The 71,796-nt window shown below is 32.3% G+C and overlaps 6 protein-coding genes across 6 annotated transcripts in view; 3 read left to right on the top strand and 3 right to left on the bottom strand.

Annotated features, from left to right (window-relative positions):
- The window catches only part of LOC115712976 (RNA cytidine acetyltransferase 1), a 14,431-nt gene extending 5,827 nt beyond the window's left edge, over positions 1–8,604 (top strand). The window contains exons 10-26 of the mRNA XM_030641425.2: positions 56–192; positions 338–435; positions 1,155–1,278; positions 1,360–1,447; positions 1,605–1,704; positions 1,802–1,854; positions 3,668–3,844; positions 3,935–3,972; positions 4,370–4,463; positions 5,018–5,197; positions 5,288–5,396; positions 5,477–5,546; positions 5,619–5,766; positions 6,590–6,718; positions 7,452–7,577; positions 8,009–8,074; positions 8,170–8,604. Coding sequence (XP_030497285.2) covers positions 56–192; positions 338–435; positions 1,155–1,278; positions 1,360–1,447; positions 1,605–1,704; positions 1,802–1,854; positions 3,668–3,844; positions 3,935–3,972; positions 4,370–4,463; positions 5,018–5,197; positions 5,288–5,396; positions 5,477–5,546; positions 5,619–5,766; positions 6,590–6,718; positions 7,452–7,577; positions 8,009–8,074; positions 8,170–8,340 — 1,908 coding nt within the window. The 3' untranslated portion in view covers positions 8,341–8,604. The remainder of the gene's footprint in view (positions 1–55; positions 193–337; positions 436–1,154; positions 1,279–1,359; positions 1,448–1,604; positions 1,705–1,801; positions 1,855–3,667; positions 3,845–3,934; positions 3,973–4,369; positions 4,464–5,017; positions 5,198–5,287; positions 5,397–5,476; positions 5,547–5,618; positions 5,767–6,589; positions 6,719–7,451; positions 7,578–8,008; positions 8,075–8,169) is intronic.
- Positions 8,605–14,626: 6,022 nt separating this feature from the next.
- Positions 14,627–19,230, bottom strand: LOC115712827 (probable ATP synthase 24 kDa subunit, mitochondrial). Its single transcript, XM_030641216.2, has 7 exons — positions 19,019–19,230; positions 18,266–18,362; positions 17,843–17,987; positions 16,568–16,678; positions 16,133–16,279; positions 15,105–15,227; positions 14,627–14,938 (listed from the first exon to the last, which is right to left on the bottom strand). The coding sequence occupies exons 1-7, from the start codon at positions 19,055–19,057 to the stop codon at positions 14,875–14,877; spliced, it is 726 nt and encodes a 241-aa protein (XP_030497076.2). The 5' UTR covers positions 19,058–19,230; the 3' UTR covers positions 14,627–14,874.
- A 1,754-nt stretch (positions 19,231–20,984) lies between these two features.
- LOC133036934 (uncharacterized) lies at positions 20,985–22,201 on the top strand. Its single transcript, XM_061113714.1, has 3 exons — positions 20,985–21,455; positions 21,577–21,897; positions 21,995–22,201. The coding sequence occupies exons 1-3, from the start codon at positions 21,042–21,044 to the stop codon at positions 22,199–22,201; spliced, it is 942 nt and encodes a 313-aa protein (XP_060969697.1). The 5' UTR covers positions 20,985–21,041.
- Positions 22,202–22,203: 2 nt separating this feature from the next.
- On the top strand, positions 22,204–23,976 carry LOC115713202 (uncharacterized). Its single transcript, XM_061113713.1, has 5 exons — positions 22,204–22,376; positions 22,482–22,825; positions 22,913–23,039; positions 23,184–23,695; positions 23,775–23,976. The coding sequence occupies exons 2-5, from the start codon at positions 22,653–22,655 to the stop codon at positions 23,974–23,976; spliced, it is 1,014 nt and encodes a 337-aa protein (XP_060969696.1). The 5' UTR covers positions 22,204–22,376; positions 22,482–22,652.
- Positions 23,977–24,391: 415 nt separating this feature from the next.
- LOC133037218 (uncharacterized) lies at positions 24,392–27,514 on the bottom strand. The gene is made up of 5 exons (XM_061114100.1): positions 27,384–27,514; positions 27,155–27,199; positions 27,016–27,063; positions 25,054–26,931; positions 24,392–24,958 (listed from the first exon to the last, which is right to left on the bottom strand). Exons 2-5 carry the CDS (start codon positions 27,155–27,157, stop codon positions 24,866–24,868), a joined length of 2,022 nt encoding a protein of 673 aa, XP_060970083.1. The 5' UTR covers positions 27,158–27,199; positions 27,384–27,514; the 3' UTR covers positions 24,392–24,865.
- Positions 27,515–41,033: 13,519 nt separating this feature from the next.
- On the bottom strand, positions 41,034–43,160 carry LOC115715246 (iron-sulfur assembly protein IscA, chloroplastic). Its single transcript, XM_030644086.2, has 3 exons — positions 42,838–43,160; positions 42,000–42,218; positions 41,034–41,286 (listed from the first exon to the last, which is right to left on the bottom strand). The coding sequence occupies exons 1-3, from the start codon at positions 42,998–43,000 to the stop codon at positions 41,144–41,146; spliced, it is 525 nt and encodes a 174-aa protein (XP_030499946.1). The 5' UTR covers positions 43,001–43,160; the 3' UTR covers positions 41,034–41,143.
- Positions 43,161–71,796: the final 28,636 nt, after the last annotated feature.

Raw genomic sequence — 71,796 nt, 5'->3', positions numbered from 1 at the left:
AGTGTAGATTACTTATTCAATCAAGGATGTACTTCTCTGAATATACATTGTGCAGTATATACAACCTCATGAACATGAAAAACTCTCCCAAGTGGAGTTATTGGTCATCGACGAGGCAGCAGCTATTCCATTGCCTGTAGTAAAGTCACTTCTGGGTCCTTATCTGGTCTTCCTTTCATCTACTGTAAATGGGTATGAATTTGATATATTAAGTTGCAGATTTTTGTTAGTCAGAAGTTTCTTTTGGTACATGAAACGACTATTATCTTTATGTTATCTAACGGTTTACCTAGAATTAATTTATATACTTGTTTGCTTTTGTTTTTTCCTCTAAAAGCTATGAGGGTACTGGCCGATCTTTGTCCCTAAAACTTATTCAGCAATTGGAACAGCAAAGCCAGACATCAGCTCAGGGTGTAGAGGGTGCTCTTTCTGGTATTGTATACTGCCCATGCTTTGTTTATAAAGTTCTACTGACAAAAATAAACAACACGCTTGAGAACTTCTTGGCCGGCTGCTGTGTATTTCCTATGTTTTTGTTTGTTTTCTGTGTTGTGGGGGGCAAAAATTTGGTGCTAAAATGTTACTCAAAGTAAATAAAGGGCACACAATCAATTTAAGTCCTGAGTTTTGATTAATCAAATATATTAGGAATCTGTAGTTCTACCTTGTGTATCAATCATTTTATAGTGTTGTCATACATAGTTTTTCTAGCCTTTCATTTTAAGTCCTGAGTTTTGATTAATTAAATATATTAGGAAACTGTAGTTCTATTTTGTGTATCAATCATTTTATAGTGCTGTCATACATAGTTTTTCAAGCCTTTCAGTAATTGTTATGTGAGCTATTCCTGTTGCATCATCTCAAGTCTCTATTATCCTGAAAATGAATATCAGTTTGCTCCACAAGGTTTGAGTCCCTCTTGGGTACCTACATAGCAATTGCTATAGTTTTTGGTCCCAAATCTTGTAGGGTTAGGTGGGGAAGCCTAGTATTTATTTATTTTTTTTTTAAAAAAAAACAGAATATCAGTTGCGTATTTGTTTCATCTGCTTTCTGGTTCATGGTTCTCTCTCTCTCTCTCTCTCTCTCTCTCTCTCTCTCTCTCTCTCTCTCTCTCTCTCTCTCTCTTAATTCAAAATCTTTTATTGTAGGCCGTCTTTTCAAAAAGATAGAGTTGAGCGAATCGATCAGATACGCATCTGGGGACCCAATAGAATCATGGCTTCATGGTTTACTTTGCTTGGATGCTACAAATTCTGTTCCTAAACTTAGTGGGTAAGGATAAGTCTTTTAAAGCCTCTAGGAGGTTAAAACTACTTTCACTTGACTAATTCACAACTTCCTTTTTGCTACTAGGTTACCTCATCCAAGTAAGTGTGAGCTCTATTATGTTAACCGTGATACACTTTTTTCTTTCCATAAAGAGAGCGAGTTATTCTTGCAGGTAAAAGTTTATTTCTCTTCATTGCTTCTGTCACACACACACAAAAAAAAAATACAAATCATTTTATAAATGGTGCTTTTAAATTGTTTGTGTGTGTGTGTGTGTGGGGTTGGGGGGTTGTTGAATATTTGTTGCTTATGTGATGCAATATCTACAGCGGATGATGGCCTTGTATGTTTCCTCGCACTACAAAAACTCTCCAAATGACTTGCAGCTTATGGCAGATGCTCCAGCTCACCACTTGTTTGTATTGCTTGGTATATTTTATTTCTTTGGGAAATGCTTTTTCTTGCATGCAAACTTTTTCTTACATCATTTATATTGTGGCTAGACTTTTACTAATTTGACATGTAGGCCCTGTTGATGAGTCGAAAAATCAACTTCCTGATATATTGTGCGTCATTCAGGTTAGCATGTTTCTCTTGTACACTATAGCATTATTTTTTAGTTCTTAATATTTCAATTCACTATTGCTCATGAATCTTCAGGAAATTGCTTGTGTGATTTTCTTATTAAATTACCCTAGTTGTAAATCTTTTTCCGCTAAAGTAAATTTGATGCCACTTCTTTTTATCTCTCTTTTTTTTTCCAACTTGACAGCTCATTGACAATTTATATATCTTTTTTTTAGTATTTAACATGTTTTTATAATAAATATGTCTCTTTTGTTTTTATAAGAACTATCATTGGTATCTACTATTTGTGTATACTCCAAACTCATTCATAAGTAATGTATTATCCTTCCTAAGTTATTATAAATATTAATTAAAATTGTAAGAGTTACTTAAGTTTATGGTTATATTGAGTAAGTTTAAAATTTAATATATTTATTACATTAATACTGAATTTTGAACGAAAATATTTTTCCCCCAAAACTTAACATTATAACTTAAATAAACATTTATTAGTATACAAATCTATATCCAACCTCGTAGTACAACATATCATCGCGTAATGTAGGATAGTAGGGCATAACCTAATACAGTTCAATCCAACCTAAGTTATAGTCTTACCAATCCTTTCTGTTCCATGAGCGGTATACTTGCCAAGTTTGTGGGTGATTTAAATTTGTTATTGAATAATTAGCAATTTGGTTCCTTGAACTTTCGACAATATTGATTTTGGTCTTTAAAATATACGGCTTGTTAAGAATCCCCTTGAACTTTTACACATACAAAAATTTAGTCCTTCTGTTAGGTTCCGTCTCATTATTCTGTTTAAATGCTGACGTGTCTTTTTAAATTAGTAACTTTGCTCCTTAAATTTTGACAACTATCAAATTGTACCCCTTCAGAATAAAAATGAAAAAAATTCAACATTTTTTTTTTCAGTAAGTCTCAAAAAATTAACGTAGATCTTAAGAAAATGTTATTTTGAATGATTAAGAAAATTAAAAAATAAATTAAATTTTAATTAATTTTTACGGAATAAACTTGAGTATATTTTATTTTTCTCAAAAAATGTAGGGTTGTTTAAGTAAACATGACATTTTTTTAGTTTACTTTATAGTTTTTTTTTTTCAAAATAATTTTATATTTTCATTGAATTTTTAATTATTTTTCTTTATTTATTAAGATATGAATTTATAAATATAAATAAGTTTGATTTTTTTTTTCAATAAATCTTAGTTTATTTAAATAATTTATTAGATTGTCAATAATTTTTGTTTAATTTTTTAAGATACGTGTTTATAAATAAAATAAAGTTTAAAAATATTTTATAAGAATAATATAATTTTTTTAAGTAAAATTAATATTTTTTAATTAATTTAATATTTTTGTCAGGTTTTTTTTAATAATTTTCATTATTTTTTCAAAATTAATAGAATATTATAATTGCCAAAAAATAGAATATTATAATTTTTAAAATTATCTTTTAAATAAAAGGGAGCAAAATTTCATATTAATCAAAGTTTAGGGAGTGAAAATGCTAATTTTTAACGGTAAAGATAACAGAACCTAGTAGAAGGGGCATAATTATGAAGGGGCATAATTATGTAAGTGTTATATTTTAGGGAGAATTTTTAACAAGCTGTATATTTTAAGGGGCAAAACTAGGTAGTGCCGAAAGTTCAGGGGGCAAATATGCTAATTATTCTTTGTTATTTAACTTGAATGTTTACACTGTACTTGAATAACTTCTTTAACATTGCTGTCATATGTAAATAAATACATTTATTTGCTCAATGCCTCAAGAGTGCTGTTTGTAATATATTCACAGGTCTGTCTTGAGGGGCAGATTTCCCGTGCGTCCGCTTTGAGAAGCTTAAGTACTGGTCGTCAACCTGCAGGAGACCAGATACCATGGAAATTTAACGAACAATTCCAAGACACTGTTTTTCCAACTCTTTCAGGTGCCCGGATTGTCCGGATTGCTACCCATCCAAGTGCAATAAAGGTTGTGCTGAGTTCTTAGAGTTTTTGTGGTTCGTTTTCCATCAAAAGTTTCTTAATTTTTATGGGTTTTCCTCTCCTTTTTTATTTGCAGCTAGGATATGGTTCACAAGCAGTTGAACTTTTGACAAGGTATGTTATTTTTGATCACTCTGGACTGCTGCATACTTAGACCCATTGGTAAAGTTGCTTGGTTATAACTTTTTAGTTCTTGTAACAATACCCATTGACTGTAAGTTTACTACAAACATTAGTTACAGAATCATCTTTTTAGGTTTAATTTTAATTTTGACTTGCATTTGCTTTTAAGCATGAGAATGATCTGAGAAATAATGGGACATTGTTTCTTTTCTTTTTGTATAAATGTCATTTGTAAAAGAGGTACAGAGCTGCCTTGTCTCTACTATTGCATTAATTTTGTAACATATTGTGATAAGAGTCTCAGTGATATAGTCAGATATATAATAAATAATAACAAATCTGTCAGAAATGCCTTTTGAGTTTAAAGCAAAATATTTTTCTTCTTCAGGTATTATGAAGGACAGTTTGCACCTATTTCTGAAACAGATTCTGAAAATGCCGTGGAGAACACACCTGTCAGAGTCATAGAAGCTGCAAAACAGGTTAGATCCAACACCTATAATTAGTTTCTCTTGTTCTCATATATTTTCTGGAAAGTACGTTTTTTTTTATACTAATGTTATATCAGAATGGCTCTTCTATAATTTGTACAAGGGTACTTTATTTGAGGTTTTTAGCTCATAGGGTAATTATTATTTTTGTAGGCGGCATGGCTGTTTCTGTATTTTAGTAGTTAGCTATATCATATGTACCTTATAATTTTTCTTTTACACCTATACGTTGGAGTGGGAAATATTAACAGAAGTTTTACAAAGGGAGGATAATATTTTCTGATTCAATGGTGTACACCAGTAATAACCCTGACTGCCAGGACAAATATTCCATGAAAGGAAAGTTGTAAAACTTAAACATGGTGCTGGTTTTATGAGTCATATCTGGTTTCCAAAGGAGGATAATATTTTCTAGCAAAGTGACCCAGCTTTTCTATGACCAAATATGCCTTATTGGTTTGTGTTTTGAGTTTTTCCTTAGTCATAAGGGTTTCCTTTCGTTATATATCTGAGAAACATTTCTGATTTTTGTTTTCCCTATACAGGTTTCATTGCTAGAAGAAAACATAAAACCAAAGAAAGGCCTTCCTCATTTGCTAGTTCATCTTCGTGAAAGAAAACCAGAGAAGCTTCACTATATTGGTGTCTCCTTTGGACTTACATTGGAGCTTTTTCGCTTTTGGAGAAAACATAAGTTTGTTCCGTTTTTTATTGGCCACAGCCCAGTTAAGATGAGACTTTCACATGTTCTTTTTGTATGTCATTAATATATTTGTTATGGAGGTTTAAAATGCTATTTTCTTTTAATGGAATAGAGTACTGTGACTGGTGAGCATTCGTGTATGGTCTTGAAACCTTTGAACAACGATGATATTGAAGATAAGGGATCGGATGAATTTGGCTTTCTTGGACCATTTTACCAAGGTGTCTATTGTTCAAAAGATTAATAATTTGCTCTAGTTGTTTATTTTTGGTACTCAGCGTGATACTTTGTGGTTACACAGATTTCAGGCTAAGATTTAGTAGATTATTGAGTCAGACTTTTCGTTCAATGGAGTACAAGCTTGCTATGAGGTTAGTATTGAAGTTAATTTCTGTAAGTTGCGTGCTTATTATTCAAGGTGCTCATACTTTGTAATCTCACAGCATTTTGGAACCAAAAATGAAATTCATGGAGCCAGATTCAGGGACGTCTACCTTAGACGGGTTTGTAACCTCGATTAAAGAAGTGTTATCACCTTATGATCTGAAGCGGTTGGATGCTTATACCAGCAATCTTGCTGACTATCACATGGTGAGATCTTCAAAGACAATTGGTATTTGAATTTATTACATAAATTTCTAAAATATGATATAAATATTAGGGCCTGATATCAGCATTTTGAAAATGAAACAACCTTCACCTGATCTTTGCTATAAGAGGTTAACATTCAGATTGACGTCAATGTACAATTTGGTAGGACTGTAAAACACCTGTGTCAAGAGGTACTAAGTTCTATCTGGTGGTCCTGAATGCAAACATGGGCGTTAAGAGGATAATCTTGTTATAACAAAATTATTAATATCAAACCATATTTGCTATCAATTCTCTTGGCTTTGTTTCAGTTGGTTTTTGCTCAAGCAATAGAATAATTCAATTTTGTCTTTGTCGACTAGCTTCAAAAGTGGCATTTGAATTTGTTATTTATTTGGCATGTTTAAAAGTGAAAAGAAAAATCTATGCCACTCTATAATCACAATCATTTGTATCAGTCATCTCACTTTGGATTCAGGATTCAATAGAAATTGTGTTAAGGAGCAGGGCTGAGAAAGTTTTCTACATTTCTTATTTCAAAAAATCGATGTGTTATTTATATATATATTTTTATATATATTCTTACATAGAGCCTTTTATGATTTTGACATCTGCAAAATTATATCAATTTTTTTTAATATGACAGGCACAACTTATAGTGATAGTAGTCATCCTGTACTTTTCAAGAAATCCCACAAAGTTTACAGTGTCAAAAATAGGGTTCAAGTAGTGTTGCACACACACCTATTTTTTATTTTACGAATGAAATTGACTATTTTAAACTAACGTAATTTATGATTACAAACTGTTCTCTGTTTTACAGATTTTGGATCTAGTTCCAAAGCTCACTCACCTGTATTTCTGTGAGAAACTTCCTGTTTCATTATCAGCTGCCCAGGCTTCTATTTTGTTATGCATAGGTTTGCAGAATCAAGACGTCTCCTATATTGAGGTTTTTTTTCTCTTTTGTTTTCCTTGTCATCTTCCATGTTGTAGCTGGCAAAGTTATATTGCACTATTTTATACTTGCATATGGACACAAGCTCATAGAAAATAATGGCTATCTTCTGAAAATTATTAATTCAGCATCTCATAATCTTAAGACGACTCTAGCTGATCATTCAATAAATTCTTGGAGAAGTTATCCATGTGATCGCCAGGACAGTCTTAAAGTAATCTTTGTAATATCATACCAATAATTAATGTGTATACTTCTAGTCTACATCACCATTTCAGTAAATTAGAAATTAGGGTAAAAGAGTAGACAAGAAAATGCAGGAGGTCGAGGTGTCCATTTGCTCTGAATTACAAGAAGGCCAACTTCCACTATAGTAAAATAACTCAGATTTATTTGAACTAAGATTTCCAGAAAGTAACTTGATTTGTTTTTAAGTTTTGCTGAGTTGAATTAAAACTCTTTTCAATGCCCTAGTTTCAAACTGAGTTTATAAATAAAATGTGTTGGTTACTCGGTGATGCGCATATATTTTTAATGGGTTCTCAGTTAAATCACAGTCAATGCAGATGTAGTTTTTTGTCTGTATGTACATTTATTTGTCTTAGTTGGATATAGTAGCTGTATGTTATTTTAGAATCTTTACGGATAATGGGATTTAAAAGTGTCTATTTTATTAATATATTGTGTTCTTATTTGACTTCTTTTCACTATAACTCTTGCATTACAGAGAGAGATGGGGCTGGAGAGGCAACAAATATTGTCACAATTTATAAAAGCTATGAAAAAGTTCCACAAATATCTCGACAGAATTGCATCGAAAGAGATTGAATCAAGCTTGCCTCGGCTAAGTGAAGTAAGTTTGTCTGGAATTCGGTTTTTCGGCATCCTATCTACACTTCTGTCTCCTTTTTTATGCTAAATTAGTTAAAAGAATTAAAAAGTGGAAAGCAAAAACTTCATTGAAGATTATCCCTCACCACATTGTTGTTATAACTTATAATCTCTATAGACTCTAATCTCATTTACCGTGCCCGGCCAAGTTTATTTTATACTATTATACTCATGCTGTGTGATCATTTCGAACCAATTATTACACAATCCAGTAAGAAAATATTGTTGTTTTTTTGAGAAAAATGAAGTTTTAGTTAACAGTCTTGTTGTAAGTAACTGAAAAGATGTAAACTATATTAAAAATTGTATGGTGTGAATGTTATTACATATCTACTTTCATAAGTTTTGAGTGCTATATTGGAACTTGTTTAATATTTCTGGTTTTGCTGTCAGATTGCAATAGAGCCAACCAAGGTTTCTATGGAGCAGGATCTTGAAAAAGCTGCTAGGCAGGCTGAGGTATTCTCTACTTTTCTTGCTCGTCCTCTTCTTTTTCATTCCTTCCGTCAATACCAAAAGAACTAGAACTAAATTTGATTATATTCTGTTTACAGGCGGATATGAAATCTGATTTGAAAGGAGTAATGGATCCCGAGTTGCTTGAACAATACGCTAATGGTGGTAAGAAGTCCAGCAAAAGTAAGACGGACAATGAGAGTGGGAGGAAACGAGGTAAAGGTTATCAAGGATCCAGATCGAACAAGAAAAAGAAATTCCAACATTAACGGCAAGAGAATACTCTGCAGAAAATGCCATGGAGATGGCTGAAGAAAGAGTCGTTTCAAAACTCATTCACTTGAAAGGTATCATCACATAATACGTGATTTGGATCAGCAAATATGAATGAATTATCCACAAAATTTTGACCGGAGAAAGTTGCTTGCTCTACTTTTCTTGTTTATGTTATTTATTCATTACCATTTTTCACTGTATCTGTTGTAGCCTAACTTCTGAATAATTATAAAACATTTTCTTTTCCATGTTTTAAATATTTTCAGCTTTGTTTATCTTGTCAAAAGCACTAGTTTTTATTTTTTTTGGTTTCTTTTTCTTATTTTTCCTCACTCATTTTTAATCATTTATAAACATCTTTATGCAAATTAAACTAAATATTCTTAATATAAAAGTAATAAAAATATATAACTATATAATGCTCGCACAATTACAGTTGTCTTTTCAACTGTATTATTATTATAGTTGAAATATATAATTTAGGGCTGAACATCAGGGGGTTCATCGGGTTTGTGGGTTTTGGTCCAAAAAAATGAACTAAGATTATAGGTCAATTGACCTTTAAATATACTATTAACAGTTAGGAGTTCAGTATTTAATTTTATTTTTAGCATTTTGTAAAAGGATTGTAGGTTAGTTGACCAAAATAATATTTTTTAATAAAATAATGAACTAGTGACATTACGCGCATAAAAAGTGTTAATATAATTTGAGAAAACACAACAAGTGACTCAAGGCATACACCCTTGACTTGAGTCACTTGGAGAGTAGTTAAAGAATACAACCAAAAAATAAGTATCTATCAGGGAGGCATGACACGACAGAAAAAATATAACCATAAGTACCTATCAGGGAAGCATGGGACAACCTACCTGCAAAAATACATATATATATATATATGGGTGCACTCTTAGGCTCGTTTGGAACGTCGTATTAGGTCGTATTGTATTGTATTGTATTATATTGAATTGCATTTTATACAATATTTTTATTTAAAACTATATGTAGTATTATCTTTTATGGACACTTAAATATATAATATTTTAGTATAAATTAAAGTTTAACATAGTATTATATAAAAATATGATATATAATTCAATTCAATATAATACAATACAATACAATACGACTTAATACGACGTTCCAAACGAGCCTTGGGTATTACCCATGAATAGGTAAAATTAGAAATTTTGAGTTTTTATACTTAATTTTTCTATCTAATTAAAAAATTTCTCATTTTTATATCATATAGGCTGAGATTGTTCCATCGGTAAATTTTTTTTTTTTTAAAAAAATGTATTTTAGCAAGAAAAATGAGAAAAGAAAAAGTTGAGTTTGAGTTAAATATTTTTGTATTAACATATTTTTGATATAGTGTAAAAAGAGATATTTTTTGATATTTTTTTTAATGAAGTAGTTAAATTAAACACATAAATTCAAATTTGTGATTTAATTATTCGTTATTAGATCAAAATTCGGTAATATTAGAAGGTATATCAATGCATCCAAAAGAATATAGTTCCTTCACTGAATATACATTTTCTCATTGTAAGGTATATTCGTTATGGGTACACTTTTAATGGGTATTACACATGAATGGGTAATATTAGAAAAAATATGTTTTTATGATTAATTTTTTATTTAATTAAAAAAAATTCTCATTTTCATATTATATGGACTGAGGTTGATCTAATAACGAATAATGAAATCACAAATTTGAATTTCTATGTTTAATTTAACTACTTAATTAAAAAAAATATAAAAAAAAAATATCTCTTTTTACACTATATCAAAAATATGTTCATACAAAAATATTTAACTCAAACTCAACTTTTTCTTTTCTTATTTTTCTTGCTAAAAAACTGTTTTTTTTTTAAATTTTTTTTTACCGATGGAACAATCTCAGCCTATGTGATATGAAAATGAAAGATTTTTTTTAATTAGATAGAAAAATTAAGCATAAAAACTCAAAATTTTCTAATTTTACCCATTCATGGGTAATACCCAATAAGAGTGCACCCTTACTTCTACATATTATGTATACCTTTCTTTTTTGGCCTCTAAAAATATGGGACTTAGGGCGAAGACCCCAGTTGCCCCACCCTTGAGTTGGGTTGTACAACACTGTTTGAATCTTATTTTCGACATGTTAAGTTTTTTTAAATTTTTTAAAAAATTTCTAGATGTCTTAAATAACTATGACGTACATAATCATGAGAAGAAATTTTAACTAAAAAATTATTTCAGATATCAAATTAATAGGGCTGCCTTTTAAAGAAATACATTGCAAAATTTCTATATATATTTATATAAATATAAATATGGCCTATAAATATACACATTCTATACAATTTGTTTCAATGTTCATGACAATATTTTACATCGAGTATTATAGTGTTGGGTTTTATGCCCTAAATAAAACTCATTTCAATATAATCAGATTTACTTATTAATATAGATCAGAAATAACATTTAATGTTGCATGGTTCACATGATTTATTTCATGATTATATGTACATAATGTATAAATTCATCTGAAACCCTTTTCACATACTTGATCCTGTTTATTGTGCCGTCAACACATTGGAAAGTAAACATGACTATGTGAATAAAGTTTCCTAGATTTATCAGACACAAGATTTTACTGATATGATAATCTACAACAAGAGTTTACTTGTATTTGGAGAAATACTATGTTCTTTCCAGAACATTGGTTAAAGTAAAGCTTAGGTTGGATGCATGGAGTATGCATCGGAAGGGACCGATATTGAACTTTGACTTAGATTTAATTAAACTTACCGTAAAATCTATTCAAGTCAATATCGCCTAGTTGATCCTAGATCAAATGATCTTAATCCTGTTATGATTAGGCTCAATCTTGAAAGGCTATTCGTGTTCCTTGAATTGTTAGTTAAGCCTACTTTTAGGTCAGGGTGATACGTACTTTTTGGGAACACGGTAGTGCAATTGAGTGGGAGCGCTAGCATAAACATGGAATCTATAGCTTCTATCTGGCGAATAGTAAGCAAAGGATGATCTCCTTCGAGCTTGACCAAACGAAAATAAATGGTGGAGATCTCATTTCACATAAGCTGAAATATCATTTATACGGGGTCAAGTGTTTTAAGGAATAAATACATTGTAGGGTGTAACGGTAATTTAATCCCTTTACAGTGTAGATCATTCATATACAGGATAATTGATCACATTAGGATTATAACAATGGATAACTAATGATGTGTCTATATGGTGGAACATATATAGCATTCTATATACTGAGAGTGCAATTCTAAGTTCTATGCGTGGATTCAACGAAGAATTAATAAGTTAGTGAATTTTAGTGCTAAATTCTTGATCTACTTATTGGAAGCTCGGTTATATAGACCCATGGTCCCCCCACTAGTTGAGATAATATTGATTGTAAGACTCATGTAATTGGTTTTGATTAATCAATTATAATTCTCAAATTAGACTATGTCTATTTGTGAAATTTTCACTAAGTAAGGGCGAAATTGTAAAGAAAGAGTTTATAGGGGCATATTTGTTAATTATGATACTTTGTATGGTTCAATTAATAAATATGATAAATGACAATATTATTTAATAATTATTTATAGTTATTAAATAGTTAGAATTGGCATTTAAATGGTTGAATTAGGAAATTGGCATTTTTGAGAAAATCAGATACAAAAGGTGTTAAAATTGCAAAATTGCAAAAAGCAAGGCCCAATCCACTAAGTGTATGGCCGGCCACCTTTGTATGTATTTTAAGTTGATTTTTTTCATTATTTTAATGCCATATAATTCAAATCTAACCCTAGTGGAATGCTATAAATAGATAGTGAAGGCTTCAGGAAAATAATACTTTTCTTCAGACTTCTGATTCAGAAAACCTGAGCCTTCTCTCTCCCTATCTTTGGCTGACCCTTCTCTTTCTCCTTCCCTCTTCAATTCGAAAATCTTAGTGTGAGAGTAGTGCCCACACACATCAAGCAATACCTCAATCATAGTGAGGAAGATCGTGAAGAAAAATCATCAGCAAAGGAGTTTCAGCATCAAAGATTCAGAGAAAGAGATCCAGGTTCAGATATTGATAATGCTCTGCTACAGAAAGGAATCAAGGGCTAGATATCTGAACGGAAGGAGTCATATTATTCCGCTGCACCCAATGTAAGGTTTCCTAAACTTTATATGTGTTTATTTCATCGTTTTAGAAAGTTCTTATTTAGGATGTTAATAAACATACTTGTGAGTAGATCTAAGATCCTGGTAAAATAATTTCCAACATATAGTTGATTAGGGGGCCATGTAATAATATTTTATAAAATTAATGAGAACAATATGCATCAAAGTTTTGGGTTGGGAGCCAGGGCCAACCTAGGCTACTACATACTTCTGCCCTTGGTTATATTATTAAAAATTAAGTTATGTTTATTTTTTTTATTTAACAAAATATAGAATCCAGCTAATAATTTTTGTAAAATACAAGATTCAAAATGATATTAACCCCTCTTAAAAAAATAGTACTAACCCCTTAATTTTATAAAAACCAGTTATTAATAAATTAATTATATTTTTATATTAAGGCACTAGTCATGGCTGCCAAGGTGTTCATAATGCTGTAAATACAAGTCAGACTTTTTGACACAACACGAAATTAGTACGAGCCCCGAAGACACGAGCACGATTAGGCACGAAAAAATACAGACTTGGGCACGACACGACACGATGCTACAAATTGACACGACACGACACGACAAATATGTCCTTAAGCACGACACGACACGAAAAGCACAAAAGACATGACACGTAAACACGAATAGACTAACCCAAAAAGTACGACACACGAAAAGCCCGAAAAGCACAGTATAATATATTTAAAAACCCTATAATTTATTAATAATAATAATAAAATATAAATTTATCAATTATAAATAAGTTAAAATAATAAAATTTAAATATAATAATGAATATTATAATTCTATAATTAAACTATTAAAATATTAAAAACTATGATTATATTTTAATTTAATTATAGTGTGAGATAAAAATTTGAGTATTTAATAAAATAATTAAATTCTAATGATGTTAATAATTTTTTTTATATGATTATTTGTAAAATATTATTCAAAATTATATAAATATAACTAAACCTTTGAAATATACATATACTTTAAAAAGTTTTTTACGGCTAAATTCTCTCAACTATCACTCCAATTGCACTTAACTTTCTAAACTCAAATTTTGACAGTAAAATCTTCCAAACTATTGAATTGTTAACAAATTTAAGGTGTTATTTATTTTTTTACAGTTAATTGTCAATATAGACGGCTTATGTACACTTTTGTACATGTGTCGTACACCTAATATTATTATTTTAAAAATATAAAAAATTATTTAAAATTTATAATATTTTTTATTTTTTTTTAAATATTTTATTTTTATTTTTTATAATGTTATTTAATTTGAAAATGAATTTTGAAAATAATTTTCAAATAATTATATTAAGTGTACCAATATAAACGTGTCTTGTGAACAAGAGTGTATACATAAGCAACCCATAGTAACAGTTAACCAAATAACACCTTAAATTTGCTACTAGTTCAGTAGTTTAAAGAGTTTTACCGCCAAAATTTAAACTTGGAGGATTAAATGCAACTAAATGACGAAAAGTTTTACCGTAAAAACTCATAATTTAATAATTGTAAAAAAGATAGCATGAAAAAGTAAAACACAAAATTAAGTCGGATGTGAAAATAAACTTGCCTGAAATACAAACCGACACGAACAAAGCACGGTACAATCCAAGTAAGGTACGAAAATACTAAGCTTACGGGCCCTGTTGGTCCAACCCTTTAAAAATAGACACAATACGGCACGACCCATACTTTTCTGACACGACACGTTCTATTTTTTAAAAAAACCAAACAAAATGTTTGTACACTATCCAATTCAATCTACACATTCCAACGCTTTAAATACAAAACTAATTAAAATTTTCCATGTATGACATTATCTAATTTGATAACTAAATTAGTTTCAGAGAGTTAGACAATAGGCAATTAAATTAGTGTTGATTAACTTTCGTAGATTTTCTTGACCAGGCTGAACTCAATGCCAGATATAACACTAAAATTAAAAACCCCTTTCTTTTTTTTTTTCTTTTTTACGAAAACATAGCCTTTTTTTTTTCGCAGATTGATTATTGCAATTTGCAAGTAATGTACTTCTGTAAGTCTCCCTTAAAAATTTAAAACTGAAAAAGTTAAGGCTTGAAAAAAAAAAAACAAGGAACTTGATAAATGCGACCAGTGACAACAGATTCTAGTTCTCTCCTGGCAACATAAACAATAATAAACCAAAATACAAAACATCAGATTATCTCATCAATCTGCCATTGTTGCCGCACTCTCAAATCTCAAGTGACTTTATTGAAATAGTTGAGGCACTCCTCATACCCTAAATTTGTTTTGCACAAGCATTTCTTTTACCTCAAAAGGAGCCACCAGTTAGGAAAACCAACATTCTTAGATAAAGTTTCTGATGTCCAAAGACTTGGGTTCAATTACGTCCTCATCCTTGAATTCCTCCCTGCAATATGGTCAAAAAAAATAATAATAAAAAAACCCATGAGTTCCATATTAGAATTTGTATTGTAGTCAGCCCAAACAAACGATCACTATCTACTGTGTCCCATTGTCTATCAAATTTTCCTTGCTATAAATGAGAAAAAAAAAAGAAGTCCATGACAAATTACCGCTTCTTTTGAGTATCCATTGCCTCGTAGCATTCTTTGTGCAGCTCCTCCAATTGTGCTTTCGCAATTTTGAGTTCCAACTGTTCTTCATATTTTGGAAGATCTTCCTTCCGAATTCCAAGTCTTACAATACAAGGGTATAGAAAGTTAGAAATAGTGTAACTTAAACAATGCAAGCAACCACTATAATTCGCAGATTTTGTTTTCAAATGCCTACGAGAATAACTAAACTACTCAGTGACATACAGGTAGTGAAGGGATGTAACAAGTATTCATCAGGTAGATCATGTCAACCTTAATATATTAAAACATTGTCCATGAGACACATTCTTACCATCCATTTCTACTACCACTATATCTGAAGATGAAGATGACAGAAAAAATGAAATTATTGGATTAATTAAGAAATAATTAATTTAGGAGGGGAAAGAAAGCAATGGTGTTTGTTTGTTGCCAATGTAAGATAGTGTCATTACAATAAGGTTAGGTTAAAGCAAGATCAAAACAATTATAAGTTCACAGAGGATTGAGATTACTTAACATAGTAAGATACTAAATTTATATTTTGTAAATTTTATACTTATAGTTGAAGACGGAGCAAGAGAAGAAAGAATTTATAGTCTAGTAAACAAAGCAATTAAGAAACTATGCAATATCCTGTGCAGCACAAAACAAATAGAAAGAAAGAATAGAGTACAAACAATAGAGAAATCTAGGCCTCGTAGGGAGTATTAAACCAGTAACATCAACTAGCAAGAAGAAATAGAGAAATCTAGGCCCAGTAGGGAAAATTAAACCAGTAACATGTATTCCTTCTGTTTTTGGAACTAGGATCCCTGCCAAACCCTACAATATTTGAGGACCAGGAAAGTATAGCAATTGCTATAAAGGTAAGGGACTCGATACTCAGACATTGTGGGAGCAAACCACATGGCTGACAATTAGAGCCCTATTGGGTACCAGCAAGATCTATATTCTCAATTCAAATTGGTATAAAATCATAAATAAAAATTTGCATTAATACTTACTTCTTGTTGATTTTATCAAACTCTGCCAAGAGAACAGCCATTCCTTTCTTGTCATTCCTCATTAGAGGCTTTTTCAGATCTTTCTCAACTTTTTCCAAAGCATCCATCATCATAGCCTCTGCACCAAGTTCGTCAGTGAGACCTCGCCTGCCAAAATTGTCAGAAAGAGACAACGAACAATAAGTGATCATATAAAGTTTAGATAAATGGAAAATATTAAAACAATTTGGCTCTCAAAACGTGAATGTATTCATAACATTAAACATATATAGAGTACCAAACCAGACGGTTCAAAACTTGTATTTGAAATTTAACATATACTTTCAGAAGGTGTCCATGTGTGTAACAAAGAGGAAAAGAAAAGAAGCACTCAAATCCATGTAAATCACATCTAAACTTCGGACAGTCAAAAGAGTGAATTAATAGAAATAGTACTTGATTCTTATCTCCTTCAATGTCAGCAGATATGTTCGAGCATCTGGGATATCTTGTGTCTTTGTCTGAATGGTATATTGAATACGTTGAGATTCTGAGAATAAGTCTGCCCTGTAAGATTATGCACAGGAAAAACATAACCCACCAGTGACACCAGAACAAAATATTATAAGGTAATAAATATATTGGTAATAGCATAGGAGCAATTGAATAATTATCCCTACATGGTTTGCATGCAAATTAAAGTCCAACACAGTGAGAACAAATCAACAGCTATTCATTTAGTTCTCTTCTCTCTTTTTTCCCCTGCTTTCGTGTGTAAGTGAAATAATCAAAGGATAGTGGTCAAACTCATTACAGATTCGGCTTAAACTCTTTAAGCAATGCTTATAAAGGTAGGCCTCAATTTGAGGCAGTAAAAAAGGGCCTTAAGGCTTAAGTTCTGAAAAGAAGGCCTATGCCCCCCTGAGGTGAGGCATGCCAACTGAAATGGTGCCTCCTGTATTGTGGGAGGCGTAAGCTTTCCTCATTAGAGGGCTCATTTTAATTGCTGCAACAGTCTTTTTTTTTTAATAGGCCCATCAAAACCAAATATCATTTAAAACAGTAATGACATCCCAGCCAAAAAAAAATCATTAATATTTCACCTAGAATTATTGCCTTGCTGCCCTGCTAAGGATAAAAAAGAGTTTATCTTTAAATATAGTGTTAGACAATTTGTGACACATTTTAAACTATGAACGTTTGAACATGCAATTTCAAATTATACTCTTAAATTTCTAGTATTGTTTTATGTTGTGATTTATTAGCTTTTATTTTTAATTCCTTGTATTTTTAGGTTTTTAGAATTGCTTATTCAATTTAACGTTAGAATTGCTCTTGAATGAATTTAGAATAATCTGTTCCATTCCAAGCACAATGCATGGAGGTATTGTTGTTTCATATAAAAAGGGAAGAGATGAGCAGATTCTTGCGATCACTGCCTTGATTTGATGGCAGTTTTTGGGTTTTCGAAGATATAAGGATGATAGTGAAAAAATATGACACAAGATCTGCACAATGTGAAGAATTCGAAGAAGTTCTTTTTTCCTAATTGATTAAATATTGGAATTCTGTGATGTAACTTTTATAATTTTTCTGTACTCTATTGGGTATTATGATATTGACTCCCCATTTCTTGTATTCAAGAAGCTTCATATGGTAATACAAGATTTTATTTTGTTTTAAACGGAAAAGAAAAATAAGGAGAAAAAAAAAGTAAAAGAAAATACTCACTTCTCCCGCACTGTTTTCATGACCTTAGCATAATGAGTTACTGCAGCTGGATCCTCGGGATCAATTGTGATCTTCTCTGCCCGAAGCACTTCCATGGCGGTATCGAATTTCTTCTTGACCTCCAGGAAGATGTTCTTCAACATCTCTATTGTCACAAAAACAAATGTACATTGTCAGCAGAATTGCAAGTAAAAGAGAATGCATACCATTGTACTCATGTGTAACGACTACAATACTTAAAATTGCTTGATGCATCATTGAAATAAACTTTGATACTTAATTTTTGTGAGAAGATTCCTCCCATCCCATCAACACAAATGTTCACCCAAGGTTTCCCACATGTGTACAAAGATAAAAGTAGTCAATTCCACAGCTTGATACAACTATCACATACTTAATAGCAAGAACAAAATTTTAGCTCACCATCTCCCTTAAGAACAGTAGGGCGGCCAGCTTCTTTGGCAAAGAAGCGGACTGGAACAGCATGCTCCTGTTGTAGAATGGCTCGATTGGCATACAGCTATAATTAAACCAAAAAGAAAAAAAAAATTAACACATAAAGAAAATGCAAAGGCTGGACGATACAATTATAAAGTGTCAACAAAAGATTAAAAGTGAAGATAAATGCAGTGCCCAGACACTTTTTTTTCCAGAGAGGAGAAAATGGGGTCTCATCTCTTCTCACCCGTTTCGATCTCAAAGCAAAACATACACTATGGTTCAACATAATACGTAGTAAAAATCCCCTCCATATTTAAGTTCCATCACATTAAAGTCAATTACCTTATAGATTTCACTTCTCTACATGAAACAAAGTCGCTAAGAGCGAGCCAAACAATACACATAGAGAAAAAAAAACGAAGTATAATTAAAAAAAACCGACCCCAACCAAAATCACCATTTTTTTCCTATTAGCCCGTGCTATTTGCAGATCTACATAAAATTCCTCATAAAACGATCCATTAGCACATTTCAAAATATACAAATGTGAAAGGAGAGATCATCTTGACACCAATTATATCATTATATCAGTCAAAAACAGTAATTTTGGCTCCAGTCAACAGAAATTTAAAAAAAAAAAAAAAAAAAAAAAAAACTAGAGATTAATAAGCCAATTAGAGGAATTATGAATAGATGAAGCGATCAGGAATGGAGCGGAGTCGATCATTGGCTTACCTGCCTAGATTTAGATAAAGCGCGGAGTGAAAAGGCCATGATCGGAGTTCAGTTTGCGTCTTCTTCTTCGGAAAAGATTGGGATTTGAAGGGAATGCTTAGGGTTTGGTTTTTGAGAAGAATGAGGTGAGAGATGGGACAAGGTACGACATGTAACGACGTCGTATCACTTCTAATGAATAATTATTATCTGTTATTTTTATTTTATTTTTTGACAATTTTTAAGAAATTTTTACATGAAAAATCCTTTTTACACACTTTATTACATAATTACCCTCACACGCCTATTACTACATTTATACTTACAAACTTATTTTTATTACACATTTACCACTTACTCATCATACCATGCATACACGTGTTCTCTCCCCATGCATCATCAATCAAATCATACTCTCTTCCCTCTCTTTTTTCATTTTGTTTTCATTTCATTTTCGATTCTTCATTTCTGTTCTCTAAGTTCATTTTGAATTCAAGTAACCTCCATTAACCACCCATAATTTATCACGTTTTTCCCTCTTATTTTTGGTTCATCCACGAATTTTCAACTTCCTCTTAGCCCACGATTTAGCAACTGTTTTTCCCTCTCTGTTTCATTTTTTTTCAATCTTATTTATACCATGGCAATCACTCGTTCATCTTCATCCCCTTCTCCAGTTCTCAAAAAGAAATCAAAAATGGGCAAGAAATCTTTGGCCAACAAATCCAAGGGTAAACGCCCAATCATTGATGATTTTGATTCTGATTTTGAAGCTCCCATGCCGAAGCGTGTGAGACCCCATTCTTCGAAGAAATCGAAGCTGAACTTGGAGGAGCCCACGCTTCCAGAAATTTCTGGGAAAAAATTTCAAAAATCTATTACACATGCTGAAGATCGGACTGAGGTTGGTTTTTAGTTTTATTTTCGTTTCCCCCTTTCTTCCATTTATGCTTTACCCAGATTTTGGCGTTTTCATGTTCATTATGCTTTGTGTGATTTTAGGGTTTCATTTGCGCATTTTGTTTTATGTTTTTAAATTTTTTAGTTATTTATTGTTGCTTTTGATCATTTCATTTGATTCTGGTCTGGGTGTTGTTCTTTAATTTTGTTTTGTTTTCTTTATTTTCAGTGTTTTTTTGTGCTTACAGGTTATGTGTTTTGTTTTCGTTTTTGGTGTTTTCAATCATTCTTCGGTAGTTTCTTTTCAGTTTTTTAATAGTTTGTTACTGGTATGTTTTGATGTGTTTTCGATTTTCATTAGGTTTAGTTGTTTGCTGTTATATTTTAGATTTCAAAACGATTTTCAAATCTTTGCTCTATATTTTTCTATAGTTGTATATGTTTTTTAGTTTGTTTGTTGTTTTAATATAGTTTTGTTGTTCTTTTTATATCTTGCATTTTTCGATTTCTTTTAGGGTTAGTTGTTTACTTTTTTTTTATGTTTCCAAACGATTTAAGGTCTTTGCTGTTATTTTCTGTGTAGTTGTTTGCCATTGATAGTTTGTTTTTAGTTTGTTTGTAGTTGTATTACAGTTTTCATACTGTTTTATTCGGGATTTATAATTTATCTTGGCCCTTTTTTGTTATGTTGCAGTTTGGGATTTTTAAATTTAGTCCTTCGATTTTTACGGATCTAAGTGTGTATGCACCAGTTGTTTATTCTCGTTATAGATAATATTAAAAACACTTTATCCGTTAATTTGCTTTCTTTGTTTCGTCAAACTCGGTTTGGGCATTTTGGATATGCCTGAGTTTGTTTTTCATCCCCAAGTCGTACATAGTTTATTACTAAGGGAAGTTTTACGGCCTAATCCTAAGGAGTTTTGGGCTAAGGTTCTTTGGCCGTTGCATACGGTTTAGTGCCGAAGAATTTTACGATTTACGGTTTAGATTGTTTCGGTGATTGCAACAAGTTGTTGTTTTCACAGAAACAAATCAATTGGTAGAAACATGTTTCCGTGGTGTAAAAACTATTGACAACAAAGCCATCGAGGATGCTTTTTTGTGTAGTCGGTGGGGTTTGGATGAGTCTATTGGTTTGAAAATGGCTGTTTTGTATTTCATTCAGTGTTTTCTTCTTAGCAATACTCCTGACAAAGAAGTGTCTAGGTTTGTTCTAGATGTAGTTGATAGCGGTCGGTGGGATGAGTATTGTTGGGGTAGGGAATCATTTGAATTGACAATTGACTCATTCAAAGGTAGGATTGAGCATGGGATCATTATGAAAAATAGAAAGGCAGAGAAGGGAGGCCAATATGATGGCTGGTATAGGGCATTGGGATGTCCTTGGGTTTTCACTGTTTGGTTTTATGAATGCTGTCCTGCAATGGTGAACTCTTTCTGTAAGAGAGTTTCATCTTCTATTCCCAGGATTCTGAACTGGAGCAACACCATCGTCACCAAAAATCCAACCCTTCGAGACTTGAAGGGCAAGATTTTTGATTTACCTTTGGAGAAGGTACTTTACAGTTTCTTTACTGTTTTTTTCCTGTTTCTTTTCAGTTTTATTTATGTTGTTGTTTTTTGGTTTTTCCAATTGTTTTAATTTTTTTCATATTATGTTTGATTATGCTGTTCAGTTGAAGATAAAAAACATGCGTCCTACTGATGAAGAGAGGCAGCAGCTTCAACTTGACGGTCTATTTCTCGATGAATCTATTGATGAACGTGGTGTAGCGAAGCAATCCTTCGAGGGTGGCTCATCTTCAAAGAAGTCTGATTCAGCAGATATTGATTGGATGAAATCTAAGCTGGAGATGCTCAGTTCGAATCAATCATCATTGGTCGAGGACTTCATTTCGTTGAGGTGTTTTGTTGATTTTAATTTTAAATCCGTAATGACTGTAATTAAGGATATCCAAGAGAAGGTTAATGCCATTCATCGTCGTCCTTCTGACGAGGTATTTATTCTTATTTTATTGTTTAGGTTTTTTTATATTTTTTTTGTATAGTTTCTTTACTGTTTTATTTAAGTTTCATTTATGTTGGTTGATACAGGGAAAGTCATCGGATGAATTAGTAACTCAAGATTCTGATGATGATCCTGATGATGATGATGATGATGATGATGCCGAGGATGATGAGAAGCAATTGCCTGATCCAGAAAATATTGATTCCGACTCCGACGATGGTGGTGAGTTGGTTAAAGTTGGTGGGGATGCTGATGATGCTGACAAGGTCCGTTACCGCCGTTCCTTCGCCTGATGTGAATCCTTCTGAGGATGTTGGAGGGAGTGATAAAAATGTTAAGGATGTTGAGAAGCCGAAGGGCGATGAGTCTCGATTGAAGGGGGACGATTTCTTTGATGGGTTGAGCCAGCTTGTAATAGATGATGATCAAGTTGTGTTGGCTGGCTTGGAGGCTGTTGCTAAAATCAATGTAAGTTTACTTTTAATTGTTTTCAAAAAAACTAGGTTTCTTTTTGGTTGCTCATTAGTTTCTAGTATGTTTTGCAACTGTTTTAATGCATTCTTTATTTTTTAGGTCCCCGCACCCAATCCAGATGTTGTTGGTGAAAAGTCAGATGCCCTTCATACTGATGAAGAAACTGAGGATACTGTCTCTGATACACCTCTGTTGGATAAGAGGAAGCGTGCTCCGGCCTTGAAATCTCCATTTGTTGATTTCGGGTCTGCTGATGTCGGGAGCACTCCAATGGAGCTTATGTCCTCAGGTTCTCAATCAGCTGGGGATGATAGGGATTTCAAAATGGTGACTTATGTGAAGGGCCTTTATGCTCTTAATGATGCTTTTGCTGATCCCGTATCTACCGAGATTGAGGCAAAATTTGACTCTTGGATTGGTGAAGGATTGCTTAAACATCCCAGGTGACTGTTTTTTATTAAATCTGTTTTTGTATTATTTTTTTTTTCCAGTTTTATTCCTGTTTTAATGCTGTTTTTTTGTTGTTGTAGGCATTATAATTGTTATGAAGACGGCGCAAAGAAATTTACCCCGGGTTTTAGGCTAGGTGTTGATTATGTTGAGGATAAAACTTGGTTTTACCATTTGGCCACATGCGACATGTTTATGAACGACTCGGTAAAGTTTCCAATTTATATTGTACTTATGGTAGTTTGTTTTTAGTTTCTTTATAAATGTTTTTTAGTTTTGATACTACATTTCAGTTTTTTTACAGTTGTTAAACCTTTTCATTTGTGTTTCTGTGTTGTTTTTTTTTCTCAGCATATGAACACCATATTCTATTACCTTCGGAAAAAAGGTAAGTATTCTTCCGCTGTGACGTTGAATTTCGCAACCACTGATTGTCTTTTTGATGATTCCATCCAAGCATTGTACCACAAATTTAACAAGGCCAAGTTAATGAAGACTAAGATGTCACACATTCACGCTGCCCACCCAATTGCGCATTACATCCGAGGTATGCGCATTCCCTGTTCCAAGCCTTGGTATGAAGCCGATCACGTGCTTTTCATCATCAATTTAAGAAGGGAAAGTCATTGGGTTTTTGGGCGTCTTGACGTGCACGAAAGGACGTTATTTCTGTACAATTCTTTGAGAACCGCGAAGATGAATGCCGCAGCTAGGAATGCGATGAAGGCTTATTCCGTGTTGCTGCCTTTGTTTTTCGATTTACTTGGGTTCTGGAAGAATAGAGCACAAGTTCCTGCCTCAGTTTCTGACCCTACAGCTCCATTCAGAATCGTGGAGCTTAGTGGTCTTGCGTCTCAGAAGAAGTGAGTGTTTCTTTTAAGTTTCTTTTATGTTGTTTTTTAGTTTCTAATCTGTTTATTTTTTCTCTATGTTTTTTAACAGTGATTGTGGAGCATATGTTGCTGCCTTTGCTGAATTCTTTATACACGGAAAGGATGTCCCTGCAGACTTTGACATCGAAGTTTATCGAACCCGACTTGCTTCACTTTTCTACTCGTACGGACAAAGGAAAATTGACGAAAGTATTGACAGCGAGGATGAGAAGCAAACCAAGTCTTCTAAGGCATCTAAATTGAAGAAATAGGAACTTTTAATTTGGTGGCTCTATTATGTTATTTGTTGAATCTATTTACTTGACAAGTTTTAGTGTTGTTGTGTGTTTAAAACTATGTAGCTGGTTTAAAACTTTTAGGATATTTGACATTCACTCCTTATAATATCTTTATTGTATAGGTTTGTATTTCCCAAAGTTGTGTGTTTTTTTAATTGTTCAAGTTCTTATATACGGTCGCACAACTATGGAGAAACTATTAACCAACTAAATACAAACTATGTTTTCATTTTTCCTAAATAGTGCTATGAATGTATATTTATTCTTCGTATTCCATTAACTCTTTTCCCTTATTCAAGTTATGTTTTATCAATTATTGACTGACTGCCTTTAAAACTGTAAAAGAATAAGTCATTCCGGTACTTAATATTTTACAAAGGGTCGCAACTGTAACAAAACGATTTTGAAACTATTAAAAAACTGTTTCAAATTTCATAAAAATGAAATCCCATGTATTTAGAGCATCACAGATCAACCTGTTTGAATTTGCACACAAAATTAAACAATTCAAATATTTCATATGTATCTATTTTATTGCTTGATTGTTGCATGTCTTTCGATTGTGTCCGTGTTGTCCACATTTGCTGCACCTGTTATGTTTTTTTGTATCCCATTCAGATAAAAACCTTCGTTTCCTTGGTCTTCCAGATCTTATTTTTTGGTTTGGTGGCAGAACAATGATATCTTTTATGTTTTGTGGCACATCCCAAGTTGTGTGATTGTGTACCGGATATGTTGAGCCGCTGTATGTTTCAAGCCATGTTCGCGTGGTGTAATAACCCGAACAGTAGTTGTAAACATTCAAGTTCATCTCTTTTATAACAGCAAGCGCATGAGCACACGGTAACTCATCAAGTTGGAATCAGTTGCAACTGCATGTTTTCTCCTTGAGGTTGATGACCCATGATCTGGTTAGTTCAATGACTTCGAACATGGTCTCGTTTATTGGTTTTACCTGCGGATTAAGTGTAAAACTGTTAATATGTATAACAACGAAAAACAAACTATAAAGAAACTAAAATGCAACTAAAATATTTAACATGTCATTACATTTTCTGTCAATGATTCCACAAAGTTGTCGACTAATTTCTTTTCTGCTGTAGGTGTTAAAAATGTTGTTGTTTTCTGTGCTTTTTTCCTGTTTGTGTATGTCCATTGTTGAATCAATGCTCTCAATGACTCCATCAGTGTTGTGATTGGTAGCTCTCTAGCTGCCAAGTTTGCTGCATTTAGAGATTCAGCAATGTTTGAAGTCATAGTTGAATACCTGTTGTTTTTGCAGTGGTATCTTGACCATTTGTGGTATCCAACTTGTTGTAAATATGGTCTTACACGGATGTCCAAGCTGTCCAACTCGCTCATATGGTATTCAAATTTCCTCTCTGTGTATGCTCTGGCTGCAGCGAAGAATGGTTTATCCAGCTTGCTTGCATTCTTCTTGAAGGTTGCTTTTAGGTTGCTTAACAGGTGGTATACACAATAGCAATGTGTGATTTCTGGAAATACTTGACAAGCTGCCTTACTTATGCTCTCATGTCTATCTGAGATCAAGCACTGTTCCTCTCTAATCCCATATGTTTCTCTCACTTTTGTGAAAAACCATTGCCATGAGTTGTTGTTTTCTGAATCCACAACAGAAAAAGCTAGTGGAAAAATGTGCCCATTTGCATCCTGTGTACAAGCAGAGAGCAGTGTACCTCCATATGTTGATTTAAGGAAAGTTCCGTCAACAACTATTATAGGTTTGCATTTCTTCCATCCTTTTATTGATGCATCCAGTGCGACAAACAAGTACTTGAAGCTGTTGTCATCCTCTGTTTCCATGTGCACTATTGTTCCGGGATTAGTTTTTTGCAACATGTGCAAAAAACCGAACAGCAACCTGTATGATTCGTTGGCTTTTCCTCGTAATTCTTCTTGCGCGTGCTCTTTGCTTCTCCATGCTTTCATGTAGTTCATTCTGACCCCATACTTGTGTTTCATTTCTCCTCTGATGTCTTGTGGCGTTTGAGTTGTTTTTATGTTGGTGAACCGTGGCTTGATGTAGTTTCCAATCAATTTCGTTGTAGCTTGTCTCTTGTCGGCAAATCTGATGTTTAGATCACAAGTGTGTATCACCTTTCTGTCGTACTTTCGAATGATGAATGACTTTGTTGGACCGTTTCTGGATGCTGTTAGTGCCCACTTGCATTTTGGATCCAAACAACAAATCTTGTATGTTCTTGCACATGATTTTTTAACTCTGAATTGGAAGTTGTTCCTAATTGCATAGAAACCAAGCACACTCTGCAGTGTTTCTTTGTCTTTGTATATTTGTGCTTCTTCTATTTCTGGATGATGCGGATCTGTGATTAGTAGTTCGTCATAATCTGTGATTTCTGGTTCCTTTTTTCTGTTGTTTTCCAGTTGCTCAACCATTTCCTCTGCCACAAGTTTTGCATAGTCCATGAAGTCAAAACTTTCTTCCCCAAATTCCAGTACTCTTGCTTCAATTATATGTTGTTGATTTGTTGAGTCTTCTGTTGTTGCTGCATTGTATTCGATTGGTTGGAAGGCGCTTCTATGTGTAATTAATGAATTGTCATTTCCAAAGAATGTTGCATCGATGGTTGTTGTTGGGTTGTTGATGACATTCACACACATTGGGTATGTTGTGAAGTCGGGGTCTTTCAGTTTGAGTTGTATGTAGAAATGCAGGCTTTGATCATCCTTTATCCTCAATGGTTGGTATCCTTCCTTCACTTGATATTTCAGTTGCAAAACAGTGTTTTCTTGGTTGCATTCCAGGGCATCTTTGAGTTTCTGTTGCAAATCTTCATAGTTACAATTGGCAGAAATGTAGTGTCCACTGGCTTCATAATTTTCATAATTCATTCGATCATCGAATTTTCCATTGTAGAAGACTAGGAATGGAATGTCTTTCCTTTCCTGTGTTTTTGCAATGGTTATTAGTCCGAGGCAACGAATTTTAAAACTGGTTTTATTATGTTATGAAATAGAGTACAAACTTACTTCTATCTCTGTTCCTTTGTTCAAGCATTGTATTTCCTGTCCTGATTCCTGATTTTGCCATTTTTTTGGTTGTTAATAAACTACAAAGAAACGAGAATAAAACTATTAAGAAACTTCATTTAAATTTTGGGAAGCTAACCATTTCTCAAACTGTTCTGTCCTCTATCTTTTCCACAATAAATTCCTGCAAAAAACGTAATGAAACTATTATTAAATGATTATGCAACTGTAAACCAACTGAAAAACCACAATTATATCCCCAAAATTACATAGTTCTTACGCATTGTCATTTTTCATCATGTTTATTCGAATCAGATCGATTTACAACTATTATAAAACTAATTTGCTACCATTAACATACATCTTACCTTGTATATATGCTAGCTCTTGGTACTTGTCATATAACACTTCTTCATGATTTCTAAACCATTTTCAAACGATAATGCAACTGTAAGCCAACGCAAAAAAAAAATAAAAAAAAGTTATTAGTATCCCTTGTTTCCTTAATCAGAATCAGTTCTTGTTTATGGGTTTTACCATATGAATTGCCTGTTGCACACCATTGAATCAACCAGAATGCAACTAAAAATGATGTGTATCATTGTTGAAAAAAAAAATCAGTTCATACCTTTTTTTTAGATTTGAGGGGGAGCTCCAGATCTGTTCAATACAGATTTACATTGCTTCAATCTGAATTTTCGACGATCGTTTGAGTGATATTGCACTATAAAAACCGAAATCAAATGTTGAATTTCAGTTTCTCCACGGTTGTCCTGCTCTTTTTTTTTAAAAAATTGATGTTTAGATCGTTGGATTTGATCGTTTCCTATTGAAATTCGACGGGATTTACAGCTGTTTTACGTTCGATCTGGTTTCATTATGGTTGCGTGGCCGACTGCATCGATGGAGCTTCATTCATCCTCTCCGTTTGTGACGTGCGGCTGAAGGTAAGGGCAAGTGGTATTTTTGTAATATTTTCCTTTTGGGCTGTACAAATGTTCATTGGGCCGGCCCACAGTATTGTTGTAATATTTTTCCCTTTTTAGAATATTCCTGTTTTTTTCCCAAATATATATGCAAATATAAAAATATAGGGTTTTTTTTTTTATTTTTTAAGTGTAGCGTAATGGTATTTTACAATTATTTAATAGCTTAATAGTTTCAAGGTCCTAGTTCGAACCCATGACCTCTCCCTTTTTTCCATCCCCCTCACCACTAAGCTAGCCTTAGTGGCTACAGATGCATTCTCTACTTGTTTTGGCATTTAGAAAAAAAATTAGTGTATTTTTTTTTTCATATTCATGTACGTTATAGTTATTTAAGATATTTTACAAAATTTTAAGAAATTCAGAATAATTTACTATATAAAAAATAATGTTCAAATAGTCTATTTTATACACTGCTTGAATGTAATTTTTAGCGTGTTAAACTTTTTTAAATTTCTTAAAATTTTACAAAATGTCTTAAATAAGTATAATTTTCATGACCATGAGAAAAAAATTGACAACAAAATTATTTTGGATACTAAAACATATAGAAATGTATCGGTATATCTTTTTTAAGAGGGTGCATTATAAAATTTTCCAAAACTATATATACATTTTTAAAGGTTTGCTTCAAAATCTCAAAACTAAAAAAACATACTGCGCTTTGCGTGCGGTTGTATTTTATAAGTAATAATTAAGTCATAAAATTATATTAAATTTAAAATTTTGATTATATTTTTTTTTAATAATATAAATAATTATTTTACTATTTCTTATTCTTAATAAAAAAAAATATTATAGTCTTTATTTTTTATTATTTTAAACTTAATAAATAATCATTTTTAATTAATTAACTTATTAGAGACATTCCGCATTTGTGTGTGGTTATTTAAAATCATATATAATATAAATTAAAGTTTCATAAAAAAAATACGTGGGAGTTATCGAATCTCAGTCTCGTCTACAACTAGTTTGAGCCCTATCTTCTAATGCTCTTATAAAATTTAATTAATTTCTTATAACTCTCTAAATATTTTAAACTTGACTTAATTAAAACTATTTAATACATACATACATTTTTATTACAAAAGATTAATTATTTTTCTTTTTGAGAGAAAATACTAACAGAGTAAATCGGTGGAGAGATATTCTCCAACAAAAAACAAGCTTCATCCAACCCTAAAACATGTCTAGCCAACCATGAGCCGTCATATTGGCATTATGCTTAACATGAGAAATAGACACATTAGGGAGAGAAAATAGAAGACAAGTTATGCCTACAATTAAACCTTTACAAGAGGAAATTGCAAGATAAGGAGCAGTCAAATCATTAGAAACTAAAAGTTAATCCGTTTTCAATATGTGTAATCGGCACGTCCATGTGTAAAATCCAATTTATGTTGTGGAACAAAGTTTTAGCCTTCATTTCATGCGATGCAAGATTGCCAATAATTGGCTTAGACAAGGCACCAATGACTTGGCCAAGGGAATCGCGAGCAATCGCGCCAACACTAATTATATGACGATGAGGATCCAAAGTAGCGTCTGTTAAGTTTTATGCCCTAAATAAAACTCCATTTCAATGTAATCTATTTTATTCAACATCAATAAAGAAACAGAAGTATTTTTCATTCATTTGTGTATGTTTTGGTTCACTTTATCAATTGCTTGTCTATTTGATTTATAAATTCATCTTAAACCCTTTTCACATACTTGATCATGTTTATTGTGCTGTCATCACATTGGAAAGTAAACATGACTATGTGAATAAAGTTTCCTAGATTTATCAGACACAGGGTTTTACTGATATGATAATCTACAACAAGAGTTTACTTGTATTTGGAGAAATACTATATTCTTTCCAGAACATTGGTTAAAGTAAAGCTCAGGTTGGATGTATGGAGTATGCATCGGAAGGGACCGATATTGAACTTTGACTTAGATTTAATTAAACTTACCGTAAAATCTATTCAAGTCAATATCGCCAAGTTGATCCTAGATCAAATGTTCTTAATCCTGTTATGATTAGGCTCAATCTTGAAAGGCTATTCCTGTTCTTTGATTTGTTAGTTAAGCCTACTTTTAGGTCAGGGTGATACGTATATTTTGGAAACACGGTAGTGCAATTGAGTGGGAGCGCTAGCATAAACATGGAATCTATAGCTTCAATCTGGCGAATAGTAAGCAAAGGATGATCTCCTTCGAGCTTGACCAAACGAACATAAATGGTGGAGTACTCATTTCACATAAGCTAAAATATCATTTATACGGGGTCAAGTGTTTTAAGGATAAAATACATAGTAGGGTGTTACAGTAATCTAATCCCTTTACAGTATAGATCATTCATATAGAGGATCATTGATCACATTAGGATTATAACAATGGATAACTAATGATGCGTCTATATGGTGGAACATAGGGCTGTACAAAAAAATTTGTAAACTGCCCAAACCGAATAACCCGCCCAAACCGAACCGAAAAAACCGATAAAAATTACAAACCGAAATAACCCGAAAAAATTACAAACCGCCCAATCTGTTAATTGGGCGGGTTGAAAATAGGTCCAACCCGCCCAATTAAACCGACCAACCCGACCAACCCGATTTTGCACCTTTATTTTTTTTTTTAAAACTTTTAAGTTTTTATTATATATAATATAAATGATTAAATATATAATAATATAAAGTTATATACTTAATTAGTTTTAAAGTCATATATATGGTATTGTAGTTTAGTGGAATGTGATATTTTTAATTTTTGTTGATTTCGACTTTAAAACTAAAAAAAAAAAAAAAGTTTGGCCGGTTTGGGCGGGTTAACCCGACCAAACCGCCCAAACCGTTGGTCGGTTTATAGATTTTTTTTTTTTAAATTGGGTGGGTTGCACTTAAATTTTAGCAACCCGAATTTTAGATTGGGTTAGAAAATATATAGGATAAACCACCCAAACCGACCAATGTACAGCCCTAGTGGAACATATAGAGCATTCTATATACTGAGAGTGCAATTCTAAGTTCTATGCGTGGATTCAACGAAGAATTAATAAGTTAGTGAATTTTAGTGCTAAATTCTTGATCTACTTATTGGAAGTTCGGTTATATAGACCCATGGTCCCCGCACTAGTTGAGATAATATTGTTTGTAAGACTCATGTAATTGGTTTTGATTAATCCCTTATAATTCACAAATTAGACTATGTCTGTTTGTGAATTTTTCACTAAGTAAGGGCGAAATTGTAAAGAAAGAGATAATAGGGGCATATTTGTTAATTATGATACTTTGTATGGTTCAATTAATAAATATGATAAATGACAATATTATTTAATAATTATTTATAGTTATTAAATAGTTAGAATTGGCATTTAAATGGTTGAATTAGGAAATTGGCATTTTTGAGAAAATCAGATACAAAAGTGTTAAAATTGCAAAATTGTAAAAGCAAGGCCCAAATCCACCTAGCCATGGCCGGCCACTTTTGTAGGCTTTTTAAATTGATATTTTCATTATTTTAATGCCAAATAATTCAAACCTAACCCTAGTGGAATGCTAAAAATAGATAGTGAAGGCTTCAGGAAAATTACACTTTCTGAATCAGAAAAACCTGACCCTTCTCTCTCTTCCTTGGCCGCCACTCTCTCTCTCTCTTCTTCCTTAGAATGTCGAAATTACCTTAGTGATTAGAGTAGTGCCTACACACAGCAAGCAATACCTCAATCATAGTGAGGAAGATCGTGAAGAAAGATCATCAGCAAAGGAGTTTCAACATCAAGGATTCAGAGAAAGAGATCCAGGTTCAGATCTTGATAATACTCTGTTACAAAAAGGATACAAGGGTTAGAGATCTGAACGGAAGGAGTCATTTAATTCCGCTGCACCCAATGTAAGGTTTCTTTAACTTTATATGTGTTTAATTTATCGTTTTAGAAAGTTCTTATTTAGGAGGTTAATAAACATACTTGTGAGTAGATCTAAGATCCTGGTGAAATAAATTCCAACAACGTCCACATTGAGTTTTATGGCATTCAATCGTGGAGGTTGCCATGGGATACAATAAGAGAGGTGATGGGGTTGTTTTCGAGAGCTGCCAGCAATAGAAAGTGGTCGTGATAGTTGAGTAGCAGCAGGTCTAAACTTCGCTTGAGAAGTGTATAAATTTTGCAAGTAGTTTGTAGTAAAAGAGGCTACGATCTTCGCTGGTTTGGTAGTGTGACCGTGGACAACTCGATTCCGCTCAATCCAAATACACCATAGGGTGCAAATTATGTGCTCCATTTCTGGTTTTGTGTCGATAGTGTTGGAATATATTTTACCAAGATCTAAATTTACTAACAAGTATGTTTATTAACATCCTAAATATGAATTTCTAAAATAATAGAATTTAAAAACATATAAAGTTTGAGTAACCTTACATTGATTGCAGCGGAATATAATGACTCCTCCCACTCAAATCTCTAACCCTTGTTCCTTTCTATCGTAGAGTATTATCATGATCTGAGCCTGATTCTCTTTCAGGTGTTTGGATCTTCACAGTCTTACACACTATCATTGAGTACTAAAGTTGATATGGATGGGCGCAACACTCACTCACTAATGGCTCGAATATTGTTGAAGAACACTCAAGAGATTTCAAAAATTAGAAGAAGAAGAAGAAAGAAGAAGGAGGTCTTAAAACTCTAGTTGTCTGACAGAATGAAAATTAGGTTTAAAAGTATTAGTTGGATTATGAAACTATCATATTCTTTTTATACTAATTCTCTTTTAAAACTAATAGCTAAAATAAGGATTAAGTGGCCAGCCATATGTGGGCCCCATTAATTATATGTTTGCCTTTTTTTAAAACTATTTATATATTATTTCACAAATATCATATTTTCTAATTTTAATCTTATAAATGCCAAAACTATCTATTTAATAATTATAATTAATTATCAAATAAAATTATCATTTATATTATTTATTAATTAGACTCCACAAAGTCTCTTAATTAACAAATAAACCATAAATCTCTTTTCATCACAATTAAGGCATAACTTAGTGAAAATTCATAAATAAGACATAGTTTAATTTTAGAATTATAATTGATTAATCAAATTCAATTAACTGAGTCTTACAAGCAATATTGTCTCAACTAATATGGGGACTATGGGCCTACATAACCAAGCTTCCAATAAGTAGCTCTAGAATTTACCAAGTAATTTCTCTAACTTATTAATTCCTCCTTGCACTACTATAGATTTAGAATTGCAATCTCAATTATATAGAGTGCTTTATATGTTCCATGATATAGATACGTTATGAAATTATCTATTGTTATAATCCTAATAGTCAATGATCCTCTATAGATGATCTACATTTAGTAGGGACAAATTTACCGTTACGCCCTTCAATGTATTTTATCCTTAAAATACTTAGCTACCTATAAATGATATTTCAGTGAACTAATATAATCACTGAAATGAGTACTCAATCATTTATCTCTATTAAGCCAAGCTTGAAGGAAATAATTGTTTCACTTCCATGTCCAGATAGATGCTATAAATTCCGTATCTATGATTAGTGTTCTCACTCAATTGAACTAACATGTCCTTAATCTATGTCACGAGAAGATCCATTGGTCAACTTTAACGAACAGATTGAAGAACATAAATAATACAACTAAACTAGAGCCTAACCATCTCAGGATTGAGATCATTGTATCTAAGATCAACTAGGTGATATTGAATCAGATAGATATTGCGGTAAGTTTATTATATCTTATCCAAGTTCAATATGGTCCCTTTTCGATGCATACGCCATACATCCAACCCAAGCTTACTTTAACAAATATCCTGGAAAGGACATAACACTTATCCAAGGTGCAAGTAAACTACATTGTAGATTATCCTATCAGTTAAACCCTGTGTATTGATAAATTATAGGAACACATATAATCACATAATCTTGATTACTTTAATATGGTTTTGACTGTTTTATGCATGAGGCTTTGATTTGTATTGTATGCAGAATTAAGATCATTTAGCCATGAATAAAACAGTCAAAACCATATTAAAGTTTAGAAATCTTTAATCAATGATTGCTAGTACGATTCACTGATATCATTATTCAGTGCAAGTAAGCTCAATTTAGATTACTAATGTAGCATGAAATCTAAGTGAATGTGTTGTATATAATAGAGATTTTATATGACAAGGATCAATATGAATAAAGCATTCTTTATCAAACTTACTATTTACTATAAAGACCTAATTCATATCATAATGATGATCAATAGTAGATCCGCCTATATCTTAAGTAATCACGAACTCCTCTTCATGCTATTAGTTTCTTTGATTCACTCGTTAAAGTTTCTTATAGAAGATAATTCTTACAGCTTCGATTTTGGAAACCTAATAATATGGATGACTAGGAACATGATCTACAATAATGGAATCCTAACTTTCCTAATGGATCAAACGTTGGTTCCCTTTATGTGTTAATTATAGAATTGAAAAGTTACGCATAAATTTAGATTGGATCTAGATTATACTTTCACAAGTGAATTAAAGGTACTAAAGGATAAAAAAGTAATTAGAAGGGTAAAATTGGTATTTTAACCAAAACTAATTATGAATCAACACTAGGAAGGTTAGTCATTGGAATTGATTATATCAATGGACACTGCAGTAAAGCTTAGTAAATATAATTCTATAATTAATAAGAGTTCATTTCCATATTTATAATGGAGTAATCATAGAATTAATAAACAAGATTATTTAATTTATGAGATTCAATAAATAAATTTAGTTTATTGGAGCATAGAATTATTAGTCCATGGTCCTTGGATTGCCACCTTAAAACACTATCAAGGGGTGAGATAAAAGTTATGTATGGAAGTTCAGAAAAATCTATTTATAACTATCAAAATAATAATTTTTATTTTTGTAATAAATAATTTATTTTTCAAATTAATTAAATAGGGAAAAGACAAAAATTATCAGGACAAAAGGCACATCCCTTGTCTTAAGTTAGACAGAGGGAGGTTCCACATGCACTGTGTCTAGACACAGTGCATGCGCCCAACATATGTAGGGTTCTCTATTGGTTTTGTCTTTTTGGGTTAATTAATTAAATTTCTATGATAAGTATTTGAATTTAAAAAATACTTGATATATTCTCTCAAGTGGTTAAGAGATTCCCTCAATCAGTTATAAGATATAAATATCTAAACTGAATTCGGTTATATTATTTATTCAAATAATTAAATATGATTTAATAAATAATTTGATTTAAATAATCAATTAAATAAAACATTTATTGGGTTTATTTAAATAGATTGTATAACAAGGTTCTATGTAGCTTTTGATATAGAATTTTTGACGTAACTTTTTTGAAAGTCGAAAAAGGTTTTACTAGTAAACCTTTTTCTCTCTATCACTAAAGAAATAATTATTGATCATGTGTTGAGATTAAATCAAGAACATCATATACACTATTATCCTACTAGCTCACATTAATCTGTGTGTGGTGAAAGATCTAGAAGATTAAGGTGTGAGTTTTGTCATTACCGTTATGAGGATACAACTTGCAAAAAAATCAAGGATACCCTGATAGACATTAAGAGGTAAATATTATTTTTATCTATTTACTTTTAGTTTAATATATATATATATATGGTGATTTTGAGTATATGGTACAATGATAATTAAAACAATTCTTCCGTTGCGTACTTGATTTAGTACCATAAAACTAACTTATTTATCTTCTAGAGTGAGAGGAGCCTTTGACAATGCCTATCTCATATCTGCCTGAGCAGTCCACTCACTAGACACCACGTGGACCATTCTGCGCTTCCATCTCAATCAATCATTAGGTGGTAACACATATTCTTCCCAAAAGTATGGACACCATCTATTATCACCACTTGATTATTTTTTTTAAACTAACCCAAATCTACATCTCTCGTGATTGTTGAGCTCGCAATTAATTTTTATATTTAAATTGTATAAATTTTAAAAATAATAAAAAACAAAGTCCTTTTTTCCTCTCTTAAGTGATGTTGGCCTCTTCTTTTCTAACAATAGAAAAATCCAATAACAATAATATATATATGATCAATGATGACGATTTTCACCATGAGGGGAATTGTGAGATGTTTGGAATTTAGGTTGAGTGAGGAAAATAAAGCTTTAGACGATGGATGGTGACAACAAGGGCAAGTGAGGATTTTCTAATGCTTTATGCTTCATGAGCATGAAACCGTTCAAAAAAATGGTGTATTTAAATACAAGCATTTCAATGCTTACGCTAATGCTTTTGAATTGGGAATGAGCATTTAAATGTTTGTTTGTAATTAAGAGTAGCAATATAAATTAAATAAACTATTTTACATGAACTAAATTTTTTGGAGAGTTGGACCTCTACGAAATTAAGACTCTTGGTGGAGACATTGGAGCCCAACCTACTTCTGAAAAAAAAAATGAAAGAACCACTCCTCTCAAAAAAGAAAGCTTATCGAAGGCTCTACTTCTCTATGATCCTGACTTAAGAAAATTCTTTGTCAACACCTGGGAGTTGTTCATGATTTTTCTTAAGATAAGGATGAGCTGAAGCAGGTTGCTATTGATGGTGATTGTTGCAATCCTTTAACTATTGAAGATTTCTTGAAGAATGATTTGTGTTCTGGTTGTTGTTTCAACCACATTTCAAAGGAAGAGCTTAGAGTCTGGCTGGATGGTTTGAACACACTGGTGATTGGTACGACCCTGATTGATGATGCTGGCTCTCGTGTTTCATCCCACACGGATACCCCTGTGGAGGAGGATGTCTCAACTCCTCCACAAGAGTCATGAGAGGGGTAGCTTGGAAATGTAGAGGGTTGGGGTAGATCTCTACAGTTCGCAAGCTGAAGTCTTGGTTTGGTCTTGCTCTTCTGACTTCATTTTTCTGACTGAACTAAAGATCGATGTTACTCCATTGGTACATATACTTAATAGACTTCATTTTTACTTAAATATTTCTGTTCCCACTGTTGGTTGTGCAGGGGTATTATTTTAGCTTGAAAATCTGGCTTTGTGCTTAAAAGTTTGTTTGCTCTAGCAATCAAACTTCAAGCTTGGTTTATTCGGACCCCCTCTCACCTGTAGGTCCTCTCTTGTGTTTATGGCCCTCCTTATTTCTATGCTAAAAAAAAGTTCTGGGCTGAGATTATGAAGGTTGGGATAAATTTGGTGGCCCTTGGTTAATTTTGGGAGATGCTAATTTTGTTCTTAATGAGTCAGAGATAGAAAGTTATAAAGGGAAGGACCATTTCATTCCTATCATTTTGAACTTGGTGAATTTTCAAGGTCTACTTAATTTTCCAATCAATGGGGACAAGTTAACATGGGATAATCATAGGTCTTGCAATGCACATGTAAATTCAACGCTTGATAAGGGGCTTGTTAATGAGGGATGGAACTTGTTACTCCCAATAGCGGTCCTTCGTTCTTTTTAGACAAGTAACTCAGATCACATGCCTCTTTGCTTATACTTCAATGGGATAGAAGCTAAGTTTAAAAGGGGCTTCAAATTTGAAGAAGGGTGGACTTGAGATGAAAGAAGTAACCTAATGGTTGCCCATGCTTGGGATTCTATTATTCACCCTTGGGACCCAACCAAAATGTTCAAAAATATTAAGGCTACTTGGATTGCCATCCTTCCGTGGAATAAACTCCAATTTGGGAATATTGACTCTATCATGAAAGATCTAGAAGCTAAACTTGACAGTTTACAAAAACTTCCCATGGGTACGAGAGACTGCAGATTGAGCATGAGATTTGAATTGCCCTCAATAGGGCGCTGGAAAGGAAAACTATTTATTGGAAACAAAGGGCTCAAATATCGTGGCTTAAAGAGGGTGATAAATGCTCAACATTATGTTTTCTTTCTGCTACTTTTAGGGGGAGACGTAATGTTATTGAAAGCATTTTGGATAAAAATGACACCTGGCTCCATACCTAGGAGCTGATTAGAAAAGATTTTTTTTTTTTGAATTTTTCAGTGGGATCTTCCATAAAAGTAACAACGAGCCGATACTTAACTGTGTTAACCTAATTCCTGATCACCTATCTCTTAAGGACCAGGAAGAACTTCTTCAACACAGGTACTATGCATAAGGGGGTTTTTTCTACAAACTTAGCTCTCTTCTCGGAAATTCAGAACATGAAGAGGACTCACCAGTTTAGACCTATTTCTCTTTACAATGTATCATATAAAGTCATCTTTAAAATTATTGCAAATAGAATTAATCCCATTCTTCATAAAATTATCTTCCCCACTCAAGTAGTGTTTGTTCCTAGTAGGAATATCCAAGACAATAATGTGATCATTCAGGAAATTTTCCACACTTTTAATAGGAAAAAGGGCAAAGAGGGGTTCTTTTCCATCAAAATTGATCTTATGAAAGCCTATGACAAGCTTAGTTGGCACTTTGTTGATCATTTCTCATATATTTTTGGGGAAGCTAAAGGTGTGTGAAATTGTCTTGTAAAATTCTGTGACTGGTTGGGACAACAAGTCAGCTAAAAACCTCCATTTTTTTTCAGTAAGAATACCTCTGAGAATATGAAGGTGGAGATTAGAAATGCTCTTGGGATTGGTGATCCGAAGGGCAACATCAAATACTTTAACCTCCCATTATTTCGTTCTAGATAGAAGGATGTAGATTTTATCTTTATTATGGATAGCTTGACCTCTAAATTGCAAGGGTGAAATCAAAAAATGTTGTCTAAGGTCAGTCGTGCCACTCTTATAAAATTGATGGGGTTGGCTATGCCTGTTTATGCCATGCAAACTACCAAACTCTCTAATTACCTTGTATCAAAAAATTGATGGCTTGGTTTAAGATTTTTGGTGGAGTTTTGATAAAGGGAATCATAGGATCCATTTGAAAGCTTGGGATAAGTTGTGCCTCCCTAAATCCCGTGGTGGAATTGGCTTCTAAAAAACTACAGAAATAAATCAAGCCTTATTGGTTAAGTGGGGATGGAAATTACTTGTCGAATGTCAGTCATTGTGTTGCAAGATCTTAAAAGGTAAATTACTTAGAGGTAAGGACATTCTCAAGTGTAAGGCTAAGGTATCAGACTCATGGTAAAGACTTCTTTTTGAAGTCAAATGGTGTGCCGACTCATGATTACAGTAAAGTGGCTGACCTGTTAGCAAATACTGGAGACCGGGACATTCAAAAGCTACTACACTTATTTGATAATGAAACTATTGCTGCCATTTTGAAGGGGGTAGACCCTCTGGTCAGGGGAATGATCATTGGGTTTGGACTAAGGAAGGTAATGTTCGTTTCTCTAGTAAGTCAGCCTATTTAATCCAAGCTTCGCAACGGACGCCCCATTGTGAGGCTGCTCCCTCCCTCTGGAACAAGCTCTGGAACAGCAAAACCCTTAAGCGCCCCAAAGTCATGTGGTGAAGCATTTTGTCTGATACGCTCCTAAAAAGATCGACCTTGAATAAATGATTCCATATTGTGACAATGGCTGCCTGATTTGTGGGATATAGGAGGAATCTGTTGAGCACCTCTTTCTCAATTGCAACTTGACCTCACTTATGACACTCATCTCCATGGGGTATCTTCCCTGTTTCTGATACAGGTATTCGTATGTGAGATTGGGTCAAATTTATTTAGAGTCTTAAACACAAAGGCATAAATACATATGAGGTCTTCCTTCATGTATCTATTGTTATTGACACGATCTAGCGAGTTCAGAATGATAAGGTACATAATAATAAGATGGATAATGTGAATTAATGGATTGACTCTATTCTTTACTCTTATGGAGATTCAGAGCATCCCTTATCCTTTCCCTTCCTCCGACCCATTTTGTCGACTGGTGTCCTCTTCTTTAAGATTGGCTCAAATTGAAGTGTGACGTAAAAGTGGAGATGGAACACATGTGTATTGCAGTTGTAGCTAGAGACCACCTTGGTGAGGTGATTTGGGTGAATACGACAAAATTGGCATTTTTAGATGCACTTTGTGGTGAGGTTGTCGATGTTTGCTTGGCTTTGGAGGTGGCAAAGGATAAAGGCTGCAAGTTCACCATTGTGAAAAGTGATTCTAAGGTAGTGATCAATTCTATCAATAGCATGGACTCTAAATGAGAAATTATGAATTACTCATTTTGTAAAAAAATTATTTCTTCCTTTGTTAGTTGTTTTGTAGTACTTTAAGAGCTTGTAATTTTATAGCCCACAATTTAGCAAAGTTGACTTTTATCCACAACCAATTCAGACGTTTATCTATTTCGTCAATTGCTAAGAGCATCTTTTATAATGACCGCGAGGTCCAACATTTATCTATCTAATGAACATTGCTTTTCAAAAAAAAATATATATATATTTAAAAAATAGAATACAAATAAAAATAGAATAACATTTAATTTGAGTAGAAAAAACCAATAATATTTTTTTGGGGCTTTTTCATTTTACACTTCAAAACATTTTTTTTTTTTTTGCATTTTTACAGAATTCCACATAGAAATCCCTATTGCAACTAGCGTTGCAACTTAAATTGCAACAAAAAAATCGTATAGAAACCCCTATTGCAACTAGCACTGCAACTACTTTAGAAACTCAAACCGTAAATTTGAAAAAAAAAAAATAAGAAAAACAATATATAGGATAATTCCCCTTTTTTTTTTAAATATTTGTTTATTTTAATGACATTTTCATCCATTTTTAATTAGCCATTAAAAAAAAGCCAATGCTTTACAAGGCAACCAAACAATCACTTCGGTTTATTCACAAAAAAAAAAAAAAAAAAAAAAGAAGAAAAAAAACATTTCTTTCAATTACCACCTTTAGAAAATTGCTATTTGTGTTGTTCATTCTCAATCCGGCTGGGACCTATCAGAACTGATATAATAGGAGTCACGATCTACTAAACACAACCAATTGCCACACATTCCCAAGTAATTAAATTGGAGAGCAAATCTACTATTTTCCGTCCCACAAAGTTACCAAATTAAATGACATGCTCTTTAAATTGAAATATGCATCACAATTTCTTTTGGAAAAAGAAGCAATATCATTATAGATTAATTATTAAGAAAAAGCTACAAGTGTAATTGTATTGATTTTGGTGTAAGTTGTTTCATATACATAAGATTAACCCTACATTTCTGCGGCAAAGGATTTACCACAACCACAAGTTTGTGTAGCATTTGGATTCTTGAAAGAGAATCCTCCACCAATAAGAGCATCACTATAGTCCAATTGCATCCCAAATATAAAGAGAAGGCTCTTAGGGTCACAAACTGAAAAACAAGTATACCAGAGAATGAATGGGACTTGTCAGATCAGATAACAGTATAGTATCATACCCAAAAAGAAGAAATTATTGACAAAAACTGTTTTGAATCTGATATAGAGACCTGGTATGGTATTAGATTTTTAAATTGAATTCATATGAGAGAATTTTCATTAGTGATGTTGATTAAGAAACCACCATATCAATAGTACTTTACAGTTTACATTATGTAAAGAGTCTATTCAACCTGGAACCCGGTGAAATTTGTCAATGATGTATCTTCAAAAGGAGCTAATAATTCTATTTTACACTTTCTCTCATTGTTTGAAGAGTTGACTCACTAACAAGTAAAACTTTTTATTAGTGTATTATAAGTCATGATTGGAGTCCATATGTAAAATGAAGAATTGAAATCAAGTTAATCTGATATTTCAATAATAATATGTCAAATATGATATTTCACTAGGAATTAGTTTCCCATTTCAATTAAGGCATTTTAAAGTTAATTAAATCAAAGTTGTCCAAGTTATTGTGATATTAATGAAAAAAATCTTCACCAAGAACTTGAATGTTTCTCTACAAGAATATTGTTATCAAATTTTAGGATGCTCCGTTATATCCCTCGAGACAAATTATTAATACCCTAAAATGATGATTTAAGACAGGAAAAGCATGAATATCATATTTAATTGCATCATGAAAGAACATTAGAACACATACCAATGACAAAACCATTGTATTCGATGATCGAGTCGTCTGGTCTTGCGTTTGATCTATTCTCAAACTCCATTGTGTAAGACATGCCAGAGCAACCACCCTGCTTAACTCCAATTCTTAAGCACAAATCTTCATTGCGTTCGGATCTCATCTTATTCAAGTGCTTCAATGCATTGTCTGAAAGCTGAATCGCGGGTGCGATGCCCTCAGCTGTTGGAGCAACTGAAACATTGGTAAAGGTTGGTACAAATGTTACCAAAGAGATACAAATGGTAAAGAGAAATAAAAGAAACATTGGCTAAAATAGGTGAGGCCTAAAGTTTTCTTTGAATTAAAATTTAAAACTTTTCCATTCCTTCTTCTATAGTAACACAATTAAATATGTATTTGCCCTTTTGGACACTAAATTAAAAAGTTCTGGAGACGAAAAAACTCTAGGTAAATTAAAAATTGGGTTGAATCCAAAACCCAACAAAATGCTACTGAGACATACATAACAAGTTACAATAGCATACTATCTCTCACAAAACAACAATTGGGGCAATTCTCTCAACGACCAAAAGGCAAAATCCAATATCAACGCCAACTAAGGACAAAAAAATTAAATATGTTAATTCAATCCTAATTGAACACTAATACAATTCCCTAAAATTCAATTTCAATATTTCTATACCTATAAATCGTAGCAGTTAAGAAACAAATTTCAGTTGCAAATTTCTAGAAACAAGCTTCAAAATCTTCCAATTCACATTATTCCATTAGTTTCACAATATTAGCCCGTAAAAATATTGGAAAACAAAAAGGAAAGAAAAAAACCTAGAAATATGAGAAGAAGTAGTACCAGAAGGAGAAGAAACTGATCGAATTGAAAGGCGTTTACTGGAGCTGAGTTTCAAATCTGAGAAGCCAAAAGAGAGTGAGTTCCGAGGAATAGAAGATGAAGGGAGATTTTTGGGGAAGAGGAGAAAAGAAGGGCACCGCGGAGTAATTGCAGAGAACGCCATTGCAGAAGCTTCAAAATTAATTTTCTGTTTTTCGTATTCTCTCTCTTCGTTAAAAATGAGTTCAAGAAAGTACTAAGTTAAATTTTATCGAAAAGATCTCAGCCGTTGTAAAACTCGTATTTGTGAGGATTCTGGAGAACGATCGGACGGACAAGGTTACTTTCTGTAAGTTGGAGAACTAAAGATTGTTCTTATAATTAATGTGGTTCATAATAAATACATTCTATTATTAAAAAAAAAATATAAATTTTAAATAATTTTTAAAAATCACTCTTAATATTTTTCTATAAATTTTTTTTCCTCAAATTATTTTATATTAATTTCAATACTTATTTTGATTTAATTTCATAATTTTTTCTAACTCTTATAAATATATTTTTTTATTTTTTTTTAAAAAAAAATTCATATAATTTTGAAATTTTTACACTAAAAATACAAAATACACACTTTATTACATGTATATCTTCTAACGGTTAAACCAATATTTATACTCATTAACTTTATTTTATTACACTTTTACCACTTGCACACACAATCCATGCAGCCATACGCGTCATTGATTGATGACTTATATCAATCATACCTTACATCATTCCCTTCACTTTTTTTTTTTTAATTATTTTCAAATTCTTTTCAATTTTTTTTTTTTTAATAAAATTTCCATAGCTGAACTCTTCTCCTTCCCTTGTGCCAAAGAAGAGTTCTAAAATGGGGTTGAAATCTGTAGCTAATAGGAATAAGGGCAAACGTCCTGTTGTTCAAGACAATGACTCCGATTTTGCTCCTCAATTGTCGAAACGTGAGCGAGCTCCTCCTTAAAAGAAATCAAAGGTTACTGCCCATGAAAAAATTTCTCATGCTCCTGCTCAAAAAATGATTAGGATGGTGCTCCTCTTCGATCGCAGGTTTGTTTTCGGTTTCTTTTTGGTTTTCCCCCATTTTTTAAATTTTTTCATATTCAACTTTTGTAGGTTTTGTGTTTATTGATTTCTCATTTTCTAATAGTTTTTTAATAGTGTAAACACCTTCTGTATGTATTTTTTTAATATGTTTTTTTATCTAGTTATTTCCTGTCTATTTTTATATCATCAATGGGTAACAATGAGATTTATCATGGATGTTGATGTTCAAAGAGTTTTTCCTGTATTTTAGTTTGCATACAGTTGTTTTGTAGTTTTATTATAGTTTTGCTACTTGCATATGTTATTTCATTATAAAACTAATATGCAACTATTTGCACAAAATTTACTATGTATAACTGCTATTTCTTAGTCCCCGTTAAATTAAGTTCCTACATAATATATAAACTATTATAAAACGATAATGCAACTATAAGGCAACCAAAATAAAAAATAAACAGACTTATACGTAACTGGTTGTATTTTAATTCGAATTTACTCTTCTTATTGTGTTTTTTAAAAAATATATTCCATATTGGAAACTAGTAATCAATCAAAATACAACTGTATATAACGTAGATCTATTATTCAATAGGTTTTTTTAAAATTTTCGCATCATACATTATTTTGGATTTGGTGGGAGCTCCAGATCTGTTTGTTACAGATCTACATTTCATGAATCTGGATTTCGATATTAGGGGGAGTTGTTTTGATCGAATAAGACAGAAAACAAATGTGTAATTTCAGTTTCTTCACAGTTTTTCTGATTTTTTTTTTCGTCATTTTCTGTTTAGATCATTGCAGGTCGTCTTTTCCAGTTGATTTCACCGGAATTAATGGTTGTATTTCCCTCGTTTTGGTTTCATTTTGGTTGTTTTCCTGATTTGAAACGATCGATGTATGTTCATCTTCATCGTTCGCTCCGTGCAGCTGAAGGTTTAGTGCATGTGGTATTTTTATAAATATTTGTATGTGGACTGTATAAATATTTAATGGGCCAGCCCATAGTATTTTTGTAATTTTTTTTTTCCTTTTTTGTATTTTTCTGTGTTTTTTTCCCTATAATTTTTTACTTTAATTTTTTTTTTCATAATATTTAAAATATAATTTATTTTTGTTTAATAGGTATATTTAATACAATTAAATATATAAATTTTATATAAAATAAAATTATTAAAATATGGTGAGAAATTTTTAGGATGTAAATAAAATTTCCTTCCTTTTTTTTTGTTAAAGTTTTCTCGTTTTTTTTTTGTCGAAAATGACCCTTTTTTGATTATTTTCTTCAATAACGTGTTAAAAAATCATTATAAATTAATAATTTTATTTTTTTGAGTTGGTTTAGTATAATGTATTATACTGTATTCTACTATATAATATTATATTAAATTATATTTAATGCAATATTTTATATAAAAATGTTTTCCTGAAAATTGACCCTAGTGACCCGAAGTTGAGTAGTCTCGAATCATAGTAGTCGACTTGTGAGGGTCCCTAACCCTGCGCCCAGGTTGACTCTAGAAACTCCGAAATGGGTGTTTGGATCCCTCTAAGTCGTTTTCAATTCACCATCTTTCTGTTAGGTTTTATGCCCTAAATAAAACTCCATTTCAATGTAATCTATTTTATTCAACATCAATAAAGAAACAGAAGTATTTTTCATTCATTTGTGTATGTTTTGGTTCACTTTATCAATTGCTTGTCTAATTGATTTATAAATTCATCTTAAACCATTTTCACATACTTGATCATGTTTATTGTGTTGTCATCACATTGGAAAGTAAACATGACTATGTGAATAAAGTTTCCTAGATTTATTAGACACAGGGTTTTACTGATATGATAATCTACAACAAGAGTTTACTTGTATTTGGAGAAATACTATGTTCTTTCCAGAACATTGGTTAAAGTAAAGCTCAGGTTGGATGCATGGAGTATGCATCGGAAGGGACCGATATTGAACTATGACTTAGATTTAATTAAACTTACCGTAAAATATATTCAAGTCAATATCGCCAAGTTGATCCTAGATCAAATGATCTTAATCCTGTTATGTTTAGGCTCAATCTTGAAAGGCTATTCGTGTTCTTTGATTTGTTAGTTAAGCCTACTTTTAGGTCAGGGTGGTACGTACATTTTGGGAACACGGTAGTGCAATTGAGTGGGAGCGCTAGCATAAACATGGAATCTATAGCTTCTATCTGGCGAATAGTAAGCAAAGGATGATCTCCTTCGAGCTTGACCAAACGAAAATAAATGGTGGAGATCTCATTTCACATAAGCTGAAATATCATTTATACGGGGTCAAGTGTTTTAAGGATAAAATACATAGTAGGGTGTTACGGTAATTTTATCCCTTTACTGTGTAGATCATTCATATAGAGGATCATTGATCAAATTAGGATTATAACAATGGATAACTAATGATGTGTCTATATGGTGAAACATATAGAGCATTCTATATACTGAGAGTGCAATTCTAAGTTCTATGCGTGGATTCAACGAAGAATTAATAAGTTAGTGAATTTTAGTGCTAAATTCTTGATCTACTTATTGGAAGCTCGGTTATATAGACCCATGGTCCCCCCACTAGTTGAGATAATATTGTTTGTAAGACTCATGTAATTGGTTTTGATTAATCAATTATAATTCACAAGTTAGACTATGTCTATTTGTGAAATTTTCACTAAGTAAGGGCGAAATTGTAAAGAAAGAGTTAATAGGGGCATATTTGTTAATTATGATACTTTGTATGGTTCAATTAATAAATATGATAAATGACAATATTATTTAATAATTATTTATAGTTATTAAATAGTTAGAATTGGCATTTAAATGGTTGAATTAGGAAATTGGTATTTTTGAGAAAATTAGATACAAAAGGTGTTAAAATTGCAAAATTGCAAAAGCAAGGCCCAATCCATAATGCCATGGCCGGCCACCTATTGTAGGTTTTTAAGTTGATTTTTTTTCATTATTTTAATGCCATATAATTCAAATCTAACCCTAGTGGAATGCTATAAATAGATAGTGAAGGCTTCAGAAAAAACACACTTTCTGAATCAGAAAAACCTGAGCCTCCACTCTCTCTTCTCTAGCCGCCACTCTCTCTCTTGCTTCTTCCTTTGAATTTCGAAATTACCTTAGTGATTAGAGTAGTGCCCACACACATCAAGCAATACCTCAATCATAGTGAGGAAGATCGTGAAGAAAGATCATCAGCAAAGGAGATTCAGCAGCAAGGATTCAGAGAAAGAGATCCAGGTTCAGATCTTGATAATACTCTGCTACAGAAAGGATTCAAGGGTTAGAGATCTGAACGGAAGGAGTCATTTAATTCCGCTGCACCCAATGTAAGGTTTCTTAAACTTTATATGTGTTTAATTTATCGTTTTAGAAAGTTCTTATTTAGGATGTTAATAAACATACTTGTGAGTAGATCTAAGATCCTGGTAAAATAATTTCCAACAACTGGCCTCAGAGCCATGGTAATTGATTTACTTGCAAGAAATTTGGACTTTAAAACGATTGTTTGTATGATTTTTGGATGGTATCATGTTGTATTGAGTGTTATTTGATGATTGATTGATGTTTGTAAATTTTCGTGAAAAATAATTGCGATTTTGTTTCTGGAATTATTTTTATTGGATAGTATGGAAAAAATTAAGCAAGTTAGCCTTTTACAGAACTCAATTTCGATTTTATTTGAATTAGTTATGAATTTTTGAAGATTTGAAAAAACGGGACTGTGCTGAAATTTTCCTCCGATCGCAAATCTGTCCGTACAGTTCACAATTTTTTCGTTTTTCTTCGATTTTTCATGCTTTTTCATAGAATTAACTTCCGATTTTTGGTATAGTTTTGTATTTATACTATTACTATTCCTAATTCAATTCTAATTATCATTTTGAATTAATTTAATATTTTTTAAATTTAATTCAAGATATTAGTGTAATTTGAATTTGAATAGAATTAGTATCTATCTTCTTGCTTAAAAATCTATCTTATTTTAAAATTTGATTATATCTTATCTTATTTTAAATTTAAAAATAAGATATTTATAATCATGTAATTTTTAAATGATATAAGATATTTTGCTAATTTTTTTAAATTTTGTTATTTTATTTATTTAAATTACATTTAAAATTTGAAAAAGATATTTATTTATCTTTTCTAATTTTTTATTTATAAAATAACATTTAAAATTTAAAAGTAGTTAGCAAATTTTTGAAATGATATTTAGGTTGGTTGAAACCTAATTTTTCAAAAATTGTAGGTTTAATTTTAAATTTAAATTTTTTAAAAATTTCAAATTTTTCAAATTTTTTTTAAAAATTTTCGAATTTTTGTTATCATTTAATTAATTATTTTCGAAATTAAATATTTAATTTAAAATTAAATAAATCCTACATCCAACTATCCAACTAACCTTGTTGCAGGAGTATGTGTTTTAGCTTATGTGTAAGTTTTCAAAACCTATTATTACTTGATTGCAAATAGCCATGGTTACTTTTTGCCAGATCTAATGATCTGATGGCTCCCTTAATCAAGATAATAATTTGTAACAGGTATATTTACAATCTTCTTTCATCTGTGTATGACCTAGCAACATGATAGGACCCATCCAAAGTGTGCCTGTGTGAGCCTATGTGTTTAATTTTATTATAGATGCATATAGGTTAATGTTGCTAAAATAAATTATCATAGTTCTTGATAGAATTTATTTAGACCCATTTAGTTTTTGGGCCTATTCAATTAATAACAGTTGTTCTTATTAAGGTTAAATTCCTCTCTTTTGGGCCTTGTGTGAGAGTTGGGAGCCATAGAAGTGGGTACGACATACTGAACCCAGCACCCCCTCACATGAACCACCCCAATTGTGAAGGCCCATTTGCCTGATTTGAATGACTGTACTAGGTTAATTACACTAGTTTAACCTAATTAAAATTGATTAGCAACATAATTAATTTCATTTATTTTGAAATTAATTTAGAAAATCATAGTTTAAAGAATTTTATATTCTAAGCTAAACTATATGTATTTTCTTGTATTTAATTAAATATAGAATTATAACCATCTAGATTCTTTCTGAAGCTTAATTTAAATTTTTCATTAAATATTCCCATATAAGTTGATATTTAGTTATCTACAACTAACCAACTTAAATCTGAATTCTTTTGAATTCAAAATTTCAAAATTAAGTTGAGGAATTTTAGGCATTGGTTATTAAGATTCTTTAGATATTTTTTAGGTTAATATCTTTTCAAATATTAACTTAAAATGGAATATCTTCAAATTAAGTGGTTACAACTTAATTTCAAATTTAATTAAATCTGATTTGAAAGATATTTAAGTTGATTTTTTAGATTCTTCTAAAACAACTTAAGTGAGATATTTTCAAATTTGTTCCATTTTAATATTCGAATTTATTTTTCGAATTTAAATAATAATTGAAAATTAATTAAAGTTGATTTTTTATTTAAACCAACTTTGATTTGTAATTTTTCATTATTATTTTATGGAACTTGTTCCATTTATTATTCAAATTTATTTTTTGAATTTAATTAATAATTGAAAATTAATTAAAGTTGATTTTTTTATTTAAACCAACTTTGATTTGTAATTTTTCATTATTATATTATGGAACTTGTTCGATATTTATTTGAATTTATTTTTCAAATTAAATAATAATTGAAAATTAATTAAAGTTGATTTTTTTTTTAGTTAAACCAACTTTAATTTGTAATTTTTCATTATTATAATATCGAATATTATGATTATACAAAATACATAGATTATTTTTTAAATAATGAGCTTTTAATCAAAAGATATTCGATCTCCATTGTTGGTCTTACAATAGTTAAACTTTTTCAATATAACCTCGAGACGCTAGACTTCGTCCCCCTATGGATGGTTATTCGTTGAACACTTTTAACACCGTAAGATTTCATTTGATAAGTGTTTTGTGAGTTTTCGTCTCTATTTAGACTCTCCCCTACGGTGACTACTTAGAGATAAACTCATAGAACATGAAACAATGGTGGAAGCTCATAAAATGAAAATAACCTTGACTCTCGCCTACCGGGACAACGTTGGATTCTCATTTTGATCGAATAAAAGGTTGCTAAAATGTTTAATTTTAGATGAGCTGACAATTCTATTCAACTAATGTTATCTTTGACTCTCGCCTACCGGGACACTGTATTTCATTATGTTGGAAACCTTGGAAAATAAACTATGTTAGATTTAGTATTTCTATAACATATGTCATGAGTTGTTATTTTCTGAACTTGTGTATGAATTTTGAACCACACCTTACTTCTGTTTTATTGATGTGTTGTAGTGTCTATAATCCCCTTTTCATTCCACTCCTAGTTAATATCTTAGCAATTGAACTTGAAGTTATAAACTCCTTGTCAGAGTAATACTTCACATATGCTCATGATGGACTTTAAATTCCAGAAAGTAGGTAAGCTGGGAATTGTTCACTCTGAAGAGCAAATAGTTCATAACTCCATAAATCCTACTACTTCAAGCTTAGTTGAGAAGATAAGAGAAAGTGATTCTACTTCCTCAAGTTATACTTCACAACAAAATGAACTAGCAAGAACAACAATTAACAAACGAATAAGCAGTAATGCTTTAGTATTCGAATCATGTGTGTTAGAGAATGATAAATCCATTTGGATTCTTGATTCTGGGTCTACAAACCATGTAAGTTGTTCATTGCAATTGCTTGAGAATTGGAATTATTTGAAATCCGGAGAGTTGAAACTTAAAGTTGGTAATGGCGAAATGGTCTCGGTTAGAGCTAGAGGAAAAGCCAAACTCAAGTTTCAAAACAGAATTTTGGAATTAGACAATGTCTTATACATTCCAAATTTCAGTAGAAACTTGGTTTCTGTTTCATGCTTACAATTGCAACAATACAAATTAGATTTTTCGGATTCTGGTTCTACCATTTCTCGAAATGACATTCAGATTTGTGTTGCATCCATGGAACAGGGGCTTTATGTTCTTAGACCAGACACACCATTTTCCCTACATAACGAACTTTTTAAAGTAGCTAAACCTAGAAACCACAAAAAGCAAGAGATCGTTGATGATAATGAAACATATCTATGGCATTTACGTTTAGGTCATATAGGCTTTGATAGACTCAATAGGCTTACCAAAGACGGTCCATTGAAAAATGTCGTCTTAGGTGAATTGCCAGTATGCGAGTCCTGCCTGGAAGGAAAAATGACTAAACGTTCCTTCTCTGCAAAGGGAGAGCGTGCCAAACAATCCCTAGGGTTAGTGCATTCTGATGTCTGCGGACCTTTGAATGTCAAAGCCCGAGGTGGTTATGAGTACTTTGTCTCTTTCATTGACGATTACTCTAGATATGGACATATTTACCTTATGCATAAGACATCTGAAACATTTGCAAAGTTTCAAGAATTTCATGCTTTGGCCCAAAATCAATTAGGTAAATCATTAAAGATCTTGCGAACTGATAGGGGTGGAGAATATATGGATATGCAGTTCAAAGATCATTTAATTGAACTTGGAATTGAATCCCAATTAACCGCCCCTAGCACTCCACAGCAAAATGGAGTTGCAGAAAGACGGAATCGCACGCTTTTGGAAATGGTTAGGTCTATGCTTAGTTTTTCAACTCTACCTACGTCCTTCTGGGGATATGCAATTCAGATGACAACCGACATTTTAAATGTTGTTCCATCTAAATCAATCCCTAAGACACCTTTAGAACTTTGGAATGGTCGTACACCTAGTTTACTCCATTACAGAATCTGGGGGTGCCCTGCTCATGTCTTAAGAAAGAAAGACGACAAACTTGAGTCACGAACTGAAGTTTGCATGTTTGTCGGTAATTCTAAAGAGACTAGGGGTGGACTATTTTATAGTCGCAAGGATGATAAAGTGTTTGTTTCTACAAATGCCACTTTCCTTGAAGATGACTATATTAAGAATTTCAAATCACAAAGTAAAGTAGTGTTGGAGGAAATGCTTTCAGATATAAGTCCTTCCAATGTTCCGTTCTCTTCCACACGTGAAGAGGAGAATCCCACTCCCTCAGTTGAACAAACTGAGAAATCTACTACTAAAGTTTCTGTTCAGAAGACAACCGTACCTCGTCGTAGTGGGAGGGTTTCAACAAAACCTGCTCGTTATGGCTTGGATGGTGAAATCAATATGGTCGTAGGTGACGGTATTGATGACGATCCATTAACCTATAAACAGGCAATGGCTAGTCCGCAACGGAAACGATGGTCAGCCGGCATGGATTCAGAAATGGATTCCATGAAAAAGAACAAAGTCTGGGAATATGTAGACGCACCTGACGACTATCATCTGATAGGATGCAAGTGGGTTTACAAGAAGAAAAGAGGAGCTGGAGGCGAAGTCGAAACTTTTAAAGCTAGACTTGTAGCCAAGGGTTATACCCAACGAGAAGGCGTGGACTATGAGGAAACTTTTAGTCCTGTTGCCATGCTCAAATCCATCCGAATTCTTCTCTCCATAGCTGCTGCTTTCGATTATGAAATCTGGCAAATGGATGTCAAGACTGCCTTCCTTAATGGGGTACTTGAAGAAACCATCTATATGGAGCAACCAGAAGGTTATGTTCTTCCTGGACAGGAAAAGAAAGTTTGCAAGTTAAACAGGTCTATCTATGGACTTAAGCAAGCTTCTCGCTCATGGAATAAGAGGTTTGATGAAATCATCAAGACCTACGGCTTTCTTCAGAATGAAGATGAACCTTGTGTTTACCAACTCAAGGAAGACCAAATAGTAGTATTCCTGGTCCTTTATGTTGATGACATTTTGATCATTGGAAACAATGTCAAGAAAATGACTCACTGATAACTCTAGAAATTAGAGTTATTTTTCACATTTTTTTACTAAAAATTGGTTTAGTTCTTAAGTTTTTAATTAATTTAGTAAGTTTTTAATTATTTTTGAATTTATTAGCTTTATTGTAGTTTTATATGTTTTTGTGTGTTTTTATAATTATTTTATTATAATATGTTATGTGGTATTTATTTTTAATTTTATTTTAGTTTCTAATTAATTTATGTATTTTTAGGTGTGTTTAGAAGAAAAAGATTGGGATTAAATTGAAGAAATATTGAAGAAATGGAGCTAAAAGTGCAATTTTTAAAAAAGAAATCTCATCAGCCTTATGCAAGGCCCACTTGCGGTCAAAGTCAGCTTCCCATCACAGCCGTCCACGTCTTGATCCGAAGGTCCTGAAGCGTGCGTGTAGCACACCCCAGACAGCAGCAAGTGGGCGCAGCAGAAACCCCTTTCACTCCCAGCCGCGTGGTCCCCACCTCGTCAGCGCCCAACCAACCAGCGCACGCCACCTCACGCACGTCAGCTCCAGCCCACGAACCAGCTCGCGCCAGCTGCCACCTGCAGAAGAAAAAGAAGAAAAAAATTGACTATTAATTGTATTATGCACATCCGAAAATCACACCAACAAAAGGCCAAAATCCTTATTTTTCTCAAATACTTTACACCTAAATATCCATTTTATCTTTCCAATTTATTTCACCTAAATAAACATTCCTAATTTATTTTTACCCTATCTTTTCACTATTTTTCCATCCAAACAAATATTTATTTTTTCCAATACTCTTACACATACTCTATTTATTCATTCTCTTCCCAACACTAATTAAATTAATCATTTTATTTATTTTATTTTGATTAATTTAATTCTCTAATTTTGCCTATAAATATGGTGTTGGAAGACCATTTCAAAACACATCTCTTCACCATCCCTAAACATCTCTTCACCTCCTAAACACCTCTTCAACCCAAAACACTTCTCCATTCCACACTCTTCATTTTTACCATTTTTCTTTCTACCATTTTTACACTTTGAAGAGCATGTCAAGTATGTTTATCTTTTGTAATTTTTATCTAGTTATGAGCTTCTAATCTTTTTTCAAGATTATTAAGATGATGATGAAGCAAAATGTAACTAGATAGTGTTTATGTTTGTATGTTGATTTCCCATTTGTGCTATAAAGTTCATGGATTTTTCTATCAAAAATATGTCTTTTTTATCTTCAATATCATGTATTTTTGATTGTTAAAGCATATTTCTACTTAGTTCTTCATTATGCAAAAATATAATACTCTTTGATTAAATGTCTTTCATTAAATTGTTTACATCTAATTCTTAGAATATAAGTGTTATATTTTGCCTAAACATAGTTTCTTTGATTTTGTGTAGTTTCATTAAATTGTAACACATTTAATGCTTAGAAATTATACATTTTATAAGTGAAGAAAAATCCTACCTTTTTGAAAATAACTTGTACTTAAATGAAAAATATATTTTGGAAAATATGGTGAGATTTATTTCAACTATATCTAAAACTTGGGAATCAATATACTTATAAATATTATTGAACTTGCATTTTGTGGATTCTAATATCTTAATAATCTTATTTTACACATCTTATTTGAAAATCATTTTCATACTCACTAATCTTTAATCTTAAGTATTTTAGTTACTTGTCTTTTATTTTATTTTGCAAAACTAAAATCCCATCAAATATTTGGAGCTAGGTTAGATTATTCTTATTTTGTTTGAAATAGTTTCTTTTGACGTTAGTCAACTCCCATGGGTTCGACCTTGCACTTACATGAACACTATATTCCGAAACGATTCGTGCACTTGCGAGTATAAATATTAAAACACTCACTTTTGAGGACAACACTCACATTAAGGAATGGCTCAACACTCAATTCGATATGAAAGATTTGGGTGAAGCAGCCTATGTTCTTGGTATTCAGATTATCAGAAACCGGAAGAATAGATCTCTTGCTCTCTCTCAAACAACCTACATAGACAAAGTCTTAGAGAGATTCTCCATGAACAACACCAATGGGGCAAATATGCCTTCTAGATATGGTATTCGTCTATCTAAGGCATAGTCACCAACTGGTCCTCAAGAGATAGAGGACATGGCGAGAATTCCCTATGCCTCTGCAGTTGGAAGTCTAATGTATGCAATGTTATGCACTAGACCTGACATCTGTTATGTTGTTGGAATCGTGAGCAGGTATCAGTCTAATCCAGGACAAGAACATTGGAATGCAGTTAAGTATATTCTGAAATACTTAAAGAGTATAAGGAATCTTGTGTTAGTCTACAAGGGTGGTGCTTTAAATCCCATAGGCTACACTGATTCAGATTTCCAGGCAAGTCTTGAAGACAGGAAATCTACATCTGGGATGGTGTTTACTCTTGGGGGTGGAGCAGTGGTTTGGAGAAGTGCTAAACAAACCGCGATATCGGACTCAACTATGGAAGCTGAATACATAGCACGGCGCTAAAGAACTTGTCTGGCTAAGAAAGTTCTTCACCAACATATGAGTTGTTCCTGGAATGGAAAAGCCTCTAGTACTACTCTGTGATAACAATGGAGCAATAGCAAACAGTAAAGAACCTCGAAGCCACAAGAGAAGCAAACACATTGAAAGGAAGTATCACATTATCAGAGAATACGTGGCAAGAGGGGATGTACTAGTTGAGAAAGTTGACACAGAGGACAACCTAGCTGATCCATTTACCAAAGTCTTGGCCGCGTAATGACCTTTGAAAAGCACCGTCAGAATTTAGGATTAATTGACATGTACTAATTAGTTTTATATTAGTGCAAGTGGGAGTTTGTTAGGTTTTATGCCCTAAATAAAACTCCATTTCAATGTAATCTATTTTATTCAACATCAATAAAGAAACAGAAGTATTTTTCATTCATTTGTGTATGTTTTGGTTCACTTTATCAATTGCTTGTCTAATTGATTTATAAATTCATCTTAAACCCTTTTCACATACTTGATCATGTTTATTTTGCTGTCATCACATTGGAAAGTAAACATGACTATGTAAATAAAGTTTCCTAGATTTATTAGACACAGGGTTTTACTGATATGATAATCTACAACAAGAGTTTACTTGTATTTGGAGAAATACTATGTTCTTTCCAGAACATTGGTTAAAGTAAAGCTCAGGTTGGATGCATGGAGTATGCATCGGAAGGGACCGATATTGAACTTTGACTTAGATTTAATTAAACTTACCGTAAAATCTATTCAAGTCAATATCGCCAAGTTGATCCTATATCAAATGATCTTAATCCTGTTATGTTTAGGCTCAATCTTGAAAGGCTATTCGTGTTCTTTGATTTGTTAGTTAAGCCTACTTTTAGGTCAGGGTGATACGTACATTTTGGGAACACGGTAGTGCAATTGAGTGGGAGCGCTAGCATAAACATGGAATCTATAGCTTCTATCTGGCGAATAGTAAGCAAATGATGATCTCCTTCGAGTTTGACCAAACGAAAATAAATGGTGGAGATCTCATTTCACATAAGCTGAAATATCATTTATACGGGGTCAAGTGTTTTAAGGATAAAATACATAGTAGGGTGTTATGGTAATTTAATCCCTTTACTGTGTAGATAATTCATATAGAGGATCATTGATCAAATTAGGATTATAACAATGGATAACTAATGATGTGTCTATATGGTGGAACATATAGAGCATTCTATATACTGAGAGTGCAATTCTAAGTTCTATTCGTGGATTCAACGAAGAATTAATAAGTTAGTGAATTTTAGTGCTAAATTCTTGATCTACTTATTGGAAGCTCGGTTATATAGACCCATGGTCCCCCCCCTAGTTGAGATAATATTGTTTGTAAGACTCATGTAATTGGTTTTGATTAATCAATTATAATTCACAAGTTAGACTATGTCTATTTGTGAAATTTTCACTAAGTAAGGGCGAAATTGTAAAGAAAGAGTTAATAGGGGCATATTTGTTAATTATGATACTTTGTATGGTTCAATTAATAAATATGATAAATGACAATATTATTTAATAATTATTTATAGTTATTAAATAGTTAGAATTGGCATTTAAATGGTTGAATTAGGAAATTGGCATTTTTGAGAAAATCAGATACAAAAGGTGTTAAAATTGCAAAATTGCAAAAAGCAAGGCCCAATCTATAATGCCATGGCCGGCCACCTATTTTAGGTTTTTAAGTTGATTTTTTTCATTATTTTAATGCCATATAATTCAAATCTAACCCTAGTGGAATGCTATAAATAGATAGTGAAGGCTTCAGAAAAAACACACTTTCTGAATCAGAAAAACCTGAGCCTCCACTCTCTCTTCTCTAGCCGCCACTCTCTCTCTTGCTTCTTCCTTTGAATTTCGAAATTACCTTAGTGATTAGAGTAGTGCCCACACACATCAAGCAATACCTCAATCATAGTGAGGAAGATCGTGAAGAAAGATCATCAGCAAAGGAGATTCAGCATCAAGGATTCCGAGAAAGAGATCCAGGTTCAGATCTTGATAATACTCTGCTACAGTAAGGATTCAAGGGTTAGAGGTCTGAATGGAAGGAGTAATTTAATTCTGCTGCACCCAATGTAAGGTTTCTTAAACTTTATATGTGTTTAATTTATCGTTTTAGAAAGTTCTTATTTAGGATGTTAATAAACATACTTGTGAGTAGATCTAAGATCCTGGTAAAATAATTTCCAACACTTTCAGTATTCTATACCATGAAGACAAGAAGAATCCAAATCCAAAGTCTGGAAGCTAAAAATACACGAAACAACACCTCAAAAATTAACTCGGGTGCCAAGCACCCAGGTTGACATTCCAACTAGGGTTTTGATTTCCGGGTCTATCTTAGGGGAAATGGCTCAAACTTTCTACTGATACATGAATAAGACCTGTTACAAACATATTTAAGGCAACATAATCAAAATCAGAACACTTTTAGTTTTGAGCACCTAAGGCACCAAGTGCCCTAGGCACCTAGTGCCCAAGTTTGACATATTTTCAACCTGGGGTGCTTCCAACCACAATATTAAAGAAGTATTCCAAGAATTTTCTTCGGCTTCATCCAAAACGAGGAAACAAGTGCTTTTTTGAAAGAAACGGATCAACTTGGAGGCCAAAATAGGGACCTAGCACCAAGGTTGACACTTTGTCAACCTAGGCCACCTCCATCAGCAGTTTAGATAAAGTCTTCTGGGCATATTCTCTGATTTCATCAATAATTAAGATCTGACTGCTTTCGGGAAACAAATGGAGTTGTCTAGGGGTCAGAACTGGGACCCAGCGCCAAGTTGACACTTTGTCAACCTTGACCATTTCCAAGGAGTTTTTTTAAGAAGTCTTCCTGGCATATTCTCTATTTTCTGCAAAGATTAAGATACAAGTGTTTCCAGAACCAAAACTGAGTCATCTGATGGAAAAAAAAAAGCTAGACTTAGCGCCCAAGTGGGCAACTGGCACCAGGCCTAGCGCCTAGGTTGACATTTTATCAACCTGGGTTGTTTCCAATTAAATTTTTGAGAAAGTGTTCTAGGTATTTTTTCCGTCATCAAAAATAACAAAGATACAAGTGATCTCGGGGAGAAAATGAGATTTCAGGGAGCCAGAATAGGGCCCAGCACCCAGGTTGACATCACACTGGGCCATGCACCCATGTTAGCATGCAACATCGTTTGCATGTTTCTGCTCCTCAAACACAAATTTTGCTCTGAAATTTTTTCTTTAAATGGTCAAAAACGGGGTAGGATACCTCGTTTGCAATCTCAAATGCCATAGCAGTATCAAAACGAGCCTTAGGAAGGCACCCGAGAAGCACCCAGTGCCTGGGTTGACACCTGACCTAGTGCGCTGGGTTCTGCTTATGAGAATCCAATTTCGTTTTGAGCATTCAACTATTTTTTTTATATAGTAAATGAGAACTATAACTTGTGACAGGTCAAATTCACACTTTGATTTTCACCATTTCAACCTGGTGGAACATTAACAAAATCAGAGATTTTTGAGTCTTCTCGATTTCACAAAAAATCGACATCTCCAAGAATCGGTTAACAGCTTCACCAGAATACAGAGTCTGACTAAGTGTTGTCAACACATCACTTAAGCATCAAAAAATACAAGTTTGGGACGTTTTTCACTCACTTGGCGTCCAGGTTGACGTTAGGATGTCAACCTAGTCGCTGGGTGTCAACCTGGCCGCAGGGTGCTAAACAACCTTTAGTAAAATGATCATAACTTCCTCAATATTGATCAGATTGACGTGATTCAACTTGTGTTTCGAAGCTATTTCTAAGATAGATAAATTTATGTCACACCCATATCGTAATTCTGAAAATTTTAAGTCCAAAATTTACCCTTAACATAGTTGCAAATTTTGAGCAAATTTGTAAAAACCGCTTAGCTCAATTTGGAAATTAGCAGATAATTAGGGTTTAATTATAAAAATTATTTATTAATGTTAAATTAATTATTTATGATGATTTATTTGGATTCAAAATGCATTTTATATGTCATATATAGAAATTTCATAATTTTGCATGTTCAGTGTCCAACAATATTGGAACGCAATGTATGGCTCAGTAGAACCACATCTTAGTATTTTAGTATAGCGGGGCGGTATAGTTAGACATTGAGAATGTCAAGATTAGTCGGGAATTTAAAATTTTCCAAAATACCCTTAGTACCCTTTTATGTTGTATTAGTGTGGGAGGGGCAAAATAGTCATTTTGCCCCATTAGCCTCTTTGTCTTTTTGTGACTTTAGATAAATTAGTTATTCAATCCTTATATTACTTTATGATGATGTTATTAAGTTAATAAAACATCATTTATTCATTTTGTTCAAAATTAGAAAAGTTAGAAAAAAATCACAGTTTCTTTCTCAATCTCACTCTCTCTTTCGACCCCCTTAGAGCAGCTAGGGTTGGGAGTTTTTCTGTGGATTTCAAGCTGTTTTCTCAAGGTTTTGGTGTTCTCAAACTCTAGGTAAATGCTTAAGCAACCTCTCTTTAGTTTCTTGATTTTAAAGAAATGGATTCATGCATGTTTTTTGATGTTTTGTTTGTTGTCCTTGTGGTTGTTGGTGGATTATGTTTTCAGTAGTTAAATTATGATTTTATATGGTGATATAAGTAGGTTTTGATAGCTAGTTAGTTGGATGAGCAAGCTTTGAGTTTTTGAACTCAAGCTTGACTCATCAATGGCAAGTTTTGATTCTGTGTATGGGTGGATGTTTTGTTGCCTTGAATATGTTTTCTAGGGTGTATAGAACAGGTATGAAAAGTTTGGATTGAATTGGGGTTGATTTGGTCGAATTATGAAATTTTCAGTCATTCCTGCACTGAACCGGAATTTCAGTTCAGAGAGGCCTGTAGGAATCAGAATTTCGGTTGGCTTTCAGGAATTTTTTCCAAAACCGAAATTCCGGTTGGGGAACCGGTCTACGGGTTGGGGCAAATTTGGGAACCCTAGTTTTCCCCTTTTTTTTGTGTTATTTAGGGTATTGCCATGTTATTCATCGATAGGGAAACTTTTAGTTTCAAGCTCAAGTCCCCGGGAAGTGATTTAGCGTGTCGCTTATCAGTGTTGTGATTGATGTGATTTAGGAGCCTGTAATTCGCCGAGCAGTTGTTCCACTCAGGTTGACCGGCACACCTGAATTCGGAATCGAGGTAAGATTAGTATAACAGTATGCATATGTATTTACATGTTTAGCGTGCATGTTAGTAAGCCTGTTAGATTACATTAGATATGTATGTTGGCTTTCGTGCTATTCGACAGTATCACATCGGTACGGCTAGAGTATGACTAGCGTACCGAGTATAGGCTGATACAGTATCACATCGATACGGCTAGAGTATGACTAGCGTACCGAGTATAGGCTGATATTATGGTCAATAGTACCGTCGTATGAACGTTCTAGACCCAGTACCGTGTGGGACGCGGGGATTAGGGTTATGGTTAGTGTTATGGGCGTCTGATCATAATCCGGGATATATGTATGTTATATGATTTATGCTTTTCTTACTGAGTCTATCGACTCACAGTGTTACGTTTATGTGTAGGTAAGGGCAAAGCTAAAGTTGAGGAACCGTGAGGACGAGCAGATGAAGATTGTACATGTCGGGGCGATTAGGCCTAGAGCGTACGATCCTCGGGACATCAGGGCTTTTGCTGTTAGTTGCTGGGCGACAAATATTTTGTAAATGAATAGCAAACTTTTATAAAGTGTTTTGTAAACGGGATCCCGAAATATTTTGTATGTAATACTATAAGTATTGAATTAAATAAGCAAATTTTAATTAATCACGATTTTCATTAACCTCGTTGATTAGCAACGAGCTGCACATTATGTTTAAAATCACGTTAACATGCCTATGCTAGTTAGGGTGTTACAAAATTACTTGAAATGATCTGACATGCGAGATTCAAACTCTAAAAATTGACGATTTTTATCAAGTGTCAATTTCAACCATTGGATCATCATCAATGGCCAAGATCGGCTAAAAATAATTTTTTTCATATTTTTTTAATTTTTATTATTATTTAAATGGACCTCCTTCCTTATAAAAGGAGAGATCTTCGAGTTCATTTTACACATTCCTCTAAGTCCCCATAAGGTTAGAGCATCTCTCTATTCAAGCCCCACACTTAGCCAGCTTCTTATAATTCTCGTGAGAAATAACAACTCAAAGTAGATGTAGCTCTATAACCGTCACATGACGGGGAGTGAATTACTATAAATTTTTTGTGTCTCTCTTACTTATACTTAACTCTGATTACATTCTTTCTAATCTAGTGAGCAGGTGTGGCCAGATTTCTATGTCCAACTCGAGAGCCACAACTCGAGATCCCAATCAAGATGGTTGTAACAAGATTAACAAGTGTTGAAAGAAGCATAATAGCTGGCCAACCCACTGGGGGCACGCCAGTCACTGGAGCTGGTAACATGACGACGCTTGCATCCCAGATGCCAGGTGGAGGCCTCATAATCAGCTCCACAACTCGTCCCCTAAGGCCAGCAAATGTTGGCATTAAAACCAGTGACCAAATTCCACTTGAAGAGCCACGAGTGGAGTTAGAAGACCACAAGGAGGCTGATCCTCTGGTTGAACAACTTAGCCATATAGTGGCTAGCTTGGAACAATAGCTGCGAGATACTCTCGACAAGCAACATGAACAGTTTCAAACCTAGTTCATGGAACATTGGATAAACGTTGAAAATAAATGTACTAAACAAGAGTAGTGAAGAGCAAATCTTGCTCAACGAATTTGGGAATCCTATAGATCCGATAACGAAGTGACTCCTTCAAGTGTTGCTTCAACTAGGGCTGGAAAGAACCCTCATGTGCCAACTCGCCACGTGGGAGCAAGCACACAAGGGAAAACCCTTCATGCACGTGGTACTTCTACCAATCTTGGTAGTTGTACTGCTCAGCATGCAGCAAGTACTGAGGATCCCCGAAGGGATGTAAACTACGAGTGAGCGTCCGAAAGGACTCAAACTGGCCCTCCACCTGATGTGGAGTGGTGTGTTAGGGAAGCGGCTTATGAGTGAGTGTTTGAGAGGACTCAGACTCGAGAACGTGGGCCTACAGGGCCACCACCTGCCGCTGACAAGACCAACTGCAACCCTGCTTGGAGAAATCCAAACAACAGAAGAAACTGATCTCCTCCACGGGATTCTTCTTACAAGTCTAATGATTCTAGGCCTCGTGACCCCGGAAGGGGGAAAGTGTTGAATTTTATGCCCTAAATAAAACTCATTTCAATATAATCAGATTTACTTATTAATATAGATCAGAAATAACATTTAATGTTGCATGGTTCACATGATTTATCTCATGATTATATGTACATAATGTATGAATTTATCTGAAACCCTTTTCACATACTTGATCCTGTTTATTGTGCTGTCAACACATTGGAAAGTAAACATGACTATGTGAATAAAGTTTCCTAGATTTATCAGACATAGGGTTTTACTGATATGATAATCTACAACAGAGTTTACTTGCATTTGGAGAAATGCTATGTTCTTTCCAGAGCATTGGTTAAAGTAAAGCTCAGGTTGGATGCATGGAGTATGCATCGGAAGGGACCGATATTGAACTTTGACTTAGATTTATTAAACTTACCGTAATATCTATTCAAGTCAATATCGCCTAGTTGATCCTAGATCAAATGATCTTAATCCTATTATGATTAGGCTCAATCTCAAGAGGCTATTCGTGTTCTTTGATTTGTTAGTTAAGCCTACTTTTGGGTCAGGGTGATGCGTACATTTTCGGAACACGGTAGTGCAATTGAGTGGGAGCGCTAACATAAACATGGAATCTATAGCTTCTATCTGGCGAATAGTAAGTAAAGGATGATCTCCTTCGAGCTTGACCAAACAAAAATAAATGGTGGAGATCTCATTTCACATAAGCTGAAATATCATTTATACGGGGTTAAGTGTTTTAAGGATTAAATACATTGTAGGGTGTAACGATAATCTAATCCCTTTACAGTGTAGATCATTCATATAGAGGATCATTGATCAAATTAGGAATATAACAATGGATAACTAATGATGTGTCTATATGGTGGAACATATAGAGCATTCTATATACTAGGAGTGCAATTCTAAGTTCTATGCGTGGATTCAACGAAGAATTAATAAGTCAGTGAATTTAGGCTATAAATTCTTGATCTGCTTATTGGAAGCTCGGTTATATAGACCCATGGTCCCCGCACTAGTTGAGATAATATTGCTTGTAAGACTCATATAATTGGTTTTGATTAATCAATTATAATTCTCAATTTAGACTATGTCTATTTGTGAATTTTTCACTAAGTAAGGGCGAAATTGTAAAGAAAGAGTTTATAGGGGCATATTTGTTAATTATGATACTTTGTATGGTTCAATTAATAAATATGATAAATGACAATATTATTTAATAATTATTTATAGTTATTAAATAGTTAGAATTGGCATTTAAATGGTTGAATTTGAAAATTGGCGTTTTTGAGAAAATCAGATGCAGAAAAGATAAAACTGCAAAATTGCAAAAAGTGAGGCCCAAATCCACTATGTATGGCCGGCCACTTTTGTAGGGAATTTAAACTGATATTTTTATTATTTTAATTCCAAATAATTCAAACCTAACGCTAGTGGAATGCTATAAATAGATAGTGAAGGCTTCCGGAAATTGACACTAAAATTTCACACTTCTGATTCAGAAAAAAACTGAGCCTCTCTCTCTCCCTATCTTTGGCCGACCTCTTCTCCTCTTTCTTCTTCATTGAAATTTCGAAATACTTAGTGTTAGAGTAGTGCCCACACACAGCAAGTGATACCTCAATCATAGTGAGGAAGATCGTGAAGAAAGACTTTCAGCAAGAAGGAGTTTCAGCACTAAAGAATCAGAGAAAGAGATCCAGGTTCAGATATTGATAATGCTCTGCTACAGAAAGGAATCAAGGGCTAGATATCTGAACGGAAGGAGTCATATTATTCCGCTGCACCCAATGTAAGGTTTCCTAAACTTTATATGTGTTTATTTCATCGTTTTAGAAAGTTCATATTTAGGGTGTTAATCAACATACTTGTGAGTAGATCTAAGATCCTGGCAAAATAATTTCCAACAACTGGCCTCAGAGCCATGGTAATTGATTTGCTTGCAAGAAATTTGGACTTTAAAACGATTGTTTGATGTTTTGGATGGTATGATGTTGTATTGAGTGTTATTTGATGATTGATTGATGTTTGTGAATTTTCGTGAAAAATATTTGAATATCTGTTTCTGGAATTATTTTTATTGGATAGTATGGAAAAAATTAAGCATGTTACTTTTTTACAGAACTCAATTTCGATTTAATTTGAATTAGTTATGATTTTTTTAAGTTTCGAAAAAATCGGGTTGTGTCGCTGCACCACGTGCGTGCGCAGAAATCCTGCCAAAACCCACCAGTGCCGAGGTTGCACGCCCATGACACCCCAGCACGCGTGCAGATACCCGTCCATACAGCTTGCAATTTTTTTCGTTTTTCTTCGTTTTTTCATGCTTTTTCATGGAATTAACTTCCGATTTTTTGTGTAGTTCTGCATTTATACATTTACTATTCCTAATTCAATTCTAATTATCATAATTAATTTATTTAATATTTTTTAAATTTAATTCATGATATTAGTGTAATTTGAATTTGAAATAGTCAATATCTATCTTTTTTGCTTAATTATCTATCTTATTTTTAAATTTGATTATATCTTATCTTATTTTTAAATTTAAGGTCAGATTTTAAATTTTTTAAATTAATTTTTTTTTAAATAATTTGACCTTATTTAAATTTAAAATAAGATAACTATAATCATGTAATTTTAAATAGATGTAAGATATTTTGCTAACTTTTTAAATTTTGTTATTTTATTTATTTAAATTACATTTAAAATCTGAAAAAGATATTCATTTATCTTTTTTAATTTTTCATTTAATTTTTATTTATAAAATAACATTTAATTTTTAAAAGTAGTTAGTAAATTTTGAAATGATATTTAGGTTGGTTGAAACCTAATTTTTCAAAATTGTAGATTTAATTTTAAATATTTTTTTTTAAAATTCGAATTTTTTTTTTCAATTTTTTTTTTAAATTTTTGAAAATAAATTATTTATTTATTTAATTAATTATTTTTTGAAATTATTTATTTAAAATTAAATAAATCCTACATCCAACTATCCAGCTAACCTTGTTGCAGGAGTATGTGTTTTAGCTTGTTTGTAAGTTTTTAAAACCTATTATTGCTTGATTGCAAATAGCCATGGTTAACTTGTTGACAGATCCAATGATCTGATTTTAACTCATGGCTCCCTTGGTCAAGTAAATAATTTGTAACAGATATATTTTCACAATCTTCTTTCATCTGTGTATGACCTAGCAACATGATAGGATCCATCCAAATTGTGTGCATGTGTGAGCCTATGTGTTTAATTTTATTATAGATGCATATAGGTTGTTGTTGCTAAATAAAATATCATAGTTCTTGATAGATTTTATTTAGGCCCATTTAGTTTTTGGGCCTATCCAATAAATAACAGTTGTTCATTTTAAGGTTAAATTCCTCTCTTTTGGGCCTTGTGTGAGAGTTGGGAGCCATAAAAGTGGGTACGACATATTGAACCCAGCACCCCCTCACATGAACTACCCCAATTGTGAAGGCCCATTTGCCTGATTTGAATAGCTGTACTAGGTTAATTAAACTAGTTTAACCTAATAAAATTGATTAGCAACATAATTAATTTCATTTATTTTGAAATTAATTTAAGAAAATTATAGTTTAAAGAATTTTATTCTAAGCTAAACTATATGTATTTTCTTGTATTTAATTAAATATAGAATTATAACCATCTAGATTCTTTCTGAAGCTTAATTTAAATTTTTCATTAAATATTCCTATTTAAGTTGATATATAGTTATCTCTAACTAATCAACTTAAATCTGAATATCTTTTGGATTTAAAATTTCAAAATTAAGTTGAGGAATTTTACGAATTGGTTATTAAGATTCTTTAGATATTTTTTTTAAGTTGATATCTTTTCGAATATTAACTTAAAATGGAATATTTTTTCAAATTAAGTGGTTACAACTTAATTTTTTGATATTTAATTAAATTTAAATTTGAAAATATTTAAGTTCTAGATTTTTTCTAATACAACTTAAATTAGATATTTTTTCAAATTTTATAGAAAAGATACTTAGTCAAATAAGATATTTTCTAGATAGTTATTTCTAGACTACTTATTATTTCTAATATTAAATAGAAAAATATTATAAATTGTGAAATTAATTATTTAAATAATTACAATTTATTTTAAGTATATTTTTCCTAGTATTAAACTAGAGATTAATAATTAAGCCTTCTCTACACTTAATTATTTATTTCTTGAATTTAACACATTTAATTAATTTGAAAATTAAATATCTAAGTTGATTTTCATCATGATACTTAAATATTTCTTTTTCATGACACTTAATTAAATAGAAAATTATTTTAGTTGAAATTTATTTTTTCAACTAAATTTAAATAATTTTCAATTTTTTTTTCTTTTCTTTATTTTATTAATCAAATTTCGAAATTGCATTTCTTAAATGCTGGAATTTTGAATTTTATTTGAAAAATAGATTAAAGTTGTAAATTATTTATTTTAATTTTGGATCAACTTAAATCAATGATTTTTTCATTTATTGATTAATTTAAAATGAATTGAATTAAAGTTTATTATTAGAAATAGAATTAATTAGTCAAATAAAAATCTAGATAGGTGATATTTTTGCTTGAAGTATTTTTCTAGTGTATTTAATTAAATAGAAAATTAATATTTAAGTTGATTTTCATCATCATACTTAAATATTTGAAATTTTTATTATATATATTTAATTAAATAGGAAAATTATATTTTTTGTTGTAAATTAATTTTATTAATTAATTTTGGGCCAACATTAAATTAGAATAATTTTTTCAGGATTTATTTTTTATTTTAACATGCATTTTTGAAAATTGTATCCTTAAATACTTTAATTTTTCGAAATGCAATATATATTTATAGAAAATTAAATTTGAGTTGTAAATTAATTTAAATTAATTTCTTAACAACTTAAATTGAATATTTTTCTAAGTATTTATTGGAAATTATTACTAAGATGGAAATAATTCATGTTATTCTCATATCCATCTAAGTAAAATTTATAAATATTAAATTAAAATTTATATTTAGAATTTTTCATTCTAAATTAGAAATTTTAATTAAATAAATATATATTTAAAATAAATAGATTAAATAAAGAGAATCAAAGAAAATACAACTCTCTTTAAATAATGAGCTTTATTATTAAGATATTCGATCTCCATTGTTGGTTTTACATTGCGTTTGTTTTAGTGAGTAATCCTCCCTAATGGAGGAACGTTCATTAGCAATTTCACACCTTTTAATCTCGAAAGATAAGTAGTTTGTAAGTGTTTTATATGGTATGGATCACCCTAATGGTGGCGACCATATTTGACTTGCAAATTGCGAAACAATGGTGGAAGCTCATAAGATAGAATTGCCTTGACTCTCGCCTAAACGGGACGCTGAATTGCAATCTTGATCGAATAAAAGGTTGCTAGAATGTTTAACATTTTAGATGAGCTGACAACTCTATTCAATGGATGGTAGCTTTGACTCTCGCCTAAACGGGACACTGATATCAGTTTGTTGAAAATCTTGGAAATTATTTAGGATTGAATGTTTTAGTATTTTCACTTGTCATTCCTACTTGCTATATGTTTAATAATTTCTGAATTGTGTATGAATTTATATTGAACCATGTTATTTTCTGTTATTAAGTTGTAGTTTAATTTCGAATCTTCATTGTTGGTCTAACTTGGTTTGTTTATCTAATGAGATAAATCCCTAGTGGATTTTCACCATTAGACATACATAATAGTGTTAGATCTTGAAAGATAAATATTGTATATGCAACATCTAGCTGTTCATCAATTGATGACACCTTAGACTAGTATTTTTACAATATGAAACAAGAAGATTATATAAATAAGATTACTTTGACTTTCGCTAATCGAAGCATCGTTGGATTCTTATTTAAAACGAAATTATCCTAATTCCTCATAGCTTATTCATCTCGAATTAGCTCAATAACATATCATTGGATGAATGGTCTATAAATCATTTCATGTCATTATATTTTCTCTTAAGAAATTAAATGACGCATATGATTATAATCCCGAAATTCTATTCCCAATTGATATAAATCCTCAATCTTAGAAATCTCCTACTTTATGGGCAAATCTGACTTAGAGTTAAATTAGTAGTGGTGGTCCAAGATAGAATTACTCATTATATTTGGTATAAATTTAAGTCTTTGACTTTAATTTTAGATTCCAAACAGAAATTTTCTTATATTTCTAATTCCAGAATACAATACAGTTACACTTTTACAAGTGTTTAATATCCATCTTCTATTACTGGATTCAAACTGTATGGAATATGAGTTCGGTATTCTGTGACCAGGATCCATTTGCACTATTCTAAGAACTCTTTGATGTAACTATACCTAAGTCATCAAAAGACTCAACCACATTTTTTTTATTAATATATGGCATTTGTATCTTGATCATAGTGGATTTGACAAGATCAATCTCTGCAAAGAGTTAATATGCCTATATCCACTGAAAGTAGTTCATCTCATTCGCAGATGGATGTACATTCAGTGGTGGATATGAGTTTTTTCGTTGTATTCTTAAAACGATAACTCTAGATTATACCTTATGCAAAGAAATTTGAAATGTTTAAAAATTTCATTAATTTCTAGCTATGGTTAAAACCATTAAGGTAAGTGGTTAAAGATCTTGCGAACTGATAGGGGTGGAGAAATAGTTAGTAGATATGCAGTTCAAAGATCATTAAATTGATTTTTGAATTATATCCAAACTTACCTCCCCAGAAATTTCGATTTGCATATTGATGATTAGTTACTAGTCGTTTCAGAATGATATAATGGTTGTATACTTAATGTAAATCATTACTAGATTCATGGATGACCTAATCAAAATCTTAAGAAAAGCTAGAATTGTTAACCATGTTTTGTTAGCTATTCTAAGTGATTAGGGGTGGACCATCCCATTGTCAATAGATAAGAAAGTGGTTGTTCAAACAAATACTACTTTTCTAAGAAAATGACTTAGTCTGAAAAATAAAGTAGCAAATAAAGGAGATATTTTTCTTGATTCCAAAAGTGTTCTATCATCTTATATGACATATGATGATCCCACTGCCTCTGTTGTCTTGTCACAACCAAAGAGGTTAATACCATTTAGTTTTCTTAGACATAATTCACGGTACCTTGTCGTAGTGGGAGAGTTTCTAGGAACTCACCTTCTTATGACTTGGGAGACACTAGTGATTAAAATCCATTGTAAGTTTAAACAAGTAATGGATTGTCAAGATTAGAAACTAAGAAAAAAAGCCAATAGAACTATGGTTTAATCCATTCACATGGAGTAACCTAAAGTTTTCTATTACAAGGACATAAAAGGAAATTTTAGTTAATAAGTATGTTCTATGGACTTAACAAACTTCCTGTTCCTAGTATTATAGGTTTGAGTTTATCTAAACCTATGGCTTATGGTATACCTGGTAATTACTTACTCTAATGTAAGCAACTTACTTTAGTAAGATGCTGAAGCATTTTTTTTTTCTAATGGCAATCTATGGAAGCTTCACAACTTCTTAGACATAGATTTTATTTATCTAAGGAAAAGTCTCAACTATTCCAGAAAAGATAAAGCCATGAAAGAATTTCTTAAATCAACAGTGAGAGGTCTTAGATATGCTTTTGTATGCCTTAGACCAGACACCTGCTGTTGAGTGGGAGTAATGAGTAGGTATCAGATTAATCCAGGAGAAGAACATTGGAAGACAATCAAGTAAATCTTAAGATTAAGAAGATGAACTATATGTTAGTCTATAAGGGTGTGTTTAAAACTCTTAGACTACACCTCATCAGATTTCAAAATTTGCCTTTGTGCTAGTAAATCTTTCTGATAAGATGGTGGTTACTCTGGGGGTGGAATAGTGATTTTGGAGAAGTGTAAAAACCTATCTGAAGTCTCTGGGTCTACCAGAAAGGGACTGAATGTTAAAGTTGCAGGAAAGGTACTTATTCAGTCTAAGGAAAGTTCTATACATTTTTTGGCACCATTCCAAATTGCCTAAACTACTAGTGTTAATTTCCTGATTAACCAAAAGTAGTTGCCAAAAGGTATAAAATCGAGTATCCCAAGAGAGTAGACATATAGAGAGGAATTTCACATTATCAATGATTTTGTGATTAAGGAAGAGTAATGGTGGAGAAAAGGTTGTGTTTAATTCAACCTTTCAGATCCTATTACGAGGAGTTTACTACTACTACACTTGATTTGTATATCAAGGTGTTGAGATTATTTTAAATGCACATTTTGTTTTATATTAGTGCAAGTGGGAGTTTGTTGGGTTTTATGCCCTAAATAAAACTCATTTCAATATAATCATATTTACTTATTAATATAGATTAGAAATAACATTTAATGTTGCATGGTTCACATGATTTATCTCATGATTATATGTACATAATGTATGAATTCATCTGAAACCCTTTTCACATACTTGATCCTGTTTATTGTGCTGTCAACACATTGAAAAGTAAACATGACTATGTGAATAAAGTTTCCTAGATTTATCAGACATAGGGTTTTACTGATATGATAATCTACAACAGAGTTTACTTGCATTTGGAGAAATGCTATGTTCTTTCCAGAGCATTGGTTAAAGTAAAGCTCAAGTTGGATGCATGGAGTATGCATCGGAAGGGACCGATATTGAACTTTGACTTAGATTTATTAAACTTACCGTAATATCTATTCAAGTCAATATCGCCTAGTTGATCCTAGATCAAATGATCTTAATCCTGTTATGATTAGGCTCAATCTCAAGAGGCTATTCGTGTTCTTTGATTTGTTAGTTAAGCCTACTTTTGGGTTAGGGTGATACGTACGTTTTGGGAACACGGTAGTACAATTGAGTGGGAGCGCTAACATAAACATGGAATCTATAGCTTCTATCTGGCGAATAGTAAGTAAAGGATGATCTCCTTCGAGCTTGACCAAACAAAAATAAATGGTGGAGATCCCATTTCACATAAGCTGAAATATCATTTATACGGGGTTAAGTGTTTTAAGGATTAAATACATTGTAGGGTGTAACGGTAATCTAATCCCTTTACAGTGTAGATCATTCATATAGAGGATCATTGATCAAATTAGGATTATAACAATGGATAACTAATGATGTGTCTATATAGTGGAACATATAGAGCATTCTATATACTGAGAGTGCAATTCTAAGTTCTATGCGTGGATTCAACGAAGAATTAATAAGTCAGTGAATTTAGGCTATAAATTCTTGATCTGCTTATTGGAAGCTCGGTTATATAGACC

The sequence above is a fragment of the Cannabis sativa genome, chromosome 4, assembly GCF_029168945.1.
Source record: "Cannabis sativa cultivar Pink pepper isolate KNU-18-1 chromosome 4, ASM2916894v1, whole genome shotgun sequence".
Classification (NCBI taxonomy): domain Eukaryota; kingdom Viridiplantae; phylum Streptophyta; class Magnoliopsida; order Rosales; family Cannabaceae; genus Cannabis; species Cannabis sativa.
The sequence above is the reverse complement of the archived record's forward strand: the minus strand, read 5'-3'. Positions and strand labels throughout refer to the sequence as shown.

Coding starts and splice junctions, on each gene's coding strand:
- LOC115712827 (XM_030641216.2), bottom strand. CDS start 19,057: ATGGCCTTTTCACTCCGCGCTTTATCTAAATCTAGGCAG. Junction 16,280..16,567: donor TTGAAGGAGATAAGAATCAA/GTACTATTTCTA, acceptor CAATTTTGGCAG/GCGAGGTCTCACTGACGAAC. Junction 14,939..15,104: donor ATGGATACTCAAAAGAAGCG/GTAATTTGTCAT, acceptor ACCATATTGCAG/GGAGGAATTCAAGGATGAGG.
- LOC133036934 (XM_061113714.1), top strand. CDS start 21,042: ATGGCTGTTTTGTATTTCATTCAGTGTTTTCTTCTTAGCAATACTCCT. Junction 21,456..21,576: donor TTGATTTACCTTTGGAGAAG/GTACTTTACAGT, acceptor TATGCTGTTCAG/TTGAAGATAAAAAACATGCG. Junction 21,898..21,994: donor ATCGTCGTCCTTCTGACGAG/GTATTTATTCTT, acceptor TGGTTGATACAG/GGAAAGTCATCGGATGAATT.
- LOC115713202 (XM_061113713.1), top strand. CDS start 22,653: ATGGAGCTTATGTCCTCAGGTTCTCAATCAGCTGGGGATGATAGGGAT. Junction 22,826..22,912: donor GGATTGCTTAAACATCCCAG/GTGACTGTTTTT, acceptor TTGTTGTTGTAG/GCATTATAATTGTTATGAAG. Junction 23,040..23,183: donor ACATGTTTATGAACGACTCG/GTAAAGTTTCCA, acceptor TTTTTTTCTCAG/CATATGAACACCATATTCTA.
- LOC133037218 (XM_061114100.1), bottom strand. Junction 26,932..27,015: donor ACAAAGGAACAGAGATAGAA/GTAAGTTTGTAC, acceptor GCAAAAACACAG/GAAAGGAAAGACATTCCATT. Junction 24,959..25,053: donor TGGAATCATTGACAGAAAAT/GTAATGACATGT, acceptor CTTAATCCGCAG/GTAAAACCAATAAACGAGAC.
- LOC115715246 (XM_030644086.2), bottom strand. CDS start 43,000: ATGGCGTTCTCTGCAATTACTCCGCGGTGCCCTTCTTTTCTCCTCTTC. Junction 42,219..42,837: donor ATCAGTTTCTTCTCCTTCTG/GTACTACTTCTT, acceptor CCAATGTTTCAG/TTGCTCCAACAGCTGAGGGC. Junction 41,287..41,999: donor ATACAATGGTTTTGTCATTG/GTATGTGTTCTA, acceptor CTTGTTTTTCAG/TTTGTGACCCTAAGAGCCTT.